Below are 72,089 nucleotides of genomic sequence, written 5' to 3'. Positions count from 1 at the left end.
GAGCCCGTTTACGGGAGAAGGCTCCAGAGGGAGCCCGACGATCGTATTTCCATTGACATGATATGATGATATGATAGGACAAGGCTCAGTTGACGGGTGAGGGTGTCGTTGATGTCCTCGCCATCCAGTACCGTGGTTATACGTAGATGGATCCATCGAATAGAGCTGATACGAAAGTCACAATTAATGAACTGAATTCAAATAAAGAAAATGTATAAGTATACGATGATTATGATGAGACATGTTTTGACACATTATGCTTTTATACGATATGTTTACGTTTACGCTTTTAAGATCATAAAATGTTTATGCTTTAACAGACCATGATTATGCATACGATTTTATAAGATCATGAAACGTATCTTTATCACAGTACTTTTCATTGTTGTCTGTTATGTATATGTATTTGCTATAACGTTACATGTAAGGCCTGAGATTTATTAGTCTTCATTGATGCGATATTCAAAGATATGAGAATGCATGACATGTAATGAGATGGGGGAAGGAGAGACATGAAAAAAATTAGAATTTTGAATGAAGGGCAGACCGCACCAGCGGTCCAAGAAAGAGTGCATCCGCGGTTGATGGACAGAGAGTTGGAAATTATTTACAGAAATGACACCGCACCCGCGGTGCAGAATTGACCGCTCCCGCGGTCGACGTTTATGCAAATTTGGATGGACCGCCGAAGCTTGAGCGCAGCCGCAGTTCATGAACTACCGCACCCGCGGTCATACTTGTTACTTGAAAAATATGACACTTGCCCCTCAACATGCAAGATATATATATGATTTGTACTTCGTTCCTTCATTCTCCAGCTGCAAGGAAACGAGAGCAAGGTTCAGAACTCCTCAACTCTCATTATAGCTTAGATTTTGAATTGTGAAAGATCGCGCCACCCGAATTTCGATCCGACTTCGGTTCCGTACTCCTCTTGTTACCAGCTACAAAAGGATGTAAGTATTTCTACATTTCAACGTGTTTTGAAGTTGAGATATTGGAAGAAATCAGATATGATTATTATTAGATGTTCTTGAGATTATAAGCAACGTATATTCGCAACCAGATCAAAGAACGGACATCTTATGATATTGTTATTATTTTCCAGCACATATATGAATGAGATTATACATATTTTGAGGTTATGGAACATATTGGTGATGATTATGAGTTATTGTTATGATTATGTTGTGTTGATATGACCAGTATTGAGAAACTACGTCGTTATGCCGTCGAAATGTACCGAGATTGAATATTGCTCCGTATGTGTATTCTTTTGAGTTAGAAGTTGATATGGTGCATTGTATATATGCCATTTCAGATTTGATTGACAGGCTTGATATTCGACTTCGAGATCTCGATTGATTCCAACGACAAGAAGGTATAATTCATGTGAATTCGGGAGATATGACTCGAATCAGGTTTGATTGGAGTTTCCCAAAATCACATACTAGATTGTTGTTTATGTTTGATTATGATTATGCCTGGTTTATAGATTTATATTCCAGCATTGAGATAGGAGTCATTGGCAGACTTGCCAAACTAGACGTTCGGTGGTATCGACGCATAGGAGCAGATTTCCTCCGATTGTAGACATTCGATACAGACAGGGCCGAAGTCTAGGAATAAGACGTACCGTTACCCCGATTGGGAGGGTAGGTGACAGACAGTGATGTCTTATTCACACCGGGATCCCTAGAGTAGAGTCGAGTTGAGTCAATACATGAATTGAATTAGATTGCATGCTTATATTGTTTATGTTTCATAGATTGTGGAACATATTGTTATTATTGTATTCATGATAGCATGTTCATGATGTATGATTGTGTATATGCATGTATACCATATTTTATACTGGGATTTATTCTCACCGGAGTTTCCGGCTGTTGTTATGTCTGTATGTGTGCATAACAACAGGTGGGGCAGGATCTGGGTCGCGACAAAGATGAGATCGAGATAGCGTGGTGACTACGGGCGCAGAAGATCATTAGTAGTTTGTACATTTGATATGTAATGTATTTAGTGACTGGTTTGTAGAATATGGATAAAATGAAACATGTCTTATGTTTGTTGTACTGAAATAAATACAGACCCGGTGCTTGTTATATACGTTTGAATTAATGTTAAAAAGCGAAAATTTGACCCACATTTTTGAATAAAGATCCGATTAATCCCGAAAAGAACTGAGTTAGAGCCCGGGTCCCCACATTACAGGGGTGTTAAGACTTTAGACTCACTAGGTGATGCAGGTGAACATTTTTATCAGGAGACTGGAGGTGATGATGACTGAATGGACGAAGCTGGTGGCGCACGTTAACTAGAGGACCTTGTATTCTTCCGCAAGAATATGATTTTATGGGAACACGTTTAAACAACTTTTTAAATGATTGATGATTTTATTTTGTTAAGGGTTTTGACCGATTTTAATATGCTTGACGTTTTATATTTTTAAACGGTAATTGTTTAGGTTGGTTGCCCTTTCCATAATTTTAACTGTAATTATTTTATTCAGCAGTGAGTTGATTTTACAAAATGCATGTTTCAAATTTTAAGTATTTAAGTTGGCATGGTTTCGGCCATTTCATTTAAAAAAAAGTTCAGTAGAATTTTAAAATTAGTAGACGTTTCAATGACGACTTTGAAACCACTAATATGTGTGAGGCAGCATATGATAATTATATAGAAAATCCAGAAGCATTTATGAAATTTTTGGAGGAAGCACAGAAACCGTTGTACAATGGATGTAAATGTTACACAAAGTTGAGTGCACTTGTGAAACTGTACAATACCAAAGCAAGGCATGTATGAGTGATGCTCTATTTTCAGATATACTAATGGATTTTGGGGATATGCTACCAGATAATCACAATCTACCATCCAAAATGTATGAAGTAACAAAAACATTGAGTTGTTTGCCGTTGACTCATGAAAAGATTCATGCTTGTTCCAATGATTGCATACTTTATAGGAAGCAATATAAAGACTGTGTAAGTTGCCCTAAATGTGGATTGCCGAGGTGGAAGCTAACCAAGAAGAACGTTGAGAAGAAATGTGTTCCTGCTAAGGTGGTGCGGTATTTCCCTCCCATACCAAGATTTAAGCGCATGTTTAAATCTTTAGAGACCTCAAAAAATTTAACACGGCATGCAGAAAACACAGGAGTTGCTGGTCAGTAACGTCATCCATCTGATTCACCATCTCATTTTAGGGCCTAAACAGTCAGGAAACAATATAGATGTCTATCTAGAGGTGCTAATTGAAGATTTGCAACGATTGTGGGAAGGAGTTGATGGCGTCTATGATGCTTATCGAAGAATTTTCCACTCTTAAAGCAGTCTTATTGGACCATCAATGACTTTTCTGCCTACGGTAACCTTAGTGGATGTACTACACATGGTTATTATGCATGTCCAGTATGCGGAGAAGATACTTATGCAAAGCATTTTGAAAATGGGAAGAAAATGTCATTTATTGGTCATAGACGATTCATGCCACGGTTTTATCCATATCGGAGGCAGAACAAGGAGTTCAATTGCATGAAAGAACATGGAGAAGCATCTACACCATTATCTGGAGTTACCTTTTTTGACAAGCTTTCGGACATAAGGTGTGAATTTGGAAAGAAGATTGGTGTGAACGGTAAAAGAAAATGAATGAAAAGGAGAATAATGTGGAAGACAGTAAAGAAAAAAAATATTTTGGAGCAACTGATTTCAGAAATGTTGAAAGAAGAAGTCAATTTTTTTCAATCTTCCTTATTGGAAACACTTGCATGTTAGGCATTGTCTCGATGTGATGCATATTGAGAAAAATGTCTTCGAATCCCTCATTAATACTTTGATGAATGTTAAAGGAAAAACTAAGGACAATGTAGCAACTAGGTTGGACATGGTTCAAATGGGAGTTAGGCCTGAATTTGCCCCTAAATTTGGTGAAAAAAAACATATCTTCCTCCTGCCGCATGCTCATTCACAAAAAAAGAAAAGTTACAAGTATGTCAGTCGTTAATGGATATAAAAGTTCCTGAAGGTTTTCAACCGAACATGAAGAATCTTGTGTGCATATCTGAGCTGAAGTTGACAGGCTTGAAATCTCATGATTGTCATGTTCTAATGCAGCATTTCCTACCAATACTCATCCGTGATGCACTACCAAAACATGTTACATATGCCATCATAAGATTATGCTTCTTCTTCAAGGATATTTGTTGCAAGGTTATAGCTGTATCCAAGTTATATACGCTGCAATTTGACTTGGTTGTTATGCTCTGCTTATTGGAGCAGTATATACCTCTTTCTTTCTTCGATTTCATGCTCCACTTAACAGTCCATCTTGTTCGAGAAGTCCGATTATGTGGACCAGTTTATTTCCGGTACATGTATCCGTTCGAAAGATACATGAAAGTGCTTAAGAGTTATGTAGGCAGTCGAAAACATCCTGAAGTTTTCATTGTTAAGAGATATTCAGCCGAAGAAGCAATTGAGTTTTGTTCGGAATACCTCAATGATCTTGATCCTATTGGGGTCCCTCAATCAAATCGAGACCCCAAAACAAATGTTCCTGGATTCTTAGCATGCAAATCACCAATTACAGTGCAACAAGTTGATTTACAACAAGCACATTTGACTATGCTGGAAAATACGGAAGAAGTATCTCCCTACATAATGTAAGTGTAATGCGTTAATTAATTATTTTGCACACTGTGATTGTCAATATCTACTGTCTGACACAAATTTATATATAAATATTTACATAGTGAACATAAAACCTTCTTGAAGTCAATGTTTCAGGGAAAAAAAACACAGATGAAAGGTGGATACAAGATGCTCACAACAAGAGGTTCATTGACTGGTTTCGTGCAAAGGTTAGGTGGATGTAAAAATCTTTTTCATGAATTTTGTGTTGAACAAGTTGTAACTACTATTTTAACCACCCTATTCAAATTGAATGCATGTCAGGTGGCTGGTGAAATAGACAGATGCAATGGTGGAACAACATCGACATTGACATGGCTGGCTCATGCACCACGTGCGCACGTCATTAAGTATAGTAGTTATGTTATAAATGGTAATTTATACCAAACAAAGGCGCGGCATGATCAGAGAGTTTGCCAAAACAGTGGGGTTTCTCTTATTGCCAGCACCATGCTTGTCTATAGTGCAAAAGATAAGAATCCTCTAATGGCTGATGTGTCTTTCTACGGAGTTATTGAAGAAATATGGGAATTACACTATCATCAAATTCAAGTTCCTCTTTTCAGGTGTGTGTGGGTTTCAAACGACAAAGAAGTAATCAACAATGATGAATGTGGCTTCACCTTGGTCAATATGAACAAACGAGGGCACAAGAATGATGAATTTGTCCTTGCAAGTCAAGTCAATCAAGTCTTTTATATTGACGACCCATTAAAAAAAGGATGGTCAATTGTGCTCCCAATGCCAAATAGATGTTATCAGGGAGAGGATGATGGTTGGACTAGTATTCCTGAGTCTCGACCAATTGATGATGTTGATACTCATTGTATTCCTGTTCATGAAAGATACTTTAGATCAAAAAACGAGGGTGCCTCGGAAACGAACAAGAAAAAATGATGATTTGTACTTTTATGTCATGTTTGTTTAGGGACAAGAAAAGACATGTTATCTACTTTAAAAAATTATGTAATGCACTTTTATCATGTTTTATTTATATCGTTATTATTTATGTAATGTTTATATTTTTATTATTATTATGTATTTATGTTATGTTTGTGATATTTTAATTATCCATGTTATTGTGTATATTTTAATATTGGTTTCATTCATGTTCTTATGCAGCAGAGAGCATAATGGGTCGCAAAAAAGAGGAGAAAAAAAAACTGAATTTGAGGAGCTACAAGAATTCAATGATGATAAGCTGCTTGAAGTTACTGATGCAGAGCTGCATAGACCTACTGATGAACAAAAACGTATTGTAGATGTTCAGAAGAATAAGTGAGGACTTACATTGATGGGTAAACTAACTGCAGCTGCAAGATGGGGAAAAAAACGAAGATTGATTATGATGACATGGGGAGGCCAACATACAATGCAAATGGAAGGGCTTTACAATCATACATTGGCTCTGTTGAATATAAAAAAAAGTGGTTCTGTTGAATATGGATATTGTGTGATGAGATACATGAAAGAGATAGTTGAATCTGAAAATCCACAGTTGGAGAAGATGGTAAGTTTCTTCTTTATGATATGCTTTTGTTTATTATTGAGATAAACTGTTGTCGTTGGAATATGTGCACATGAAATCTATATAATTATTAATTCTGGAATGCTATTAGAATTAATGGCTGGGATAATTTGTTTCCGTTGGGATATATATGCATATGGTAATATGCATTTATGATAATTGATATGTTGTTTTGCCCTTTATTTTGAAGTGTGGAATCTCCTAAAAATTAAGCTGAAATATAACATGAAACTGGCTCCGAATAATGCATTCTCATTTGTGGATATTGTCATTTTTTTGGATGAATGATCTTATTAATCTAATGCATCTTGTATTTTTTGCATTTCAGTTTGCAGGATCAATCAAGAACCAATATTACAATCAATCTCAATATGATGAAGTCAGAAGCAAATAGAGTGAATTCGTCTACTCTTATGTAGGTGCTTAAATGGATCATGTGCGTCATTGTGCATTTTAGGATATACTTTTGGATATACACTTTTTGTAACGTCCCGAAAATTTGAAGGTCCACGTAAACCACATGCATGCAAGTTATTAAATTTATTTTGTAATTTATTAAATTGTTTACTGCATTAAATGCATGTTTATTGCATGAATATGTGTTTTAATTCATGGTTTATTAAAGTTTCATGCATTATGATTTTAAGTTGCATTTCGCGCTCGAACGAGGAACGAAGACCGGGAATATTCAGGAAAAATATTTTTATTGAATAATTATTTTAATTATTTAATATGAGGTGTTTTTAAGTATGATTTTTGAAAATGAGCTTTGGTTGGGTATTTTTACTCGTCAGGTCATATTTTTGAATCGGTACGCAAATTTTAGCGAATCGGGAGACTTTTTGAGGGTTCGGGCAATGTTTTCAAAAACATACCAAAACGAAAAATTTTTCGGGAGTGTTTTTGGGCTTGATGAGTTTGTTTTAGGGATTAATGGGTTCAAAAACCCTTTTAAACCATTTAATTATAATTTAGGGTCCATTTAAGCTTAAGACTTATTTAATTACATCACTAAGTAACCCTAAACCTACCTAAACACCTAGCAGCCGTCCACTCCGCATTTCAGCAGCCTCCCTCACGCCATTTTCAGCAGCAACTCTCGGCAAAGCTTTGTTCTTTCAAGAAAACCCTTCCCCGCTCCTCCGGTGTTCATCCTACGCGCGCATCTTCAAGTTTGCTAGCATACAATCATCAATGCATGTATAATCTTTCATTTTTCGCATCGATCTTGTCGTAGTAAATATTTTGATGCATATTGTATGTAAAAATCCGTGTGTGTTATATAAAGGTTTGAGCAATAATGTTTGAAACGATTTTAGAACAAATTTTAGATCTCAAAACCGAAATTGTTGTCATTTCGATTTCTACGAATTTTTTTATCAGTTTTCTGGAAAACTTTCAACATATAAAACGTAGTACTTTTTGATATCTTCGATTTGACAGTAAATTCATAATTTTTGGACAAGAAACATGATCATTCTCGTGTTACTGCTCAAACTGTGATATTATAAAAATGTGTTTTCATGTTTTCTTGAGATTTATTGGTTGTAGGCTTCGTTGAGAACCGTCGAGTGGTCACTGCTGCGTCTAGGTATGTCATGTGTTGTGATCAGATGCTAGTTGGTGTTTCGTTTCGGGTCGGTAAGGTTTTGGTTTCAATAGGAGTCGTAGGGAAATGAATTATGCCAAATTTTGGGTTTATGGGATTGTGATACATTGTGGTTGCATGTCATTGCTTGGGGGATATTTGGGGCATTTGTATGGGTTTGAGTCAATGCCTTAGCGTCCTAGGATGAGTCTCGATATGTTGGTTCCAGTCGGTTGGGCATGTCTTAGAGTTTGGATCAAGAATCATTTTTGGGGAAATGTTTCGCAGGTCGGGCACCGTGGTGCTGCCCTTGTGGCGCCACAGTGCTAGTGATCGCAGGTCAGGCACAGTGGCGTTGTCCTTGTGGCGCCGCAGCGCTAGCTTCTCGGTGTTTGTAGCGCTGCGGCGCTGTGGCACACGACGCCTAGGTGCTTACCAGCGCCACAGTGCACGGCGCCTAGGCGCTAGTTCAGGGACTTTTGAGTTACTATTTTAAGTAATATTGGTCCGTGTCTTCCATTTGTTGGGAAATGTTTATACTTCATATCAGGATTAATTCGAGGTTCGATGTCATGGTTTCGTTTGATGATTAAACATGGTCAATCTCGAGTGGTCTAGAAGACCATAAGTCATTTAATTACTTTGGAAATGAGTACGATTGGTACGGTTAAGTTGTGGAATGTAAGTTACATGAATAATGTGTTAGTAGGTGCAGCAGTAGCCCAAGTGAGATCCAACTGAAGCCCTCAACGTTATGTAAGTATGTTCGACGTGCAAAAAGAAATTTTTTTATGTTTTTGATGTATGCTAATTGTCTTGTGACCAATTATGTTACGGGTTTGGAAGTCGGAGAACGTGTCCGGAGACCTCTCCACCCCGGTAAAGCATGACCAGAGACCAATCCACCCGGTTAAGCATGACCTGGGATCTTATGTATGTGGCAGTGGACATCCCTGCCAGCCCAGTACTGTGGTTTAGTCTGATCAGACGCATTATGTTATGGGTCACTTGCTTTGAAACATATCTCTACGCAAAATGATGATGATTATGCATGTTTAACTATGTATGTTACAAGCACGTTTATGAAAATGTTTATGAACTGATGGCACATCTATGTTTATGTAAGTATATCCAGAGTTTACGTATGTATGTGTTACTTTGAAATGCATGTGGTTTTATTATGTATTATTTGTTATTCTCAGTTTATACATGTTAAGTCTTTAGACTCACTAGACTTGATCGATGCAGGTGAGGACAAGTACGAGGAGATGAGAGACAGGGACCAGTGAGTTGGCTCGGACGGTGCGGAGGCCTAACCTGTGGACCGCTTAAGTTTCAAGGATTTTGTGCATGTTAAACTCATGTACTCTGATTTTTAGAGAAATTAATTTATGTTGTTTAAAACAAGTACTTTTACAAGCTCGTTTTTATTTCAAATATTTAGTCATGTATTTTATTTATATTGCAATTTGAATGATTATTACTTAATTAAGAAAATTTTTTATTTTTCGCAAATTTTAAGTAGTTTTAAAGTACGGTAAGCCACAGTTGGTATCAGAGCGGTGTTCTTGTAAAAGGTTATGCCTACTGTCGGTTGCGAGAAGCTCACGAAGTCACGCCTCAAGTTTGTAAGTTTAAAGGTCTTAAATGTTTTTTATGCTATCACTTGCATGTTTATATGATATACATTCTACGGTGCATGTTTATCTGTCATTATGTTTTGAGATTATATGCTTTAAAATTTTTTATGCATGTTACGATATGAAATGAGAAATTATATGATTTTCATGCATGCTGGTTGTGATGGAATTGGACATGATTAAGATTTTGGCTATTGGGCATTAAGAAATGTTGAAAATGATTTGACTATATTAATTTTTGGGTTAGTAGTACTGATGTTTTATTTATAGGTCATAAGTTAATATTGAAAATTATGAGTGCTTTTGGGGGATGTAGGTTTTCTAAGAAAATGTTGATGATTCTTGATTACTAGTTGGGTTAATTTTGAGGATTTTATATAAGTAATACTGATTCGAAGACTACGACAATCTTTAGAGGTATAAAAATGTATGACTTGGGATTTTAAGTATTGATGGAAATTTAAGATTTGGTTATGGGAATTGAGTTTGGGTTTAATAAGCTTAAAATTATTGAACTTTATGCTACGGGAAACCTATAAAACAGAATTAGGAGCGCCAAAAACTTATGGACAATTGTGGAATTTTTGTAATTAAGGGCCAATTGGATAATTTTCGAGGAAATTAGCAATTAATTTTTACAATTGATAAGAAATTTTGGGGACTAGTTTAGCAATAAGAGAGAATTGAACGGTTTAAATGATAGGAATTTTCGGTGGTTTAGGCTTGAACGATATTTAGAACCTTTAAATATCTGGGTTATAATGTTGTAAGAAATGGTGATCAAGGGCATGGTAGGATGAATCAATAATGGGCTTGAAAATCTAAGCGTTAGTAGAATAATGTTGTGGCAAATTAAAAATTTAAAATGCTGACAATTTAAGGTAAAGTGGATCAATTAGTTAAGTTATAAGATTAAACATCAAGTTAACTTATTTTTGGGGAAACTTAATGTTCGATGTATCTTAAGTTTTGATCATGATCTTAAGAGTTAAAGTTATACCTTTGTTAGGGTTAAATTTTTCTAGAAAGTTGGGTATGATTGATGGTTAGGTTACTTGATAGAAGCATGTAAGAATTGAGGTAGACACTTTGCTTTGAGAAATTTTTGAAAGTCATTAAGAAACTTGACACTAAGCGGATATGTGTGTTGAAGTTATACTATCTATTACTACTTGGGTTGAGTAAGCTTGAATTTCAAGTTTATGAGATAAATGTTCATACGGAAATTTTGGGTGAAATTAAAACAAAGAGAATTAGTGTGTTCAACATAGGTTGCCAATGGACGAATATTAAGATTTTTGTCAAATAAGAAATCTAAAACCATGATATGGGGATTCTAGAACTCTATGTGTTATAAGTGAAGTTGATTTATTAGAGTTAGTCTATCATTAACAATGGAGAACTTATTAAGTTTTATACGCTATTATTAATTAAGCATTTAGGATACGTAAGAATGCGACATTTGTTTCAATGAGGAAAGCCCAAGTGTCTTAGGCCTCAACTATATTGTAATTGGGAAGGAAATAGTTTAAGCATGTAATTGATGCTAGAAGGGTTTTACTAATTAGGTAGAAGATCGATATTGCATGTTTTGGGTTTTATAGATTAACACTACTCGAATTTATGATTTGCAACAATTTTATATTTTGGATGTACTGGTAAATAGTTATGTTACGTAATTTTGGTGTCGTAAGGTAAAGATTCGATTCAAGGATCTTAGCCTAATATGATTATGGGGTTGAGGTAAGGTTTAACTTTTAAGTGTATTACCAAAGATAGAAGGCGATCAGTAAATTTTGGTGCTCATGTTTCTTAAGCTTGAACTACATAAATGCTAATGTAATAGGTCGATGAACATTATGGGTATAATATAAGAAAAGTAAGGCGCGATAAATTTGGGCATCCATCTCTAGTATGAGGAATTGCGAGATAAGTCAAATTTCGAGGTCATAGTAGAATATAACTAAGTCACCATAAGTCGTCTTAAGTTGCGATTCACAAACGAAGATTTTGGCAAGAAATTTAATTAGGATTGAGGAGACATAATGAAACGTCCACTACTCGTTTTTCTTAAAAATTAATAGATATTGTTTTTTTTCCCAAACACTCTCAATTCGGCCGAATACATACATACATACATACATATATATATATATATATATATATATATATATATATATATATATATATATTAAACTACTTTGCACCATTTTAAAAATTAAACAACCAACTATATTTGAAAATCCAAAAAAAATAGTTCAAAACATAAAATCGTCAAACGTTTGCAAATCCTAACTTAGCAATAAAGCTAAACCTATAAACCTCTCAAAAACAACTCAAAAGCAAAATAAAAGTTGTAAAAATCTTTAACATAAACTTTAAACCATAAATCTTAAACATAAGTGCAGAAAAACTAGCGCTGGTCCTCGGGTTATGTGCACCTTCAGTCCAGTAAGATCAACCATCAAGACCTCCCTCAACATTAACATCATGCTCACCTGCATCGATCACACCTAGTGAGTCTAAACACTCAGCAAACCATATTCTTGATAACAAATAATACGTATACAATCACATGCAATAGTGAAAATACTTTTACTTAAAATAACATTTCATAATCATGCATAAACTTAAACATTTTTCATATCCTCATAAACATATTCATATTCGTCAAATACGCATATGTTTTTCTTTCGTTGAATTCAGATCGTTAATTGTGAATTTCGTATTAGGGGTCGATGGATCCATCTACATGTAACGACAGTACTGGGCGGCGGGGACATCGGCGACACTCTCACCCGTCAACTAAGCATCGGCCTTACGTATTAACATATCATCATTTCATCGTATCATCGTATTAGTCACAATTAATTCACTTCCTTCAACATTTCATATTTTCATCACTTTATAAAAATCAAGCATATAAATATCATTTTTCTTTTGAAACCAAGCATGCAACATGTCTTTTAACGTTAACGTTTCATCATAAAATTTCATAAACATTTAAAAATAACCATTTTAACATATAAAACAGCATTCAGAGCACTGCCATGACGTTATGATCGTTTTAACCCTAGACGTAAAATTTCTCGATTTTGACTTTTTCTTACTTTCATTGACTCTAAACCATCACAAATAATTATTTAAGCTTAAATTAAATTTCTCATATTTTTATTTAGCTTAAATTATAGGCTTTCTAATTATTCTTTAAGTATTAATTCGTGGAGCGTTTAATTCCAGAATTAATTCAAACTTTAAATATAGACTTTTTATATTTAATTAACCCTTGTGAACCATGATTCGACCCCCGTTGAACCACGTTTCATGTTTCTTCGATTGAAAGGTCTTCGATAAATTTTTGAATGTTTGTATCTGGCCTCCTTAGCATGATAAAACGAAAGGCTTCATGTGAGCCTTTTTCTGCTGGTTCTGGTGTTGCACTATAACAATACGGTTCAGAATATCTCTTATGGACAAATAATCATTGTCTTTCCATGTCTCATACACTACTTCCTGAATCTAGGGATGTAAACGATCCAAACCAAATCAAACAGTAGCAGGCTTGAGCTTGGCTCGTTTAAGCTCGAGCTCGATTCAAACTTCTATTATCAGGCTCGAGCTCGGTTTTTATTGAAATTACTAAGCTCGAGAAAAGCTCGAGCTCGGCTGGTTAAAAGCTCGTTTATCATGCTAATCAAGCCTGGCTCGAGCTTGATTCATTAAAAGATCGCTTATCATGTTTAACAAGCCTGATTTGAACTCGGCTCGTTTTCGAGCTCGTAAAGCATAGAATTGAGCTCGAGTTTGAGCTCGATTCGAGCTTGTTAAAAATTAAAGTATCTATGAACTAATTTTAAATCAGACATAAAAATATAAATTCATTCATAAAGAACCAAAACGACAAAAATAACAACTAAAAAACATAAACTCATTATATTATTGAACATCCCAAAATAATACATCTAACATCCATATAACAAATATTCGTCATACACTGATATCACCATATAAATAATATTGCAACAACTTCACTCCTTTAATATTCCATTCGCTGTGTTCCAAATAAATTTTATTTTTTAATCAATATAAGTTCATTATATTCAATTCAATATAATATTTTAGGATAATAATTTGTAAAGTTACTCAACGTGTATATGACTTAGTGATGTAAATTTTTGGGGAAAAAAAATAAGTTGGTGTATTTTTGTTAATTTATTATGTTTTAAAGAACATTTTAGTATAATGATATGCAAGATAAAAAATGTAATTGTGACTATGTGGTGTAAATTCATCTTTTTCAGCTATTTTTTGTGTACAATTCCTTATATTGACATTAGTGCTAATATTTTTATTTGTCAACTCAACAAATGAGCTAAGTTCGAGCTTGCGAGCTACCTACACGAGTCGAGCTCGAGCTGACGAGCCACCAAACAAGCCGAGCTCGAGCTTGAGCTCGCGAGCATATTATCGAACATTTTTACGAGCATATTATCGAACATGTTTGTGAGCTCACGAGCCGAATATCCTTAGGCTTGAGCTTGGTTTGATTAAATTATCGAGCTCGAAATCGAGCTTGAGCTTGAGCTTGGCTTGATATGATTAACAAACGAACTCAAACGAGCTTTTTATCGAGCTGAGCTTCGAATAGCTCACAAATGGTTTGATTCATTTACATCCCTACCTGAATCCACTTATGTAATTTTGAAATTTCTGGGAAGCCGAGTAATGTGGTATAAACTGAGGCAAGAGCCACAAATTCATACCATGTCTTGACCACCTCTGGATATGTGTTTGATTTCATCCATATCCTGTTATATTTTCATGCTACACCAACCCGAATTGTGGCTGAGTTTATGTATATTCTTGTTTTCAATTTCTCTTAGTTCTGTTGGAATACTTGAAATGGAGAAACTGCAGATTCATTAGTACCAACCTTTATTTACTCTTGTCTGTATGAGGTCTAAAGTTGATCTCTCCCTCTTCAATCCCCGAGGTGAAGGGGTTAACTTAAGACTTGAGATGAGAATCTGGGGTATCAATTTTTGTTTTGGCCGAATCATTTGGAAATGATCCTGACTTAACATTTGTGCTAGGGGTATTTGAATTTCTTTCTCCAGGTGTAGAGTCATGTACTCGAAAACTCTCTATTTGGGAAACCAGTGGCTTCTCAATACCTTGGAGGATAGACCTTTGTATTATAGACCATAGCTGGTTATAAAACATGTAAACATCATGTAATTCGACCAGAGACAATTCTTTTATCAGCATGTTGTAGCCTACCCACAACTTATGCATTTAGGGCAAGCTTGTTGAACTCGTTTTGAAGCATTTCAAGGTGTTCCCTCAAATACTATCTGCATTTTTTTGATGGCATCGATACCACCGTTGTCTATCTCTTGTCATGGAATTTGCAATAATATTTTCATGAGATTTAATAATCATAATATCAAAAATATAATTCTGAAATAAAACTTGCCACCTTAAGAGTCTAGCATTCTCAGTTTGGATTTGATTATATTCTTTAAGAAAGCTTTTACCTGGATATGATCAACATTCAAAGGAAATTTCTTTACTGCTAAAAATAATGACAATTTTTCAAAATTCCATTTTACTGCATAAAATTCTTTTTAATTGATATGATATCTTGTGGCTTTTACTTATGAGAATAGACCACTGCATTACCTGCATGGTTGTTCTCCTTTCGGTGTGAGCTTTGTTTAAACTGTTGCCCACCAATGATAACTGACATCTGTGTATAAAATATCATATCATCTTCATCTTGAGGGATAACCATTTTTGGAAGATTTTTACAAATATTTTTTTAATTGACTAAGCCCGTGTGTTTTTCTGTCCATATAAATTTTGCATCTGTTTTCAATAATGGACTAAACACTTTTCTGTGTTTTGCTAGGTTTTTAATAAACATCCCAACAAAATTAACAATTCCTAAGAAACTTTGAAGTTGTTTCTTTTCCTTTATACATCTGAAAAATTTTCACATTTTCTATTATGTGTTCTTGCAAAATTATTCACGACTCATCAATTTCTATTACGAAGAATTCAATCTTTCTTGTGGCAAAGACTGCTTTCCTTTCAGATAAAACCAGTCCCTCTTTCTTTTAAACTTTAGAGAAAATCTCTAAGTGTTTGATATGTTCTTCTATATTTTTATATGAGATTAAAACATCATCAATATAGACAAGCATAAATTTAAAATTATCCTTAAATAGATTATTCATCTTCCTTTGAAATATCTGGGTGAATTAGCCAATCTCATTGGTAAGAATTCCCAAATATCGTGTTTTTTGTGGTGTGGAGAAAGCTGTGAATTTCTTGCTCTTTTCCTGCATCCGGATTTGATAGAAACCAGATTTACAATAGAATTTAGAGAATATTTTGGCGTTGCATATGCAACTAATTAAATGTTCTCTACTAGGTATAAAATGCCTATCAAAATACGAGATTTTATTAATTTCTTGATAATCAATAACCAACCTGGGTTTGTTTCTTTTGATCTCACAATGATTTCTTACCAGAAAACCTGGACTGATGTATGGTAATATTCATGTTTTAATTAGTCTAATTTCCAGATGTTCCTACATAATAATCTGCATATTCTTTTGATCAACTATGTTCATCAGTATAGGCTTGCATTAGAAAAATTCATACTCTTTGTCTTCCTTGATTTTTATGTTGGCTTTGAGTTAATTTTATCCTACCATGTCAAGGGATCTTCATTGTAATTTTTTCTGATCCTTTTCTTGACATCTTCTAGGGATACTTTTGATTCAAACTCTACATCATTTTGGTGTAGTGTTATCTTGAAGAAATCTATTTCTTCTGGTTGAAGGTCTTTATCTGCTCTTAATTTGAGCATTGTTTCTCCAAACCATCTATAAATCTTCATTTTTGGGTTCAAAAGTTTTCTTTCATAACAACATTTGCTGTGAAACTAGATTGACAATTTTCTATAAATGTCTCTATTAGCCTTTGGACTATAACTTTGTGATCAGATGGTATTGTGAACACTAATCTTCTAGTATCATTTTCTTGTATAAATGACTTAAAAATTTGTAGGAAATTGTTTCCTAATAGAGTGTCAGATCCTGTATTATGAAAATAAATCTGTTTTGTTTTTACCTTGTACCAAGGTGTGTCCATCCCCTTCGATTAATATTTTTGTCATCTTAATTCATTGACATAAGATTAATATTCTCTTGGATAATCTCGTCCGACAATCTCAGGTAAATCTTTTTCCAATTATTTTGGAAAAACTTCTCTTTTTGTTGTACTAATTTCAGCTCCTGAATCAATATAGGCATAAAAAATTTCTACTTTATATTGTTCATATAACATCAATACTGGGATGTATACCGAGAATGGGCTCGTGGCTATTGGATTTTCTACATTCCATCTTCTGCCATGAATTCCATTACATTCTCCAGTCGTTTCCAGGGTTTATGTTCCTCGAGAAACTCTAACCCTAGAACCAATTGATCTAGTTTTTTCCTTGGATTCCTTTAATGTGAACTTTCAATTCTCCGATATTGATGATACATTGGTAAGTTCCTATCATATGTTGTTCCAAATAGTATATAGTATTATAAGAAAATTGATTTCTTTGTCTTGTAATAGCAAATACTATTTCGATTTCCCTCCATATTTCCGAACATCTAAGTTCTCCTACTGTTGAAAAACTTTTTGTTCTCAGTTGGACTTCTTGGACATGGGTTTTTCCCTACCTGTAACTTGTTATTCTATTTTGTTGAAAGGGTAATCTTCTCGGTTCCAGTCTAAGATTTTAACTCCTTAGTAGAATCGATTTGTCTTGGATTTGGATATCTGTTTTCTGTATTAATGGAAATTTAATCTTTTCTGGATAAATGGCCTGAGCAACTTTTCCAAATATCTCTGGTATTTCAATTAAATCATTTCTAATAAAGAATTATGAATGATGTATATTAGATAGAGCATGTGAAATTTGATCGGTAATATAATATGGTCTATTACCCTATTTCATCATCCTTTTTCTTTGAAGTTCAAATGCAACATCAAAGATCGGCTGATATCTCGATATGCCAGGTTGTAGGCAATTCTTGGATATATCACTCATACACTTTTCCCTGCACAGAGATTCCCTGATATTGTTCCCAATATTGCATCTTGAAGGTTACCCATTTGTTTATCGCATATAGCAATATCAATGCTTGACTTTAAAAATAGCTTTTATCATAATATGGATTGCTCCAATACGAATCTAGGACAAAGTTCGTGCTACTTCTATTTTGAGTTTTTGTAATTACTCCTTAATTTCTTCAAAAGGAATTATGCACCTTCATTCTATTTCCCGTAAGTTCCATTGTGATTGTCATTTCCCTTCTGAAAATTTTATATATTAGATTATGCTTTCTGTTTCATAGGCCAAGATTTCCTAAGAGCTTTTCTACCTTTCCTGTAGATAATCCTTGATATCTCAATAGGCTATGATTTTTTCTCATGATCTTTTGGATCATGTTATGAGATATTGTTATCTGACTAAAGAAATCAGACAAGTCTTCATATGTTTTGTGTCAAAACACCTCGTCTTCAGTCCGATTTTGATTCTGTTACATCAGATTCTTCATGACTCAAGACTTCTTCTTCATATATACTTTGGTATAAGGTAATATTCTCAAACTGGTAAACTGAAACAAGATCTTGGTAATAAACTGCCTCTTCAATATCTGGGGTCGGATCGAAGCGTTTTATTCCTCTTTTTTCATTTTTTGGATTGTTGGTCGAGATATGTCATCTTGCTCCTCATGTCCAGCAATTACAATCTTTAAAACTTTCTAGCTCGGGTGTGAGCTCTTCTAAAAGTTTTCTTTGTAGGTGTTTTTCCCATTCTTGAAGATGTGATCGATGCTTGGGATGACATCCTACTTCTTGATGTCAACTTTTTTGCCCATATTTGTAAGATATAGACTTCTGTCTGGACCATACTGTTCTTGGTTTCCAAGAACTTTTTTCAAAATTTCCACTTCTGGCATAATGATGGGATTTAAAACTCTTCTTTTTTTGTCTTTGTGGCTTACTTCCAATAATTCTTATAATATCATTTTATTTATAATACAAATGAGTATGTTTGCTAATAGCCCTTAATCGTTTGTAATTCTTTTGTAATGCTGTTATATGATATCATTCTGTCAATTTTTCTTTGAGAAAAGAGGCTCTTCATGTCAAAGTATCCAGATTCCCAGAGATATATTATCTAATTAGCATTTCTCTCCAAAGATTTGGCATTTTGACGAAGAAAAGTTGCATTGCTATATTTTTTCGACCCTTTAATTCCATCTATATTTAGTAAATATTATAATATATTCATTCACTAAATAGATGTCATATAATTCAAGACTATACAGAGATTGAGTATATTTTTTCTTCTCTGTATCTTGACAGTTGAAATAGCCTCCCCCTATAAATTATGCTTTAAATAGGGTAGCCATTCTCCCAGTCATCTCACTGAGAGATTTTCAGGCTAGGATTGACTCTTTGGTTTTTACCGAAGTCGTGTTCCATGAAATTTTCACTGATCCCATAAGACTCATTTATAAAATTTTAATGAATTCTTTTCTGTCGAGATCAAGTGTTCCTGCTATGATTCTTATAGTCGATGTCCAATCATCTATGAAATCTTCTCTGTTTTTGAAATATAGTACATCAAGGTTAAGCATAACCCATAAGAATATATAGGTTCTAAAACAAAATTTTCCATAAGGTGTTTAGTGCAAGAAAATTTGACTTCTCCTTCACCTAGTTCTCACTGGGTGAGCTTCTCCACCAACATTAAAATTTGTTTGGAGTCCTCTCATATTTGTATTAAGAGACCTCACACTTTTCCTTAGTGGTTCATGAGAAGATAACTAGGTTATTCTGGGGCCCTTAACTCCTAATCGTGATTACAATGCAATTTAATTAGGGTTAATTAATTATATGGGAAAACGAGTTTAAATATTCTTTACAATGAGCCCAAAACATATAATTTGAATACTAAAAATAGTATTTCATATCACATCATATGCCCACGCATAACTCAAATCGCATACATACAACAACTCATACTCTCGGGATATGACCCGGTATATAGATACATATATATACAGGGATACACAACTAAACCTCAAAGCAACTGTGACTCCCTCCAGAAGTACCATCTCCGGTCTCGTGATAACCTGATGTACCTGCCATTGTCCACACACAAAGACAACAACAGCTCCCTCTGGGGGTGAGCAAAGCTCTGTATGGAACAACCATCATATATACAACATATAGAACCCGAAAATCAGATTACGTATAAGCCATGCATAATTGCTACTATTTAAATAAAAAAATGAATTTTAAAAATATATGAAGTGTTAATTCATTTTTATAATTGTTGAGTCATGATTATTAATTTTAAAAGTAGATGTTTAGTTTTATCTTTTCAAGATAAATACGCGAGGCCGGACCGAAGTTTAGAGATTAGAGATAAGATTAACAATAAGAAAAATATTCCTAAATTTAATTTAAGTCAATGAATAATTTAATTTAAAGAAAAAGAATGTTTTAGGATTTAACTAAATTAATTGGAGCTAAGTTATTAAATAAGTTCTTTTAGGTTCAATATTTAATTAAAACTTAAATTAAAATATGTAAACAAATGGGGATGAATTAATCTAGGTATAATATATTCAAAAAATTAAACATAGCATTTTTTATACTTAATTTTAGACCAAACAATACCATGCAAGATTTTATCCTAAATGAAATTGTTAATTCACTAGAATATATAATGGGGGTATTAAACCTTAAGCATTTAAAATATAAGACTTAAACAATATTATACCATGCCAAAAAGTATTAATAAGTTTCGGTCAAGCCATTTTGAAGGTGTGATAACTCCTCATTCAAGCCACCTCAATGGCCTTTAAAATGAATACAATTCCTCACCTTTAATTCAATCGTTATTGGTAAATTCAAATACTATAATACACATACTCAAACCATTACCCTAACAAATCAACGTGCATATGTAGTAAGAATAAGGAATAAAAGCAACGGCAGCTAGGGGAGAAATCATTTCAAAACCCATTCAACTCCTTCACTTGTAACACTCAACTAGATGCACTTCAATACCCATTTATCACCTCCTATAACATTCCTCTTCATTGCCTAGCAAACCTGCATCCTCACCTTCGAAACATATCAGAAAACAGCAGCTGGGAAACGTGAAAACAGTAGCAGAAACAAGAAGGAAAAAAATTCAACTCCGTTCCGCCGCTCGTATTCGTCGTATTGATTTGTTTTTGTCAAAACAAATTCCAGGCATGTATATATGGTTTCTTTGCTCTTCAATCAAGTCCTATAGATATGTTTAAACCATTATATATGCATGATTCAAGCAAGAACTCGAAAGTGACAGCAGGTTTTTCAAAAGAATTATGTACAGGCCTCTCGGCCATGTTGATTTGTGCTTCACGGTTTTGTGTGTTTTGTGTTGCTTACAGGGAGTTGTTAGATTCCAGGCACTCAAGGCTGCTTCTAGGCATGATTTAGAGTATGTTAGGGTGTTATTGGTTCATTGGTTTGAGTCCATACATTTCGAAGAAAGGCATGACATCAACTATTTTCCATAAGCTACAGAATGTGGTTCACGATTTTGTCATATGAGTGTTTAGGGTGTGTGTTCGAATCCTGGCTGTTCTAGGAACTGTAGCCATGGTTAGAACCCTCCCTTAACATTTCTAGGACGTGACCAAGGTGTCCTTTCCAAGCCTGGTTCACGGATCCATCAGAATTTCACAACAACAATACAAGTGCATTTTGGTTCTTCATTTTTCTGTGTGAGTGAGTTTCGGGTTTTTAGTGTTTGTGTGGATTGTGGTTGGCTTGTAGCCCATAGCCATGGTTCATACAACACTTAATCATGTCTAGATTGAGCCATGGTTGATCATATAGCCACTGGAACGATCTAAGACGACAACACAATTCAATATACACCACTGCACAGAATTTGGATTCTCGGCTGGCACGTTGCAATGTCCTAGGTGTTGGCTTGGTTTGTGGTTGGCTTTTAGCCCTTAGCCATGGTTCAAGCCATGCCTTAAGATGTTGGTAAGAGTCTTTGGTTGATGGTTCAAGCCAATGACCATTTGTTTCAGATTTATACACCACGAACACACAGCAGCTGCTGCTGCAATTTTATTTCTGGACAACAGCTATGGGTTTCGGTTTAAGGGAGGTGTTTGAGTCCTTGGTTGGCTTTTAGCCTATGGCCTTGGACTGGACAGTACCTTAATGAGTTAGGAAAGTCGTGTTTTTGGCCGTTCGTGATTTGGTCGAGTTTAGAGGTCGTACGAGAATTTACGGTGCAATGTGCCAAAGTGACTCTCGAAAGAGCGTTTCATGATTTTGGCTTACATTCACTAATTTTCGTGTTTTGCAGTCCTCATGAATATTTTTCAGTATGTTAGGAGTATTTTTAATCATGGTTAAAAGTCGGTTTAATGTTGGTTCGGTTTGGTACGAAGCCATGATTGAAAAATTAAGTTGTTGGTCCTAATCGTCTCGTTTTTTGGTTCGATTGTTAAGTTTTGTCAAGTTAAGATTATTTGCATGCATTTCATATTAGAATTAAGTCGCAGCAAGCCTGGGAACGATCCAACTCATCCGGTAAAAACAAAGTTATAATTATATTACGTGCATAAAAATATAAAATGTTTATTTTTGAGATATATACGATATGTCTTGTGGCCACCTTATGTTTATGGGTTTGGAAGTCGGTAGGCGCAACCGAGGACCTCTCCACCCGATGACTTACGATCGATTTACGATTATGTATGGGTACGGATATCCAGTGCAAGGGCTGTGGTGATCTCTACCGCCCAGTATACTGTGGTTTAGTCTTTTCAGGCGCTAACGTTATGTTATGGGCCACTTGCTTAAAAACATTATCTCTACCAGAAAATTATGATATGATATGACAGAGCTCTATTGAGCAAAGCTTTTACGTATGATTTTCAGATATGCACGTAGTTATAATTACTCATGATACGATTTTCACCATGCACTTTACGATACCATATTTTTACGTTGCATGCGATTTTATGATATATTTACTTGTTATTCACGATATATACATGTTGAGTCTTTAGACTCACTAGACTTGATTGTTGTAGCTACTGATAAGGTCGAGACCGAGGGCGGGGACCAGTGAGTTAGCTTGGGTCAGCAGTAGTAGGAACCCGAGGACCTCATGTTTTAGTTTATGCATTTTTCTTATGTTCAAACACAGTTTTAATATGTTGGATGATTTTTAAGTTGTTGGTTGAAAACAATATTTACTTCCGCTGTTATTTTAAAGTTAAAATTATTTACATGTTTATTTTATAAATGAGGCAATTTATTTATTTATTTAGAAAATTTTTAATAATTTCGCAAAACTATGAATACGAAATACGGGCCTTTACATAACATGTATCTACAGAATGATATATGGTATGCAAATGCAATGCATGCATGTCGTGGAGATATCAGGTCAACTGCCCATCCACTGAGCATGTATCAGAACCAATCGAATCGCTATCAAATCAATGCTCGAGCTGGCACACCGACCTCAATCAGGGATACTCGTATGATAGCGTCGAAAAAACGCCATCAAATCTCAAATCTCAATCAATCATCGGGGCCACAAATGACTATGCTTTAAGGGTCATATAATACCAAACATAGCATCGTGTTCATAAACCCCATAATCAAATCAAATCATATCAGGGTATCCAAGGATCATAACTCAACTTGCATGTCATGTATCGATGTATGCATCAAACGATGTGTGTTAACAAAATATTTATTTTATACATCGATATTCCAATCATATTGTCATGTATGCCACATCAACTCATCACATAAGGCATATAGACACATATTCTCAATCAAATCAATCAAACATATATCATATGATACAGATACCTGTCATATGTTACTTGGTTGCAACATACCTCAATTCTTCGTTTCCAATTGATGTAGCTTGAAGATATCAGTATAATAATTTATCTACATCAATAACATATTCATTTCAATCAATCACATCATTCAAAATCAACAATATGATTAAAATTCCTTAATGATAATATATTGGGAATAATTCAAAATAACATCACTATAATCATCTCTTCTTCGTTAAAATCAAGCGCTATTCAACAATCTTCAACTTCTGTATGATTTAACAATTTATCGGATTTATTCCAAAAATCGACGAATTTCAAACATCACCAAAAATATAAAATTTATACCTCAAATCGAAGACCTCGTGTCAACGATCTCAGAACTGAAGTCGGTTCGTCGATTGGATAAACCGATAAGTCGCACGATCGAAAAGAAAATTAAAATGCTATTTCTTCACCTGTCTCACCTTTCTGTCGCACTCAAGTCATTTTATTATAATATATTATATTAATAAAATAAAATAAAATAATATAATATATAATATTTAACATTTTAACATCGGTATATCTCTTTGAACCAGTCAAATGATCCAATTTTCCAAAATTCAAAACATGAAAGTTTAGCACTATGTATTATCTTTCCAATGAACTTGGTCTCATCTCATTTGGACTAATACTCAGACAACCATTTTGCCCTTAAAATTAATTCATTATTTTTCAACTTATTTACAAAAATGCCATCAAAATAAATTGAATATTTTTCAACTTATTTACAAAATTGCCATCGAAACTATTTTACAAGTGTTTATTCTCGGGGTCTCACAGTTATTGCGAGTGGTTCACTCCTAGTTGTGTTCATCTTTAGATCTAAGACCTTGATATTTGCAAAAGATTATGCAAGATTTTGGAGATTTTCTAGACCAATCCATTTTAAAGTTGTCATAAGTTTAATTTCTATTCTGAGACATTTTTAATTAGATTGATCATTTTTCTTCGTCGGTTAAATGTTTTAGCATCACATTGCCCGTCCCTCTTTGATGTAGTAAATGATGGTAACCTTCCTACATAATTCTTTTTACTAGAAGTTGTTTGTTGTTCTGGAGTTATTCTTTTTTTAATATCCTTTAGTGTTACAAGAATATATTCTTGTTTTTCAAAATTTTTTTCACCTTTTATGGTACATAATTGAAACGTCAACTACTTTTTAACATTAAAATCCTACTAAATTTTTTTCTTATTTATAAAATTCGAAACCTTTAATTAAAAACAACACAATTTTTCAAAAATCCTAAATACATAAAAATTTCATAAATCGTCAAACATCAACATCATACGTCAACATTTAAAAATAATCCAAAATTGATCTTCAAAATAAAGCATAAATCTCTAAATAGAAAATCTTCAAAATCTTTTCCTAAAACTTTAAATACTAATAGGCGCGGAAAATAAATGTCCCTCGGGAATGTACTGCCGGATTCGATCCACTCAAACGTCAGCGCCTCCATCAAAATCATCATCGACTGCAACTATCCAAACCAAGTGAATCTAATGACTCTGCACGTTCTAACTATACATAACAAATAATACATATACAGGTACATGCAACTTTAAAATAATATTTTTAGAAAATAAGCAAGCGTAAAATCTTGTAATCATATATCATTAAATCATAAAGCTTTCCATCATTTATCGTTTTGAGTGAAGTTTTATCCTTGAAAGTGACTAGCTGTATCCTCTGGTCGACTGTTCAGTCTTAGCTCACCATTGCGCATGGAGACGGGTAAATGGAAATACGATCGTTGGGCTCCCTCTAGGACCTTTTCCCGTATACGGGCTCCCTTTGGGGTCTTCTCTCTCACGATATTCTCAATAATCATATATCCTATCCTTTTTGTCACAATCAATTCACATCATTCAAAATATTTTTCTTTTCTTTTTATTAATAAAATATCATGTCATTTCCAATTTCGAAAAATAACGTTTTAACAATAAAAATTGCACATCTTTATTATAAATCATAAAATTCCATATTTTCATCATAAACATTTTAAAATATCATTTAGCATGTATTATGACTCTTTGGGGCACTGCGAAGCCTTTCGTACTACCCAGGACACAAAATGACCATTTTACCATTGGACCATAAAATTCCCGATTTTGACGTTTTCTTACTTTTATTGACTCGAGCCTATGCCATAATATCATATAAACTTAAATTTGATTTCTAATATTTTTCTTAGACGTAAACCCGTGCCTTTCGATTTAATAACTTAATGATTAAACCACGAAGCGTTTTTAACCAGAATAAATTCAAAACTTAATATTATTTATTTTCTTCCCAAATTTTAAACATAAATTTTTCATCCCTAAACTTAACATGACATCTTAAAATACACCTATAAATATTTCTTATACGTAAAATTAAGCTCCTCAACTAATTTCCTAATTCTTTTTAAAACTTAACCGTATGTCCCGATTTTAACCCGAATCGACTCATGACTTAACCAAACTTGAACCATATCTTATTCACACCTAACCATACCCTATGCAACCCAAATCAAGCTAATTAAAACCTTCGAACGAGCCTAGGAAGCTGATGGAAAATTCTGCTCATTCGAACCAAGCCCTAGTTTGCGCCAACCCTTAGTCCCTTCGACTCTAGCCCTTAACCACCATGTCCAGACCCTAGCTGACCCTCCTAGGACCATGACCCACCCTTAGAGATCCTATTGGACCGAACTTGATAAGCCTAGAACCTACAGCCCCCAAACCCGCTCCTCATGGCATGCGCGCCCCAAACCTCACGCCCACATCCCTCCCCCTTGCACCAGCACCCCCTTTAACACCTCTAGGACCATCATACACCCCTCTTGAGGCTTCTGGACATGACCCATATGCAGCACACAGCCTTGTCCTTCTAGCACCCAAATTCGAAAACTCTAGTTTATTTAAAATCCAATTTTCGTTCATCCTCTTGCCCTAACCTATCCAGCCTTTAAACATACACCTAGAGACTCTTAAACATGTATAAAAACGTCCCTTCCCATAGCCCTACTATGACAACCCCTTTATGCATCATAATCATGAGTTTGAAAGCATGAAAATTCAAGTTTTAACTTGTTCAAGCCGTAAAATGAAAATAAAAGAAGGGTTTCATATTTTTCATGCAAACATGATTAAACACACATAATATGATTTGAATGGTGCAAAAAGAAGGTTTAGAAACGTGTCTTTGCGTTTAAAATGCTCGAAAATACAAATATCGTAGCGGTGAAAGTCGGCGACGAACGAAAGACGATTTCTATTTTTTTTTCTACCTTTTTTTTTTTGTCAAAACCCCACCAAAACTCACCTTGGTATGCAAGGGAGTCAAGTGATCGTTGTTGGAAGGAAGAACGATGAATAAATTTTTGAAGAACGAATGAGAAAAAAAATCAAAACTTCCTTGGCTAGCTAGAAGAATGGCCGCTGTTCTCTTTTCCTATTTTACGTGAATGTGTGTGTGGGTGTAGGTGTGTGTGTGTTTATGGTCTAAGAGTCTTTCTTTTATTTATTATTATTTTTAAATAGATAATAAAAGGCTTTCAAAATATTTAATTAATGTGCTTAATTGACTTTTTTTAATTAATAAATTATGCCCATTAAAATTAATAAAATCATTAGGTCTAAAATTAATTAAAATATTTAAAAATACCTATTTCTAAATAAAATCCCTTATAAAAGACATAAAATCCCTTGTTCTCACTAACTAATTTAAACTTAACCTTAAAAATGGTATAATTATTAAATTATTTAAAATAAATATTTTCTTAACTAAAAATAAAAATTTAGATTTTTAAATTTTTAGCACCTTAATCATCTCCGTTACTTCGTCCCCGACCAACCACCGATATTAGCCTAAAAAAATCTTTAAATTATGCAATCGAGCAAAATTACACAATTAATCATTTAGTCACTCAAAATATATCTTTCATGCATCTAAAATCATTTCATTAAAATATTTTTTGGTAATTTAATAATTTTCATGCATGCGGTCTACGTAGACTGATTTTCGGGCGTTACAATAATACAACATATTGCCATAATTTTGTACCGTCTTTTGGATTTCTCTAAAATCTCCATAGATTTTAGAAGAATCTGGTACTATTTCCAGGAACTTATTAGACTTAATCATAATTTTCATTGGATTCTGATAAGTTTCATTTTGCTTCTGATATCTAAATTTGGTTAGATATTCTTGTTTTAAATATTCTAACGTATTGGAATAAGTCATGCAACTAATTAATCTCGAATCTATGTTCGAATCCATATTATTTTAGGTTCGAATCTATATTATTTGAGAAAATTATCTTCAAATATTTTAATTACACAATAATAATAGTTTTACGTGTTTAATATAATTTTACTTATGTTCTCATACCATTTCTATCTAGTAAATCAATCAATTAAAATTAACAAGTAAAGATATAGAGTTTAAGAAAAAATTTTTGGACGTAAGAATTATGATAAATTGAAGTTTGGTTTGAAAATTTCTCTGATTAATATTTTTTTTCATACTTATTATTATTATTATTATTATACTTAAAAAGCGGTAACATAATATTTCATTTAAAATTTATATTTATTTACATAAAATAAATTTATTATTATTATACTTAAAAAGCGGTAACATAATATTTCATTTAAAATTTAATAATTTATATTTATTTACATAAAATAAATTTATTATTATTATACTTAAAAAGCGGTAACATAATATTTCATTTAAAATTTAATTTATTTACATAAAATAAATTTATATTTATTTACATAAAATAAATTACACAAAATAAAAGTCCAACAAGCGTTGGCCGATTATCCTCTTCGACCACTCATTACTGAAATCTCTCGTTTTCTCTCGCAATCCGCAAACCCTAGTTTATTTATTGTTTATGTAACATTGAATCCATACGCATCTCAATTATTTTCGATCTTTCGAATTGCCATCGAATTGCATTTCGCGTTCAAATTGTGCTTCCAGACTTCGATCAGAGCTTCTTTCGCTCTCGTCGCGGGTTTCGTGTGTGCTTTCTTCTCTGTTTTTCTCCCCTTTCGATTTTCAGCCACGTATTCGAAACACCGATTCGGGTGATGGCGGAAAGAAAGCTTGATCTGCCGGAGGATCTCATCTCAGCAAAGTCTTCCAATCGATCTTTGACTCTCAAAGGTACTTAAGTGTTTCGATTTATTACTTCGGTTGGAATTGGGTTTGTTTTTGCTAGGATATACTGATCTTTAGGTATCTTAACTTTGCCTTGTTGATTGAACTGCAGATCTGGTTTTTGACTTTGGATACAATAGTTCTCTTTTTCTTCGCGTGTTAAGTTTTGTATAATTTTGTGGGGGGTTTAGGGGCATTAGTTATTTTTTATCAGGCAGGATTGTCCCAAGGTCTAATTTTTTTGCCTTCTATCTCTCTTCAAGTTTAAATTGAATTAGTACTCCTTGTTTTGAGTCTCTGCCGAGTTGTTAACTGCAGTGTCATGTTTCTTGTTTGATATCATGAAGTGGGTTGCATTTCAGAATATTGAGTACTCTTATGATATGTTTTTTGTGTTTTCATAATCAAGGTTCAATGGGGAATGATGTGTTGGCTGATATACTGGATGATTCAAAGGGTAATTGTGTTTTATTATCCCTTCTTTGTTACCTGAATGTCTTTTGTTGAACACTTCCTGTGATGAAAGTTTTTCTTAATTTTACAATGTCCATATTTGCTACAGATCCGTCAGTGCCAGAGAACACAATACCGCTGTCTCCACAATGGCTGTATGCTAAGCCGAATGAGCTTAAAATGGTAAGTGCCGATTCCCTTGCTTTCGAGTATTGGTTTAACAGTTAACGGTGTTGAGTTCTTGTTATATGTCAAATGATATCTCAGTGCTCAAGGTTCTCAAGTCTCATTTGGTGTAGTTGTATGTTTTGGGACATCATATTTTTCGTTGAACTTTAACTAATTGGAAATTTCAAATCAGAACCTTGTCATCTCTAGTTCTGATACGGGATTCCTTTTTCATGTGTTCTAAAACATGAATTACTGTTTTCACAACTCTTACTCTTGAACTCATGCCTTATGGTTAAGGACGTGAATAGCTAGCGATTCATTGACTTAAAATGAATGGCATGATGTGATCCCCAACCATGTCAATCACATATGGCGCAATAATTGTGTGGCTTCAGTAATATTTTTTTGTTTGTCAAAGCGAGTGACATTTTTTATGGCAAGTCTTTCCTTGGTTCCATTGGTTTACACTTTTCTCTATACTGGTTGAAGATAGGCTCCTTTTGTCGGAATTTTTGACTTCAAGGAAAATATTTGAGAAATTTGATCTTAAGTACAACACAAGTGACAAAGTAATGTGGCTCCATGAATTATGTAAAATGCTCATTCGTGGCATGTTATATTGTACACTTCGCGTCAGGATTGCTTGTGCGCAATAGGTTTTTATTCGATCAACTGTAATGACTATGGAATGAATCTTGTTGACCCATTACCATTGGATACAGCTAGGAGCCTAGAACATAAGACCACATCAATATTGTTTTGAAAGAAAACCTAACTTGTTTCCTGTAAACATACTTTTTCTGCGATCCAAACTGAAGAATTTGGTTAGGATCATGGTATTTGTGGTGTTATTGTTTGGAACATGTTGCATCTGATCACGATGTCATGGATATATCTGCTTATTTTTCCTCATTCACAAATATGTTACCAAAAATATTACCAGTCATCACCATTTATCATTATGGGTATTGTTATATGTAGGAAACACGTGGGGGTGGGGCAAACACTTTGACTCTTGGCCATCCTGTTGATTTGAACCAGAAGGATGCTCGGGGCCCTGATGCGCCTGAAGAAAAAAAGGATTGGATAAGAATTGCTCCCGAGCCTGATTCTGGTGGCCGTTGGCGTGAAGAAGAAAGGGAAACTGGATTGCTTGGTAGAAGGGATCGTAGGAAGATGGAAAGACGTGTTGACAATGCACCTGGCCGAGAAATTTCGGACAACAGATCTTTGGCTCCCATTGACAGGTGGCATGATGTTAACAGTCGCAATACTGGGCATGAGACTAGGCATGATGGCAAATGGTCTTCAAGATGGGGTCCTGATGAGAAAGAAAAGGATGCTAAAGTAGATAAAAAAACTGATGTCAAGAAGGAAGAATCTCAGAGTGACAGTCAGTCAGTTGTTTCACATGCCCGTTTCGTTCCTGAACGTGATTCTGAGTCTCGTGAAAAGTGGAGGCCCCGCCACAGAATGGAGGGAATTCCTGGTGGGTCTAGTTCTTATCGTTCTGCTCCAGGATTTGGACTTGAAAGGGGACGAGTGGAGTGCTCAACTGTTGGTTTTGCAGTAGGGCGTGGTCGAACTAGTGCTGCTGCAGCAAGACCTCCGTCAGTAGGTATAATCGGTGCTGTTCATTATGAGGAGACTGGAATGGTTTCTGGAAAACACAACCTTTCTATTGGAACATTTTGGTATCCGAGGGCAAAACTCCTTGACATTTACCGTAGATTAAATGTTGAAGATTATATGGATAACATGCCTGACAATTTGGAGGAAGTGACCCATATAGCTCAATTAACTGCTGTTGAGCCTCTAGCTTTTGTTACTCCTACCGATGAGGAGGAGGTGACCTAGAAATCTAATATCATATGTCATATAACTTTTTTATGCTCTGCAGGGCAATGTCAAGTGATTTAAGCTGGAAAATCTTCCTCCTTTTTTGCAGGCCATTGTAAGTGACATGTGGAAGGGCAAACTAAACAGCAGCGGAGTTTCTCACAGTTCATTTAAGGTGGATGGATCATCCAATGGTGTTGCAGGTTGTTTAAGCTTTGTCATCTCACTAAATATGTATTTGACTGCGTTATATCTTTCTTGCTTTTGTTTCCGCTGATATTATGCATCATGCTTTATTTCTTTGTAGAGTCCGGAAACTTGGAATCCACCAATGGTAGAGAACCTGCCCTCTCCTCTGATGCTGCTGAAGAGATGATAGATAGCTTAAAAAGATCAAATTTCTTGGGCGGTGAGATTTTGATTACTGAAGTATTTTTGAGAATGAAATTTATGTTACAATGCCCGAATGATTTTCTTTACTTTGTTTCTGTAAAAGTGGTTAATTGTGCAGAAAAATGTAGAGTTACAGAGGCTATATATGGGGAGGAACATGACAATGCTGGTATGCAATTCCTTGATGGTGCTCAGTTTGATCCCGCTAAGCTCACGGTTGTAGATGCTGCTGTTACCAAGATCCCTTTAATTGATGATGTTAACAATGAACTTCCAGATGATTCAAATTCTTTTTTTGCAATGCTGTCTTCAGATAAATATTACAACAATGGACAAAATATGTCTGGGAGCAGTTCTAACGAGTTTTATCTTGATAGAGGAATCCCTCCAGAAGAAATAAGTTTGTATTATCTTGATCCACAAGAGGAAATTCAGGGACCCTTTCTTGGAGTGGACATTATTTCGTGGTTCGAACAAGGTTTTTTTGGGACTGATTTGCGTGTGCGTTTGCAAGATGCTCCTGATGACTCGCCTTTCCTTGAGTTGGGAGATGTTATGCCACACTTGAAATTTAGAGGTGCTTGTAATGATTTAAATGATTTAAGTTCTGACATTGAAAAATCTGTTGCAATAGAGGGTTCATTGGACACAAGTTTGCATTTTGGTGTTCATATCCGTGAATCTATTCCACCTACTGCATTAGATGGTTCTGGCTTGCAGCTGTCTGATTTTGTTAATGAATCTCTACCGGAGGGAGGGCCTAGTATGAATTTGATGCACCACAAACAGTTCACCATCCAAGCAGGGCAAGATGTCGAACACCTGTTGGCTATTCAACAGCAGCAGCAGAGGCAATTGCAGCTTCGACAACAGCAGCAGCTGCAACAACAATTCCATCAACAACAAATGATGCTTAAAGAGCAACAGTTGTCTCAGGCCAGACAGGTGCTTCTTGAGCAGATGCTTCGGAATCAAATGCGTGAGTCAGGCCGTGGACAGTCTCATAATGATGCTCTTGGACTCAACAGTAGTATTGAACATGCAATGCTAAAGCATCAGATTTTAAATAGCCTTCAACAGCATTCGCAATATCCATCTAGGCAAGCTGATCAATCCCTTGAGCAGCTAATTCAAGCTAAATTTGGTCGAACTGCCCATCAACAGCAGCAAAATGATTTGTTGGATCTCTTATCACATGGAAGACATGGACAGATTCATCCTCTGGATAAACAGATTCCTCAACAAGATCATATGCATGGAAGACAGCTGCCCTCAGGCCTGATGCATGGATTGGAAATGGAAGAAGAAAGGCAAGGTGTTCTCCGTTCGCCGCATGATGGAACCAGCCAGATCTATGGAAGCTCGGCTGCTGCTCATAAAGCAATATCAGTGGGATTTGGCCCTTTGGATTTTTTTCCTCAGCAAATATCGACTTCTGATGAGAATCTGAGCCATTTTGAACGCTACTATTGTTTACAAAATAGGCTTCAACATGGTTTTCTTGGCCCTAGAATGTTGCCCTTTGAGCGCTCAATGTCACTGCCTCTTGGTGCTTCTGGGGTTAATTTTGATGATGTCAACTCCATTGCTCGCACACAAGGTTTAGATATGCAGGAGCAGATTGAACGAACGACCCCTAACCTTGGAGGTCAAGATGGTGGTCAATCTTATGGTATTTACTCTCAGCATCACCCTTTAATACCCAATCAATTCCATTCTTCTCACTTGGAAACAGGAGAACGTTGGTATGAGAATAATGGTTTGTTGCCCAATGACTGGTTGGAGTCAAGACTGCAACAAATATACCTTCACAAAGAGAGACTGAAAAGGGAGTCAGATGCCAAAAGGAGTGTTGAAGATCCTAGTCTGTGGATGTCAGCTGGAGCGAATGATGACAGCTCAAAGCGTTTGCTTATGGAATTACTTAACCAGAAATCTGGCAATCTGTCATCTGAGAGGCTTGATGTGACCAATGGGATGCCGCTTAAGAAAAGGTTAACTTCAGGTGACTATTCTAGTTCAAGCACGACAAATGATTCATCTAGTCTTCTTTCAGATCAAGAAACAAGTTTTAGAAAGTCCTTCAATGCTAGCTTGTATGGTTATTCGAGTGGGCCACCTCAGAGTCGACTGGCCGAAGGGACGAGCAGCATTCTGGATACTGGTGGATTGCCTTTTAGATCCGAAGCCGGAGCTTTAGTTGAACGAGCATTTACTACTGAGGCTGAAGAAAATTCTCTGGTAATTTACGATTATTCTAGTATGATTGATTAGGTATCTATTAAACTAACCTTCTCAGATGCAGGAGTAAGCAAAATTTTTTGATTCTTAATGATGGTTGTATTTAGGGGACAATTCCTGATGTTCTAGAGGACATTGTTGACCAGGATGGCCTTGCAAGTTTTAGAAAAGGGGAAATACCTGTCAATGTCCTAAGCAGAATCTCTTCAATTGGTTCGGATGGTAATTTGTTTACTTTTCTTGGGCCTTTTGGTAATTTTTTGTTTGTTTCTATTTTAATTTCAAGCTGTGCATGATAACACTATCCTAAATAATGGTCAGGATTTGACAATGAAAAGATTGGAGTTTCTGATTCCTTTTTGGACGATTCTGCTAAGGACAGGCAAGAAACCTTTGCTGTACTGGGGTACTATACTTTCATGGAAAATCCGCTTAGATTTATGCCATTGTTGTCAAGAACGCAGGGCACACCGAGGCGCACAAGGTCACGAAGCCTGAGGCGCGAGGCGAGGCGTGCGCCTTACCGAATCAAGACCACATTTTTTAATTTTTAAAAAAAATATATTTATCTTATAATAAATATATTAAATATGAAATAATTAGGTCAAAATGTCACACAAAACAAAAAATAATTAATAAGTTCATAGTAATTAGCAACATGATTAAAATTCTTCAATCGTCCAAATCACTTCTTCCATCGAATCACCAGTCTCCAAAACTTTCGGACTTTTATCCTCATTTTCTTGATTAACATCAATTTTCTTTCTTATTCTTCATCCAAAAGATGTGAAATCGGCCTTTCTGGCTGTTTTAGATGTAGATGTCCTCACTTTGTTCTTGTGTTTTGAGTGCTCTTCTTCTGATTCCGGCATTGGGGCGTTGGGTTGCTAGGGTTTGGGTTTGAGCTTTCACGCTTACTTCCTAAGCTAGTCCAGGTAAACGGTTGGGCTCGCTGTAATGAATCGTTGCGCCTTTGACAACTATGAGTTATGCCTTGATTTCGAATTCTTTAGAATATTTTGCCAAATGAAGATATAATCTTTAGAGGATACTGCCTCTCGGTTAATTCTTTAACAACAGAAATTGTTCCATCGAAATATTATAAGATCTTTTTATAAACTAGAATGAGGCTTCGATCGGATATGCATGGAAAGCGAAACTACTGAATCGGGAAATATCTTATAGGACCATTCTTCTGATGAGTTGTTTATTAAATCTGATATTTATGCAATAACAGCTTATTTTGTGTAGGCTAGTTTGATGAGATGCAAGGGATGAGTTGATTTTTATTTTTGCATATCAACTTACTATTTTTGCTTAATCGGGGCTCATGTTTATTGCTTTGGCTATCTTTCTTTATTGATGATTCATCATTTGTGTAGGAACTTTTTAGTCATACTGTTCTTACCCTGGTATTATTTTAACCAGATTACGGTCTCTCAGTTTCAAAGAACCTGAAAACTCCTCTCTGAGGCATCCACCTGTTTCACTAACTTCATCTTGTCTAGAGGGGTTGTCTGAGGTGGTTGCTGATCCAGGCATCCGAGGAAAAGGTCTCTGACAATTTGTTGAACCATTTTCGCTGTTTGGTTTTGTTCTTCTTAGAAAGTATTTTTCTCCTTGAACGTGATTTTTGCAGCCTTGTCATTTTCATGGTACCTGAATATTTCAGTTGGGCATCTGTCCTTGCTTTTGTACTCTTAGCTTGCCCTCTTTGCTGTTGCATTTTGACGGAGGTGATATTTCAGCTTGGTGTATTGACGATAGGATGTCCAGTTTATCTTAGATGTTTATGTTTATATTTGACTATTTAGGTTGCTATTAGGCATGTTGATGATGTTGTCATGTTACTGGGTGCCTTAAGAAAGAGGTTGCTTGCTGGTAACACTGTCCCCTGCTACCTTATTCTTTGGTTTCAATGTTGAGGGATTGTACAATGTCTTTTGTTTTTGCACACACAAGTAAAGATCATTGATTTGCATTTTGGAATTTGTTTATTATCTTCATGGTTTATTGCTCTAAACAGCTTTAGTCCTTTTTTTATGTTGACTTTCTGTTGTTTTTTTGAATTCTAGGGATGAGGAGAGAAACGAGAGGGAACAATATGAAAAATCCAGAGGAATCTGGAAAAAAAGACGCTGAATTTGGACGAATGTCAACTGGTAGCATTGCTGATATCCTGGAGACATCATTCAGTGACATGCTTAAAAGCCATGCTAAGAAAACTTCAACATATCAAGAAAGTCAAGCTCAAGCTTCTGGAATTTTAGATTCATCAGATGTGGTGATGCAGGCTCAGGGATCAAGAAGCAACAAAAAGAGGGGGAAGAAAGGTAAACAGATCGATCCGGCTCTTCTTGGATTCAAGGTTACGAGCAATCGGATCATGATGGGTGAGATACAATCGGTTAGAAGATTGAAGAGTCCAGCTATGTTGTGATTTTGCTCACAATGGCTATACGTGAGTCACGGTATGCCAATATTTTCATTCCAAGTCACTATGTCACTGCTACGTTCCTCAATTGGTCTGAGTTTAGGATGCAAAATAGACAGAAGTAAAAGGAAGCCATATACTGTAAATTGAAGATATATACTGAAATGGATTATTCGAGCTCGAGCTCAATCAACTAAAGGAATCGATATACTGTAAATTGAAGATATATACTGAAATTGGTTACTCGATTGAGCTCGAGCTCGAGCTCGATAGACAATTTAAATCGAGGCGCGCTCGAGTATTATGGTACTCAGCTCGACCTGGCTCGTTTGCACCCTCAGGCTGAATTCACAGAAATGAGTTTCAAGTCTTGAGGACAAGGTTGCTTCAAGAAGATGCAAATTATTGTGGGCCCTAACATATCAGGCCTAGACTAGACCAAAACAGGTCCAAGATTTGCAATCCCTTGGAAGAGTCTAGAAAAGGTGGGGGGATAAAAATGTGTATGGGGGACTGATGTGGCATTTGGATTTCTGTTTTCTTGTGGATTCACTAGCTTGGCTAGGGTAGGTGAAGGAATCACCTGTACAGAGGAACACATTTTCTTTCCCACTTTACAACCGCAGATTGAAGATTCAAGAACACAAATGATTCAGATACCCGTTCACTTCCAGTGGTTTTATAATTCTCATTTTGTGAACATTGTCTAATTAAATTGAGAGGATGGCATTCCAAATCTGAAAAATTGTAAGAAACTGTCGTCAGTCTTATGCTCTTTGAATTTTTAAATTATTCTTATTGAATCTACATGTACTATTTAATTTTCTTCAAATTATTTGGAAGATTTTACTTATTTATTTGTTTTTGGTGTTTGTGAATAAAATACTATTCCTCATTCCGTTTTTCACTAAGATTATTGCATGATTTATGTTGTAATTATATATTTTTGCATTTCAGAGTTACTCGGAAAGCACTCTCAACCTGTTCGATGAAATGTTCACGTAAAGACTGTTTTATTAGTAGGTACAAAATTTCTTATTCACATTACGGTTGATTCGGATTTTATCTTATTTTGATTTTATATGTGGTTCAGCCTCCTTCCAAGTCATCCCCACTTCGAATAGATAACGTGTACCTTTATCACGCAATGCTAACTGCAGCCATTCTCATGCCAGTAGCATCTATAATTCTCCCCATCTGTAATTGTTGGCCAACACAGAGTTGAGGAAGCCTTCTCATCCATAGTTGTCAAGGGTTTAAGGCTCACCGAGGCTATGGAGCCTGAGGCTTTCCGAAGCAAGACACACATTTTTAAATTTTTAAAAACATATATTTACATTAGAATAAATATATTAAAATATGAAATAATTAAGTCACAATGTCACACAAAACAAAAAATAATTAATAAGTTCATAGTAATTAGTAACACGAATCATCTAAATCAAGTTCATCTTCTTCCGTCGAATCACAGAGACCTCACTTGTGTTCTTCTTCATGGACTTCATCATTTTCTTGATCAACATTAATTTCTTCTTCTTTCATCCAAAAGATGTGAAATCGGTCTTTTTATGGTTGTTTTGGATGTAGATGCGCTCACCAATTCTTCTGTTCAAAACTCTCTTCTTCTAATTCCGGTGTTGGGTTGCTAGGGTTTGGGGTTGGGCTATTTGTTTTAAACAAGTAATTAAAAAAAATTCACCCAGACACTCGTTTTATTGAATCGCTGAGCCTGGGACCCTAGGCGCAGGGTCCTCGTCTAGCGAGAGGCGTTCGCTTTTGAAAACTATGATCTCATCTGAACTCACGTTCCTAGAAATTCTTCATGAAATCCACTCCATCCGCTCCATTTTTTCTTCTGACCTTAACTATGAATCCCCTAATCCTACTTTGGAACGATTGCATATCTCACTCACCCTAACTTGATATTCATTTCCTACCCATACTCCGGCAAGTTCTTTACATCAATAAGCAGTCCTAATTTCTTCCCTGCAAATCGAGAATCATAAATGGAACTTTTTCCATCTAGGGTAGTTTCAGGAGATGCAAAGACGGGTATGAAATTGGAAGTACTTGAAATATTGTTTTCCTTGGTTTCCATGTTACAATCTGGATCAAATACAATGTTAAAGAAATCCCGTTCAGACTTAAGCCAAGAGACACCTTCCTTCTTGGATAAAGCTTTCAAAATACATGGCGTAACTAAACTTGCTCAGGTGTGCAGATTGTAAGCAAGATCTTCTGAATTGTACTAAGAACCTCCCCACCAACAACAAAAACCACAAATTCAAGACCATAGTTACCCCCAAGAGTCAGAAAACCAGAGACATGATTACATTTTTAATTCATGATAATTGTTTTGGTAATATCTTAAAATATCGAGTCAACAATGATAGCTCAGTTATTACCCAAATCAGCTTCAAATAAAATACTAAAACTAGATAAATGCTCATTCTGCAGAATAACAAATTTACCACAGGTAATAACGAAGTTTTTCGCTGCCACTAAGTTCCCCTATAACCGTAACTGTTGGACTTCCCCACTCACTGCTACAGCTACCTTCAATTCTCCTGCGCCGACCTTTTCCCACTGTTGTGCGATCTCACTGCTGGGGGTCACCTTTGTGCCCGTAACTACGGGCTGTGAGTTACCACTGCTCTCGATCATGCATGACACCCAGTTGGTTGCTCTCCTCACGCCCTGGTTTATTTATTGGGGGATTAGCAGGCCTGCCTCGTCCCGCTGCCACCAAGTGCCTCTGTAACAATACTTCACCACTTACTGCTCCAGCTACCTTTAATTCTCCTGCGCCGACCTTTCCCGCTGTTATGTGATCTCGCTGCTGAGGGTCGCGCCTTTGTGCTGGTAACTATGGGCTGTGAGTTACCACTGCTTTCGATCATGCGCAACACCCTGTTGGTTGCTCTCCTCACTCCTTGGTTTGTTTGTTGGCGGATTAACAGGCCTGCCTTGTCGGCTTGTCCTCATGTATAGGTGTCCTTGTGTATTGGGGCGGGAATTCGGGTATGGGTACTCAGATACCCGAGGTTATCTTGTCCTAGCACGGAGAGCTAGATTTTACCTGATTGGGTCTGATAATTTTCTCAGAAAATCGGGTTAGTGATTGGGTAGGAAAAGTCTTTACCAGCTTTGATTGTTCGTTCATCGCCAGTTAACGACACAGTTCATCGCCAGTTAACGACGCAATAATCGTTCAGGGCTTCCCTAACTATTATTTTACTATTAATGGAAATGTATTTATCTGAGACTGCTAAAGGCTAACTCTATTATTTCTATATACACAGACACATAGAGATAATGATATTATAAATATATGCAAAATACACACACACACGATAACTTGTACAACTACACAGTTCTGGATAACACAGTTCTCCTTCATGCTGTGTGTTTGGTGATATCTTTACTTCTATGAGAAGTATTTTTTTTCAACTCATGAGTACGTTTTATCTTTTAATTTTGGCAAGATATTTAAATTCCTTTTCCTGATTAAAATGGTGAGTTTTTAAGCAATCTGTGCTTATTTTTGTTGATCAGGTGAGGTGGCGATCAAGATTTTGATCTCAACTTTAAATTTGGTAAGATATTTAAATTCCTTCTTACTGTGCTTATTTTTGGTCATCAGGTGAGGAGGCGATCAAGATTTTGAAATCGCATAATTCAGTGTTCAACTTTGATGAATATTTATGGCTTTCTGCTTTTTGATTGCGTTCTATTCTAGCTTTTTAGAATATTTATTGTCACTTGCCTTTTCAATTGTGGGGTTAATATTAATTTATCGAGCACGTGAATTTTCAAGAATTCAAAAAATCGAAGCCCTTCATCTCAGGTCATTTATTTTCAAGAAACCCTTCATTTGTTTTTTTGATTATCTAAGAAGTCAATATGTATTTTCAAGAAATCGAACAGACCCTCATTTTCTCTTCTTTGTTTTGTTTTGTTTTGTTTGTTATAGGATAGGTTTACATCTTTTTGTGTTGCATTCTACTGGTAGTTGGAAATGCCTGCAACACAAGGCCTCATGAGTAAAAAACATATCACCAAAGGAGGTCCGCGTTCGTTGGAGGTTTGAAAGGCTATTCTTGGCTTTATTGTTGGGGGCATTGTCTGGCGCATCTGGATGAGCATATTAAGGTTTTTTTATCCGTTGTGAGGTATATATTGAACCGTATGCCTATACAGGTCAGGGAAAAGTGGCTTTGTTGTTTCTGAGGGCGCTGGGTTTGACCATGTTCCCAATATTAGGTGTATACGTGGCTGAGTATTTTACGGAAACAAAGGGTCTTTACGTTCTGTGCGCTTTAGGAGCATGCACGTTCTTCATCCACAGCTCACATGCCCACACGAGAGCGACCTTGGGTCGGTGGATATGCTTTAAGGCAACCACCCTCCCATCTTTTATGTCGTGTCTTTGGTGTCAATTTTCTACTATCTTGGTAAGTTCGTATTTTTTGGCGTCCAAGAGGGAATCAGTTGCTTGAAGCTGCAACGACTCTGAAGCGAGCAGTCTGAAGACTCTGAAGCGGAGCAGTCTCTGATGACTTGGAGGGTTTGGATCTGCCGATGCGCTGCAAAACCTGCGAGAGCTTGCAAGTGCGACAGATGGTGAAGGGTACTTAATATCAGTTACTATTTTTAAATGAATTTATCGTTGTAAAACTTTTATTTTCGTTGATGTTATCATTATCTATAAATATATTATTGTTTAAATATTGGGACAATTGTATTAAAATCCCTAATACCACTTCAAAGTTTGTGTTCAGTCCCTAGTGTAAAACAAATATATTCTCACTCCCTGACAAAACCATTTCATATGTTTTAACTCCCTCGTAAGCATGAAATTACCTAATTGACCTCATTTTTAATTAAAACTCTTTTTTACCCTTAAAATCCCTAACACCATCTGTATTTGGGATTTTAATACTATTACCCCAATCCCCCATCGGCTTCGTGAGAAGAAATCCCATGATGGATCTGTGTGAAACATCATTTACTTGAAGCTCAAAATCTTGAAGATTGTCGTGCAGAACTAGTTCATCGAAGGGAACAAAAAGTGAAGGTGAGTTTCTTTCCTCAAACTTTCTCATTTTTTTCGTGAAATTCCAGCTTTTAGGTAGCTCGTGAAATTCCAGCTTTTAGTGAGTTTGTGTTTATTTGTTTCAATTTAATGATTTTCTTATTTTTTTAATTGTTATTGTGTGTTTTTTTTGTTTTAAATCCATTATTTATTTGAATTCCACCGATTGAATTTCGAAAATGTAGGGTTTTGTATTATGATTGTTTTTTAGAATAACATAAAAGCAATTCAAGTATCTTGTGGACTTAATCATACGGCTGCCTTATTTGAATACAAAGCAGTGTAAAGATGAATGCAGAAATTATTTTTAGATTTCTCGATTAATGCAATTTTATCATCAATTTTTATGTTTTAGTTCTTGAATGATAAAGTTGTTAATTTTGTTTAAAAATTTTCTGAAAATTCTTTAAAGTCTTGAAATGTGCATATCAATTACTTTTGTATGTTTTTTGTATTAGGTTCAAAATGGAATATGAAAGTGGGTCTTGCAACCTGTCGTTTTTGGGTAGCTGTAAATGCAAGAAACAGTTGTTTGTGATTTCAATTTTCAGCGGTTGTAGTTTGCTGGACATTTTTGAGAGGCTTGGAAAAAAATGTGCTGAGACTACTCCTGAAGCTATGATTCTGCAATACGTAGCCCCCCAACACAAGATGAACGTGACTTTGAACGACGATGATGATGTCCTAAATATGATTCATCTTTATATGTGTATGAAGCTCAGCATGATTGAATTGAGGGCAGAGAGTAAAAACGAACATGTCCGCAACCAAAATATTCGGAGGTAAAATATATTAGATTTATGTCCTTATTTAGTTTTGATAATTTTTTTATATTTTAATTTATCAAGCATGAAATTGTGCATTAGTTGAGATTATTGTGGTTATATAATTTGTTCTATGTTATAATAATATAAATATGTTTTGTTGTCATGATATGGATTATTTGACGATACTAATATTATTTACATTCCATACTTTGAATTTTTTATGTTAAATTATTTTTCTATCTTGCACTTAACAAGTTTATATCATATTGGTAAGGGTTGATGAGGAAGACAGACAGAGAAATAGTGGTAACGAAGCTGATCAAGCCTCTTTGAGCAATACACTAGATGCTTGGATTAATTGCATTCGTGGTGTAGGTCAAACATTCAAAGATGCTGCTGACTTTAGAAGATGTGTTAAATATTATGCTGTTTCTACAAGACGTTCATTTTCGTACAGAAAGAATGATAGCGAAAAAGTCACTGTTACTTGTACTGACACTAGTTGTGGATGGAGAATTTATGCTTCTAAATATAAAGCAGACAATATATTTGCGATCCGAAAATGCAATTTAGAGCATACATGTGGTGAGAATAATCTACGTAGTAGAGGACATCCTAGAGCAGATGCAACATGGATAGCTAAAATGTGGTGAAAGGCAAACTTATAGGAGAGCCCTCTTATCTCCTTGTACAATTCAAAAAGACTTACAAAGAGATTATGGTGTAGAGTTAAACTATCTCAATGTGTGGAAGGGCAAGGAGTTAGCGATGCATGATATTCATGGCACAGATAAGGGATGCTATGATAGACTAAGATGGTATTGTCGAGCTGTTAAAGAAACGAATCCTGGAAGTGTTGCTGAGTGTGAGATTGATATCGAAACTAACAAATTTAAACGACTGTTCATTTTTTTGCACGCATGTGTAGTTGGTTTTGTTACTGGTTGTAGACCGTTGATTTTTTTGGACGGGACTCATATAAAGAATAAGTTTAAAGGTTGTATCCTACTTGCTGTGTCGAAGGATGCCAATGATGATCTTTTCACAATTGCTTATTCTGTAGTGGACGCGGAGAATGATATTAATTGGGAATGGTTTTGTTATCATCTGAGAAGTTTTTTGCTTTCGTGTCAAAGCATTCCATTCAATGAGTACACGTTTTTCTCTGACAGACATCCTGGGATTATCAAGGCAGTTAATCTACTATTTACGGGCAGTCACCATGCGTACTGCTTGAGACATTTAGTTGATAATTTTGTGAAAGTGGTACATAATCAATTACTTATTTTTATGTAGAACGTTCTTTTTTTTATATGTATAAATAGATGTATTTAATCTGATTTTTTTGTAACCATTTTAGGTGTTGCGAAGCTATCCAAAACATAACAAAAAGCATTGGTCTTCGGTATTCAAAAAAGCTGCTTATGCTCCATCTTTGCAGGAGCATGAACAACATATAAAAAATATCCTGGAGTCCATGCCACTTGCTAGGGATTTTATTGTAAATTCTGAACCACAGAGTTGGGCAAATGCATTGTTTCTTGGCAATAGATGGGGTGTTATAAATAATAACATCGCCGAATGTTGGAATAATTGGGTTAAAGCAGCTCGTTATCTCCCTATCGTGGGTATGGTGGACCATATACGAGTACAGATCATGAACATGATGCACGAACGACGTGAATCAACAGCTATTATGGTTAAAGAATTAAGTCCAAAAAAGGAGAAAGCTATTGGTAGTGTATATGTGGAATCCCGGAAGTTGAGAGTGCACCGGTCTTGTAATTGGAGGTTTGAAGTAGTCGATGGTGAAAAATCATTTGCTATTGACTTGATAGCCATGACCTGTTCATGTAGATATTGGCAAATCAACAAGCTTCCTTGCAAGCATGCTTGCGCCGCTATTGAGTCGAAGTCGATGTCGTTTTATGATTTTTGCGACAAGTATTTCAAAATTGAAATGTACCGCCAAACGTACAGAGGAATTATTAATCCCATCCCAACGTTTGACATTAATGAGTCTTATCTTGATGATGGAAATGTAATCAATGCTCCTGATGTGAGGAGTCAGCCTGGTCGTAGGAAAGCCAAGAGGATACCATCGCAAATCGAATCACGTGTGTCAAAGTGTAGTCGTTGTCATAAGGGAGGACAAACAGACGTAGCTGCAAAGAAGCTATAAACTAGCTGTTATTGTTTCATGAAAATGGTGTTTCAATGTTTTTATTATTACTATCTTACTGTTAGTATCTATCAATATTCAGTATTTTTGTTTATGATTGACACCTGAAATATTTTTCGAAACTTTAACAGGAAAAAGATGGAAGGGGAATCAAGCATGTTGATACCAGTGAGAAGTCGTACGCGTTCGAGTGGAAGCATTGGTGGTTTACGCATTATATGATTGTTTTGTTTTTGAAAATGTTGGGAAAGAGTTGGTTTGGTTTGCCTTACTGTCATGTTGTTTTAGTGCTTGTTGATGTCTTGTATTCTTATATGTTCTCTGGAAAAAAACTTGGGCTTTAGGTTGTTGTTTATGTTAATCTTTTAAGTTGAAGAATTTATTGTTTTGTTTGTGTTAGGTGTTAAGCACTTCAATATGTATTTCTATTTATTGTTATTTGTTTCTGGAAGGTTTGGTGTTTCATTTGTTCATTTTTAATGTTTGGTTTAAGGAGTGTTTCAAATGGTACATATCAATTTTGAACAGATATTTGAGTACAAAAATTGCTTAATTTGGTATATTATGTGTAAATATGAGTACAAATATTAAATAATTAGGAATATTTTGTGCACAATAAAACTGTACTCATATTATATCGGAAATACAAAATACAATGTCCAAATTGCAAGTTGTTGACTATTCAAACGTTATTCAATTAATGTAATATTTAGTCATACATTAATATGAACAGAGTTTTGAATACAAATTTTACTTTCTTGTGTATAGTATGTGTAAATTGGAGTACAAATATTAAATAGTCGAGTATATTTTGAGCTAGAGAAAAAGATATATTTTCGGTCGAAATTATAGTGTGTCAATTTCAAGCTACATAAATTGTCAGATTGAGTATATACGTTAAAGAATCGAGAACAATGTACATATGAATTGAGTACAATAACTTGTCAATCCAACACATCGTAGAGTAGTTCTTCTATTCATGCCTAAGATCACCAATTTAACTGTTTAATCGAGTACTAAAATTCATGTTATATGTTATGAGGAACATTACACAATAAATCAGGTATACATGTACATGAATCGAGTACTAGAATTCATGTTATATGTCAATTTCATGAATTCTACACATATTCAGTTTGAGTACTCGATTTGTGAACATGTATACCTGATTTTAAAACATTTATACCCGATTTACCGTGAATTGTGCTCTATTATTTAATATATATACTCAATCACACATCTTCTGGGCATGTATATTAATCGAGTACTAAAATTCATGTCATATGTTATGTGGAACATTACACAATAAATCGGGTATACATGTGTTTATATCAGGTATACATGTACATGAATCGAGTACTAGAATTCATGTTATATGTCAATTTCATGAATTCTACACATATTCAGTTTGAGTACTCGATTTGTGAACATGTATACCTGATTTTAAAACATTTATACCCGATTTACCGTGAATTGTGCTCTATTATTTAATATATATACTCAATCACACATCTTCTGGGCATGTATCTTAATCGAGTACTCAATCGGGCATTTTATGTCGAATACATGTTATATGTCAATTTCATGAATTCTAGACATCTTCAATTTGAGTACTCGATTTGTGAACATGTATACCTGATTTTAAAATATTTATACCAGATTTACTGTGAATTGTGCTCTATTATTTAATATATATACTCAATCACACATCCTGTGGGCTTCGAAATTGACATAATAACTTCTTCACCCAGATATACGAATACATGTGAGATACAATACTTGATCGAGCAAAACTTGCACTGTGGAATCCTTAATAAAAATATGATTTTGTATGCTCAAAAATTAATCGCAAGTGCACGATGTCAAGTAATAGTATAATGTACTACTGTAAGAGTATCGTTCCAATGAAGAATGTATTTAACAATTATTATTTTCAGTTATTAAATCTTTATTAACGAGATTTGGATGGTTGTTTTAGTACTACTATGCTCAATTACATATGCAAATAAAATGATTCAAGAATGTAATAATGTAATATAGTATCTAAAATGGTTGATTAAAATTCAATGAGAAATGAATTTGTTGGGAATATCGGTTCACCTACTCGTCGCTAATTAATTAATTCGTTCGATAGTGATTGTATGCTTCCGACAGGATTTTCTATTCAATTGAACACAGTCTCTCGAGCTATGTCAAAATAATTCTACTCGATGTAATAATTAAATGTCTTTAATTATTTATCAAGAGTGAATCGCATTTCAATCTATGAAATCCCCTAGTTTTCGATCCTTAGGACTATGACTATCGGCGCGTATCCAAGAATAAACCAACAATTGAAATCATGTTAAAATCGGGTATACATGTACATTAATATCAGGTATACATGTACATGAATCGAGTACTAGAATTCATGTTAGTATGTCAATTTCATGAATTCTACATATATTCAATTTGAGTACTCGATTTGTGAACATGTATACCTGATTTTAAAACATTTATACCCGATTTACTGCGAATTGTGCTCTATTATTTAATATATATACTCAATCACACATCTTGTGGGCATGTATATTAATCAAGTACTAAAATTCATGTCATATGTTATGTGGAACATTACACAATAAATCGGGTATACAGGTGTTTATATCAGGTATACATGTACATCAATAGAGTACTACAATTCATGTTATATGTATATTTCATGAATTCTGCACATCTTCAATTTGAGTACTCGATTTGTGAACATGTATACCTGATTTTAAAACATTTATACTCGATTTACCGTGAATTGTGCTCTATTATTTAATATATATACTCAATCACACATCTTGTGGGCATGTATATTAATCGAGTACTAAAATTCATGTCATATGTTATGTGGAACATTACACAATAAATCGGGTATACATGTGTTTATATCAGGTATACATGTACATCAATCGAGTACTAGAATTCATGTTATATGTCAATTTCATGAATTCTACACATATTCAATTTGAGTACTCGATTTGTGAACATGTATACCTGATTTTAAAACATTTATACTCGATTTACCGTGAATTGTGCTCTATTATTTAATATATATACTCAATCACACATCTTGTGGGCATGTATATTAATCGAGTACTAAAATTCATGTCATATGTTATGTGGAACATTACACAATAAATCGGGTATACATGTGTTTATATCAGGTATAGATGTACATCAATCGAGTACTAGAATTCATGTTATATGTCAATTTCATGAATTCTACAAATATTCAATTTGAGTACTCGATCTGTGAACATGTATACCTGATTTTAAAACATTTATACTCGATTTACCGTGAATTTTGCTCTATTATTTAATATATATACTCAATCACACATCTTGTGGGCATGTATATTAATCGAGTACTAAAATTCATGTCATATGTTATGTGAAACATTACACAATAAATCGGGTATACATGTGTTTATATCAGGTATACATGTACATCAATCGAGTACTAGAATTCATGTTATATGTCAATTTCATGAATTCTACACATATTCAGTTTGAGTACTCGATTTGTGAACATGTATACCTGATTTTAAAACATTTATAGCCGATTTACTGTGAATTGTGCTCTACTATTTAAAATATATACTCAATCACACATCTTGTGGGCATGTATCTTAATCGAGTACTAAAATTCATGTCATATGTTATGTGGAACATTACACAATAAATCGGGTATACATGTGTTTATATCAGGTATACATGTACATGAATCGAGTAATAGAATTCATGTTATATGTCAATTTCATGAATTCTACACATATTCAGTTTGAGTACTCGATTTGTGAACATGTATACCTGATTTTAAAACATTTATATCCGATTTACCGTGAATTGTGCTCTATTATTTAATATATATACTCAATCACACATCTTGTGGGCATGTATCTTAATCGAGTACTCAATCGGGCATTTTATGTCGGGTATCTATTCATGCTGGATTATGTAACTTATATACTCACTTGGGCATTTTATGTACTTTGAAGTTGAGAAAATACAAGCACTTCATCGGATAATGATTTGGTGATCCTAGCATGAATAGATGAACTACTCTACGTTGTGCTGGATTGACATGTCATTGTACTCGATTCATGTGTACATTGTCCTCCAGTAGTTAAATACTATTGTGTGTTTACTAATGTATGACTAAATATTAGATTAGTTAGATATACTCGATTATTTAACATTTGTACTCAACGTTACGCATAATATACCCAATAAAGCAATTTTTGTACTCAATTTTCTCTTCTAAATTGATATGTACCATTTCAAATACCACGATAATAATCAATTGTGTGTCTTCATTACATAATTTAAAACAACAATTAAACATAGACTTCAAATGTTCAAACTCCAGTACTACTGTAACTTCTTAACCATCAGAATAGTGAGGAGTAATTAATTACTCAAACTTGTTTTTCAACAATCCATTTTCATCAGATAATATTGTGGCTGCCAAACGTGCTCGATAAGTGTCCATCTTCACATCCTGTGCATAGCTCCACATCTCATTTGTGTCACGGGCTAGACACTCCAACCACATGCATGCATAGACACCACAATCGAGGGTTGCACCTTGTTGACGACAAGGTTCTCTTAATCGAGGGTTTCAAAGTAAACTTACATAAACTTTGGTTTTCCCAACTGAGAATGGATCATGCATGGAGTTCCACAGTTTAAATATCCCTTCATCTCTTTTGTAAACCAACAAAAACCAATGCCACCTGTCATTCATAGGAAAAATGATGTATCTGCATCTTTTAAATAATTCTCCAGTCAGTTCCTGTAGTCTAGCCATCGTGAAAGATGTCATCAGTGAAAGAAAACCTCCATAATCATTCCGATGTACCATCGATCTTTTCCCATGTTGTTCTAATTTCGTAAGGACTTCTTTCTACACATTCAAGAACACATATACTCATTTATCTTAAGATAGTAAAACGAAAACAAAAAATAACACAAAACTCAGACTGCTACGAACCTGCACCATTGTGTCCATGCAATAAATCTCAAATCCATGCTGCAAACTTTGCTTTTGCATAATTCTCATGTGAACATTAATTATCTCAAACTCAACAGGATCACCAAAAAGAAAATGACATAATATCGGTCCACTTAAACTCATAACCGTATCTTGCCAAACGACAACACTACAAAATAGAAAATTCAATTTCATTAAAAAAATTGGGACACATTATTACGAAAATAAGAAGAAGAAACATACGGAAGATCAACGTACTCCAACTCTTTTCTAGCAAGAAAGTTTGTCACCAATTTTCTCTCTTCATCAGCAGCTTCTTCATGTCCACAGAAATCTGATCTACCTTGAAACTCATCCATGGCAACCTTGCCAGGAGTATTGCCTTTCTTCTCAACGTCTACAACTTCCTGTCCAAAAGCAGCGATATATTCAGCAATATAACAGAAAATCCAAACATCAATAACAATAATAGTACTGAAAAAAAGAAAAACTAAATTAAACTTAATACAATCGATTTGGAAATAATTGACACTTCATTTACCTGTTTTTTCACCTTCCTCTGACGTCTTGGTGTTAAGCTAGGTGGAGTCACAAACATGGAACCTTTTTTTTCTTTACACGATCATCCCTAGCCATCACATGATCCGCAATTGAAGATTCAGAAACCGTTTTCTTCTCCACTTCAGAAGTAGCAACAAAACTACCATCAATGCTCTCATCAACACAAGCATTCAAAGAATGTGATTCATCTAACTCTTTGTTTTCTTTATCCAAATCAGAAACAACTGCATTTACCACTACGTCAACAAAATCACCAAAGTTAGCTCTTGCATCATGTGGTGACTCAAAAGTCATCATTTCTTCTGTTTTATCAACCTTTTCCTCAGACTCAACAACATTTTCACGCTTATCTGCCACAGACCTTTTTTCCTTCGTTCTACGTCGAACCTTTTCACCCTCTAACTCAGCACATCTCTTTCTCAGTATCTTTAACTCATTCATTTGTTTCATCACAAGTTTCTCAAAACGTTTTACTTCAGATCTATTCGTTTCTTGCTTTAAACCAAGATTCATGTCCACTAACAACTTCTCATCCTCACAAAATGGATGTATCGACAGAACCTATTCACAAATAAAAATAAATACAACTGTCAATCAACTAAACATTAATTTTGCACAACTAGATTAATAAACTAAAATAATTATAAGTACCTGGGTTGAATCTATGCGTTTCAACAATGTTTCAGTGCCAGCTGCATTTAATGGGATCTTGCTCTTCCCCCAACAAAACAACCGAGGGTAAACATTTAAACCATGCCTTACTCCTAACACTGGGACTGTCTCATATAACCAAGCCTAAAACAAAAAATAAAATAAAAGTTAATGACAAATACTAAGATCATAATTAGTAAAGCTGAATACTAACCATCAATCCAACCGTGCATCCATCGACATAAAGTTTTTTCCCGATTTGACATATTTCTCGATATAAAAATCGGAAGGCAGCATCTCCCCAAGCATATTCAAAAAAATTCGTAAGATCATCGAGATAAGGAAATATAAATCCAGGAGTGATATAATTGCCCGTGGGAAATATTATGCAATTGAAAATGAACAAAATGAAAGTTCTCACAAAATCATCAATATCACATTTATCGTCACTTCTTGCAAGGAAAATCAATTTTTCATAAATGGCTATTCGCTTGGCATTGGTGACCTTGCCGTCAAAATGACGTGTCAAATATTTGGACTCCATTTTCAGGTCCAAGTCAACTGGTTGTCCAATGTGATGTAGGCCGAGCACAACAGAGAAATCAGCTGATTTGAAAGTGATGGTAATATTATCACCAACAAAAAAAGAACATGAATCACCCTGAAATCTGTTCAGAAAATAATCGATCCGCCCACTACTGATAGCAAGGACTGGCATATCAATCCAGTTGGCGAAAGGAGTATCATTTATCCGACTCATATGCTGCTCACCTAGAATTGGCTTCAATTCGCCCATCACAGTTTTAAAATACGGAGGGGAACATCGTGAAAAATATTCTTTACCACTATTCTTCTCATTATAATCATCACTTAGTTTGTCTTCTACAGTAGTTTCTACATTAAAAAACATAAAACAATTATACAATAACTATTACAAACACAATTATAAAAAAGAATAAGAAACATAACATAATTGTATATACAAAAAACAAAAAACAGCATTTAGACATGTCTATAAAAATTGAATTGTGCATAACACAAGGAATTTGGAACAGCACCTTCGAAATCAAGCACAAGTACTAATTTTTGAATTTAATCAAAATTTCTAAAAATATTAACAATACAACTAAAAAATTCGAATGAATAAAAATATCAAGAACAAAGCTTATAAATTGGGGAAAAAAGGTTGTCAATAACCTAAAACAAAAATAACAGTTTCAAAACCACAAAAAAGTTTGTTAATTAACCCTAGACATTGAGGAAAATGTGGTTCTCGTTCGTACCTTGCTTGGATTTCTCCTTCGTACCTTGCTTAGATTTCTCGTCGTACCTTGCTTCGATTGCTTGGATTTCTCGTTCGTACCTTGCTTCAATTTCTTCTTAATTCGAGTTCTTCGACATTTATTCGAGGTTCTAGCTTCTGCAGATTTGTTTGTCGCCTTTTTTCTCCCCATTTGCTGCGTCTCAGTTGATATCGTGATTTCCTCTCACTCGGCCGAACAAGCTCTGAAGAAGAAGGGAGAGAAGATATAATATAAAGGAGGGTAGTAATGGGTTTTAATTAAATAGGAGGGTAATTCGATATTTGCCTCTTCATTGGGGAGTTTAAACATACAAATACAATTTGTCAGGCATTGAATATAAATAAAATAACTATTGGGTACTGACCGTAAAGTTCAGAACCCCAATAGGAATTTATGTGCAATTCTCCGTTAAATATTCTATTATCCGTGAATTTTATTTTATTCTGTTTCATATGCGTTCATTCTAAAATAGACTTAAATTAGAAAATTATGAATTTATGCTACTGTAATTGATTTTATTTAAAAATAATAATGTAATTGATTTTCGTATCATATCATATGTATTTTCTATACACACTAAATTGAAAAAATTTTCTTTTGATAATCTTGTGATATTAACATTTGGAGTTTTTTCTTTTTAGACTAATAAGACTTGTTAGAATATTGATATTTATGATAAGATCTCTAAATATTATATTATTCTTAAAAAAATTTTATTTTCTAATCAAATTTTTGTTTAAATATTTGTGTAGGACTATGTACAAAGAATAAACTACAGCAAAAAAAGTTTATAAACAAGAGATTATTGCTGCTCTGTGTGTGGTTTTTAAGTTGAAGAAGAGCAGTGAAATGTTGCAAGAAGATCAAGGGATTACATCGGAGAATTAATAGAAATTCAAGTCAAGGCATATTATTGGTGTGTTGTGAAGTGTTGGAGACTAGGTGTGTCAATTCGGGTGGGTCGGATCGGGTTGATCAATAATACTATTCAAAAATTGCTCAACCCGAACCCAACCCGAACCCGATCCAACCCGAAAACCTTCAACCCGATTAACTCGATTTTGAATTTTTTTTAAAAATAAATAAAATTAAAAAAAATAATATTTTAATTTAAAGACATAATAACAAAATCTCTCTCATATATATTATTTAAATTTGAAAGTCTAATTATAGAAAAATAAAGTACATTTACTAAATCAAATAAACAATTGTTTAAAAAATAAAAAATATTCAAAATAAATATTAAATTATGAAAATTTATTATATAAATATACAATAAAAATTTATTCAGACATACAATATATAAAAATGTAGGCAATATTTATTAATTATATATATATTTTAAAAAAATTAAAATTTTCGGGTCAACTCAGATCAACCCGGGTTGACCCGAACCCAACTCAACCCGATCATTTTTTTCGTGTTAGCTATCGGGTCCAACCCGATCTGACCTAAACCCGAAAACCCCACCCCAAACCCGATTTTTTTTGGGTTGAACCGTATCGGGTTGGTGGGTCGTGTCTAATTTTGACACCCCTATTGGAGACACCCGAAGATAAGAGTCATGTAAAGTGTTGATTGGAGAGTTATTTGTGACTCCGAGTTTCGGTGATACAGTTTTTGCGTCCGTGGTTTTGTTTTTTTGTTTATTTGAGAGTAATTTACTTCCTTGATTTGTTAAAAAAAACTAGTTTTTCGTAGTTTCACTGGTATTGGTCTTGTGTTATTTTATTCATTAAAGTTTATTTGTGGGTTTAATTAATATATTCTGTTGCATATTGTGAATGTGTTGCAACATTTGCACACAACACCTAAATCAGACATGCATAATCTCAGTATTTTTGTATTTCTATGTTAAACAAATCATTTCAATTAGCATCAGTGACTATTCTTGATATACTTAGTGTGATTTTGGTTATTTTTGTTTAAACATGTAAAAGTGCAATGAACGTGCTATTTGTCAACACTGCTTTTCAACTACCGGTTTTGCACAGATCTATTTATGCTTTAAAAGTTAAAATGAAGATTTACATTAAATCCATCGAAGAAAGAAAATGACAACGTGTATTTAGATGGCTGGTCTCCACAAAGAACTGTGGATGCGGATGGTGACAATCCATTAAATTAGAGTGTGCTTGAACAACTGATGAAGTCCAAACTTCAAATTTCAACAGGAAAACACTCAATTCAATTTTCACTTCGGTCGACATCAACATATTTATTCTGATCACCAATCGCTTCTCTGCCAAAAATGCATGAGATATTTTTCAAAAGCACTGTGTCTGAGAGTGTGCGTAGAACCAAGTTAAGAATACTAACATCTAAATTTGAAAGCTTGAGGATGTAAGAAAACAAGACAATCGTTGAATATGATCGTAGGCTGCGTGATACTACAAATGAAGCCTTCAGTCTCGACGATCCAACATCAAATGAAAGACTGATCAGCAAGGTCTTAAGATCTCTTCTAGAATGGTTCAACATCAAGATATGTGCAATTGTTGAGTCTAAAGACACTTCTACGCTTAGTTTGGAAGATTTGACAAGCTCTCTAAAACTTTTGAGATGGATCTGGACTTGCAGAAAAGAGATAAAGAGTAGACTATTATGCTGCAAGTTTATGATGACTTCGTCAATGACTTAATTCAATTATCTTAGCAAGTCAATGAGTCTGATTTATGTGAAAATTCCATTTCCTTGATTACAAAGAAATTTGGTGATTATCTAAAAAAGATGAGAGAAAAAGAAATCTGTTCAACCACCTAAACTGTAAACTTTGGTTGCTCCTGAGAAAGATAAAAGACTTGAACTTACTCAAGGGCAATTTAGTCTAAGGAATGAATTGATGATTCAAACAGATTTCAAAAATTAGAATCGATTTAGTGCAGAGAATGTTCTGGATTCGGTCACTACGCAAATTAATGTGACAACAGACTTCAAAGGAACAAGGGTATGGTTGTCTCCTTAAGTGATGAAGAATCTGAACAAGAGCAGGAATCCAGTAAAATTGAAAATCACACGTTTCTGTCTGATGTTTTGAGGAAAAAATGCTGGTTGCAAGTAATCCGATAGGTGTTTCTTCTGGTGATTCAACACCTGGTCGCAACATCTCTTCAAAATCAGTGTGTCTCAATGCAAAAGCTCTCGGTGATTCGATTTATTTGGAAACCCGAGAAATCGATGAAGATGAAATCACCCTAGATAATATGGAGACAATGTATGAAGAACTGTACGAGGACTGGATCAAAAGAACCAAGATAAATTCAATCATCTCAAAATAGAATATAGATCTGAAAAAGTGTGTGTCATGACTTGAAGTTATATTGAGTAAAAAGGACCATGAATTGCGCAAAGTCAAGGATGATATTGAAAAGGCTACAAAGACTCTAGCCAAATTTAACTCGAGTTCGGCAAATCTTGACTCGATATTGATGATGGGAAAAGACAACAAAGCTGGTCTTGAGTACATTAACAAGGTGTTTGAGTATAGAGAATCTTCCAACTCTGGGTCGCATTTTACTGTTTTTGTGAATGAAAGCAAAGATAGTTCAAACTCACCAAGAGACACTCCTTCTGTCAAAGCTTCATAATCTAAGAAGCAAGATTCTGTTCAAAGGCCAAATCAAAGAAAGTAACGTTTCATTTGCCACCACTGCTCTAAGTCAGGCCATATCAAATCTTTTTGCTTCAAGCTGAGAGATGATTATATGAGCTGGGAAGCAAACCGGATGTTAGCGCAACATTGTTAATAGGAAACCTCCAGTAAATAAAGTTTGGGTACCTAAGGCCGAAATTCTATGTACTGTTATTTATACATTCTTGAGAACTAACATTGCAGGTATTTGGTATTTCGACAATGGGTGCTCGCGCCACATGACAGGATCTAAGGACCATCTCACTGATTATGTTGAATTAAGAAGTGAACGTGTGATCTATGGAGGTGGGGAAAAAGAGATAATTGTTGGTAAATGGACGTTGAATATGGATGGACTTCTAGAACTTCACAACGTGCTCCATGTTGAGAGAATCAACTCACACTTAATAAGCATTAGTCAATTTTATGAAAATGACTTGCGTTAAGTTCGATAAAAATAATTTTGAAGTTTTTGACAAAGCTAATGTTTGTGAAACGTCCGGTACTTTTTAATTTTAAAATCCTACTATTTTTTTGGAACATAAAATTTCAAAATTATTCTTTTAAAAATAACTTAACAATTTCACAATCCAAACTAGTTTAACATCTAAAAATTCAAAGTGTATAAAAAATCCCTAACTCGTTAATTAACTAAAAATCCTACGTCGACTTTTAACAAGATCAACTAACATCAAAATAAAGCATAAAATCCCTAATACATCATTAACAAAATCTTTATTTCAAAACTTTCATTATCAAGCTAATGCGGAAAATAATTGTCCATCGGGAGTGTACTGCCGGATTCAATCCACTCAAGTGTCAGCACATCCATTAATCTCATCCTCACCTACAGCCATCCAAACCTAGTGAGTCTAATGACACAGCACGTTCTAACCATGAGTAACAAATAAGACATATACATGCACATGTATTAAAATCATATTTTTATATAAAATAGCTTGTAATCATAAATAAATCATGAATCATTTAATCGTAAAGCTTTCCATCCTCATATATCGTTTTAGGTGAAGTTTGATCCTTGAAAGTGACTAGCTGTGAAGGATCGTGTGCTGGGCACCCTGAAGTGCTTCAAAAACAATATTCTCCATGAGCTGCAGTAGCTCGTGTTCTAAGAATGTTAACATCGATGAATTAAATCGGGTTTGGTTAAATACCAAGCGGAAAATATCGAAGTAATCCTTCGTGAAGAAAACTGATATATTTGATAGCCTTTTAACTTATGTGAACTGAGTAACTGAAATAAGGGGGATCAGTTCTCGCATACTCAGTTCAGTTATGGTGAGAACTGAACTGATGACAACTGGAACTGATCAAATTAGTTTGAAAACAGAGGTTAATCAGTTAAGCACACAAGATATGTTTATGGATGTTCGGAGACTTCAACTGCTCTTACGTCACCCCTTCTACCACCTCGGGTAGGATACACTAAAAGACTTTGATTTATACAACACTTTGTACAAACCCACTCAGTTTAGGACTTACACTACTGCCTAATCTGAACTCCTAGCCTAGACTGAAGGCAGCACCTTTCAGCCAACACTTGTTTAACGTCTGTGTTTTAAAGACTACATGCACAAGTTTATTGTCTTTGTGCAAGACTTTATTTGAGTAGTGGTAGAGTGTGTGAGTGTGTGTGAGAATAGAATAATGAATACACCGGAAAGGTGTTCTCACACACTGAAGGAAATGAGCTTCTAAACTAAGTTGATATAACTTGAGTATTCCCTCTGGACAGATTGCTTCTTGTAAGCTAATAGGCAATAATCGTGCCCTTCTTCTTCACACACTCTTATTGTTCTTCTCATCAAGTCTTCACTGATCTTCATCTTCTAGTTATAGGCGGGAAGCTTGATCGAACAGTGAGTCTCAATTATTGTATACGTTGCATTTTGAATTCGTTCATTGAAATATGTGTCTCGAATTTTCCGACAACTCTTCTGAAACACTTTGTCTTTAAGCTCTGATGCAACGTTCATTATTGTCCTTTGACTGGACAATTGTTTTTGTACCTTTGTTCATAGCTGGATTCTATTAATGTTGTCTGTCGTGTTTCGAAACTGATTGCTCCTAAATGATGTTCTGAACTGATCAGTTGAACTGGTCTTGTTCTGGTGAGATGAGATCAGTTGACTCGTTAGCTGAACTGATTTCACTACTTCAGTCGAAGTGATCTGCTGGGATCTTCATCAGTTGAACTCTTTATCAGCTGACCGGGCTTCTGAAGGTCTTCTGTTGAACTACCTATCAGCTGGTCATTCAGTTGGACTGTTATATGATGCATCAGTTGAACTGGTTTAGTTCGGTTGATCAGTTGATGCTTTCAGTTGGCTTTTTTGACAGCTCCAGTTTTGGCTCATAATTGATTATTTCAGTTTCAGTTTTTTGCGCACTTAGGTAGATTTAATAGCAACAAGATAACAAGTTTTGTTAACATCAAAATCAAGCAAAGATTGCGAACATGAAATGTTCCAACAATCTCTCCCTTTTTGATGATCACAAAACTTGAGCAATAAACGCGATTAAACTGATTAAAAGAATTTTTCAGTTCGAGGGATGGTATATTTAAAATCAGTTAAAATTCCCCCTTAAGAACTGAATTAAAAACTGGTTTAAAACGTTTTTCAGCTGAAGGGATCTAATAAAGAAAGGGTTTTTTTTTAAATAATTTAATTTTTATATTTTTATTCAAAATTAATTAAAAAAAAAATTGTTTCAAAAATATTCCAATCCGTGCTTCGTAAGCACGGACTATTGTCCACGTTGCGAGCGTTCCGTGCTTACGAAGCGTGGACGACGTGGAGCCACGTGACTCTTATCTGCGTTGGATTCCTTCTTCCTTCTTCCTCTTTCCTTTACCCTCTCATTTTCGCATTTCTCTGTTTCTCCCCGCCTCACCGAAAAATTTTTGTGACGAATTTTAGAAGATCGACAACATATTTCAGAATGACAGTTAATCGCGGTCCAGAAGATCCCAGTGTCCTCTATTTACAAGCGACACATATGTCATCAACAATTTCTTCCTTAACCGTTGATGATATTGTCAAAGTGACGAGGTCAGACAATTTGATTTGGAAGTTATACACTGATAATACATACATAATCGTGTACTTGCATTTTTGAATCATATGGGTTTCTATGGAGTTTTAGAATGTGGCTCACAAGTTTTTGATAATCATTTGATTACTGCTCTTGTTGAACGTTGGCGACGCGACACACTCGTTTCATTTTCCATGTGGTGAAGCAACTGTCACGTTACAAGATGTGTCAATAATTTGGGGTCTAGCAATTGATGGTGGAGCAGTCACTGGAATAGATGTGTCACATAAAGTTGAGGAATGACAACACATCTGTTTGGATTTGTTGGGATTTTTCCCATCATCAAAACATTTGAAAGGTGGTCATTTGTCTATGACTGCACTTCACGATCATTGCATGTCTAACCTTGTTAATGATGATACCTTGAAGTAGATGTTGTGAAATATACCCGTTGTGTAGCGTTAATGATTATTGGAGGAATAATGTTCCCTGACTATTAAGGAGGGTCTGCTAGACTAATATTTTTACAATTGTTACGTGATATTGATAACGTGAAGTCTTATAGTTGGGGTAGTGCAGTTTTAGCATTTCTATACCGTGAGTTGTGTAACGCATTACGTATAGAGAAGACTACAATGGCTGGACCTTTATATATCCTGCAGGTATCTTTAATGTAATGTGATTATTTAACAAAATTTTTTTGTTAATTTTGTTTAACTATTTTTATTATTATAAGCAGATATGGGCATGGAGCAGGATTAAATGTGTTAACCCCGACCGAGATGGGTTAACATTAGGTGTATCTCCCGTTGATCCAGATGCTATTATTCCAGCTTCTCCATATGGTGCACGGTAATATTTAAAAATTATTGTGGTAATATCATATATATCTCGTATAAATTTTTGATATGTAATTGTTTTTTTTTAAATTGTATGTGGAAAATTGAATTTAGTTACACACATTCGCCAACACATGGTGTAAGAATTATAAGGGATTCTCTAGATCGTATGAATAATAATGAGGTATTATATAATTTTAATATTTAATATTGATTAAATGAAGATTATTTTGTTTTGATTAGATGAATTTCTAATTTGAACATTTTTATTTTTTACAGTTTAATTGGATCGTTTATCAGAAGAATGACATAGATGTGAAGACGATTATTGATTCATACGACAACGAAATATGGCGATGTGTTTGTCCCCTTATATGCTTTGACATTGTAGAGATGCATCGTCCTAATCGGGGGATGCGACAACTTCGAAGACGACAATCAATTCCAGGGACTGCCGTCGACAATGATGATATGCATAATATAACTAGAATAGGACATCGAAACACCGATTGGAGAGATTATCATAGAAATTCAATTGAGTTGTGGAATAATAGGCTGAGATATGTTGCTAAAGCGGTGCGACACGGGCGATCGATGCAAACTGACGAAGACTACTTCCAATGGTATAATCGAATAACTGTACACACCATATCACCTGCAGTTACTGCCGTTGGTTTTCAACCATATCCGTACAATACTTTTGTCGGACAATTTAATGTTCAACAAAATTTCAGTACGCCTTCTCCTTTTTCGCATCAATCATCATTCAGGTGGGGAGGTGACATGGTTAGACAACCAAGTGGGTTTGCAGGAACCTCTACTACTCAACCTGGTTTTTTCAGTGATTCAGGGTTTGCTGACTTTTGTTCGTTTGGTCAGCCGGATTTTCAGACTCCGTATTGGTCGAACACACACATTTTTACGAATTTGCTTAATGTTGGTCCTCAGCATCTTGTGCATGACACTCGACCACAGAGGAATGTTATTTCACCTATCACTTTTCCAGGTTAATCAAATGAGGAAAATCCTGAAGATGTAGGATTGCGTAGAGGGACGAGAAGACGCAATCCACCTGATTGTGGGACAGGGAGCCATTTAGTATCATTTTAATTATGACGATGATTCTTCTATTTAATTGTAACTATATAATTTCTATTGTTTTACCCTTTGCATTGTTGCATCGTACAAATTGTATTATTTCTACAGTGTAGTGATCATAAGCGAAAGATAAGCTGAAATCAAACTTATAAACAAACACATCCAAAAAATGTTTTAAAATGTAAACATCTCAACACAAGAAAATACACAAGCGAAAGATAAGATGAAAAAAACAGCAGTGACATCTCTGTCCTCAAATTTGTTGTTCTTCGTTTCGTGCTCATCTGCGAAAAGTCAACTAAAATTAAAGAACACGAAACTTTAGTACATGCAATGTCTCCACTGTACAGTAATAAACAAAGAAAAGCATTGGAGGACATACCTCATTCAGCTAGCATCAGGAATCGTTGATCACGGCTCATCTTCGTCATCTTCTGGTGGTGGCACTCCCGATGCATCCCCTTACTGCTGATAGTCATACTGAAAATGGAACGGGGGAATGAACGGCGGAGGTGGAGGGATGGTCCCTGGGTCAACACCCCCATGGACTAGCAATGTGCGCATCATGGACTCGACATAGGCGAAATGTTCATTGACGTTCGAGTTGACTTGGTCCTGATGAGCCATGAAGGCAAGAGTCTTGTAGGATCGAGTTCTTATCGCTTTACCAAAAACTATAGCTAGTGGTAATGGTGCAACTCAAATATTTTAAACCGCACAGCAGCTCAAGTACCACGGTTCGATCGCTCCACTAAGCAGGGACAATTATTGCACCCAACAATCTCCCTCCCAATAATTGCACTCCTTGCAATCAATGAGAATCGAACATGTGACCTTGGCTCTGATACCAATTTTAGGACCGAGTGCTTACCGCTTTACCAAAAATTGTAGCTAGTGGTAATGGTGCAACCCAAATCTTTTAAACCGCACAACAGCTCAAGCACCACGGTTCGATCGCTCTACTAAGCAGGGACAATTATTGCACCCAACAAGTCTCATCCAGTTTGTTGTTTAGGGACCTCCTACGGGGCTGTGGGCGACGCGGGGCTGCGGTGCTCGATCCACCTGTATCTCCCTCATGAGTGGGGAAGTCTAATTGTCGTCGTGTACTTCCACTGCAGGTCCTCTCCACAGATGGGCTTCATTGGTTGCAGCCACTCCTCATCATCACGGAACACAACCCCTGCCCTCGCACACAACTCTGATATGATAGTGGGAAAGAAAAGCCCGATGTGTCTATTATGCACACTCATCATGATTTGAGAATTGATGAACTTTCCCACATCGATGTTGTAACTCTCAGATAACACATATAGCACCACTGCCCGCTCCTTTTGTACTTCACTCTTGTGTGAGACCGACATCATTCTCCTTGCCAAAAACAAATACCAAAGGGCAATATCAGCCAGTAAGATATTTCTCGTCAAAACAACTTGGTGACCCCCCTACTGGTTTCCATATTGCCCCTGGATGACACAAGGTGTCTATTATCACAGCGTAATTCAGGGCAGCAACCAATGTCACTCCCCGAGCCCGCGCCTGCGCGACTGCACAATGGGCCCCTATAGCAACTACTTCGTATTCGTCCTCGCTTTACGAAAATGATTAACCCAAGTTGCTATAGAAGTCCATTGTAAGCTATTATAAACTCATTTTAAAGTCTTTAATTTTTCAGATGTGGGACAAGGGTATCACAATCACCCCTCCTTCAGAACACGACGTCCTTGCTGGTGACCGGCTCTGATACCATTCTGTTACGCCCCGAGCCCGCACCCGCGCATGCGCGACTGCACAATGGGTCCCTATAGCAACTACTTCGTATTCGTCCTCGCTTTACGAAAATGATTAATCCAAGTTGCTATAGAAGTCCTATGTAAGCTATTATAAACTCATTTTAAATATTTAATTTTTCAGATGTGGGACAAGGGTATCACAACCAAAGACTGGAAGGAGGAATCATCGACCTCGGGCGTTTCTAAAAATGGATTGATTGTACCCGAATCAAACGACACAAGTCTACCCCGAACAAAGGCCTTGTCATTCGTCCTCTCACCCGCATTTGCATAAAATTCTCGCACCACCGATACAACCGCCGCGTTAGGTGGAGCTCCAAATTTTTCCCATCCCCGCATCTCCAACCCCACTAGAGGCCCTACGTATCGATCCTCCCTTTGCCTACGAAATCCCCGTTCGGTAATCGGGTTTCTATGAATTTTCGCATGTTCATATCGAGCCCGAGCCGCCTCACTCATAAATCTAGTTCTATCAAAGGAAAAAGAAGAGGAAGAGCAAGGATTACCTTTCGCCTTCTTGGGAGCCATGGTGATAGGAGCTGGAGGTGGTGAAGTGTGTTGGAGAAAATGACTGGAGAATTAGAGTAGAGGAAGAGGATTTTTGAGTAAGGATTTTATATGAGAGGATTTGAGAAAGAGGATTTTTCAATTAGGGATTTTAGAGAAGGGGGAGGGGAATTTGGGTTTAGAATGAGAGAAGGGGGAGGGGCGAACCTTATAGGCTCGCGCACCCGAGCAGTAAAAGATTACCACATGAACAATCACTCGTTGAAAACTTGACGACCTGCATATGTTGGCCACGACTTGGTCTTCCTACAGTTGCAACTGAAGCAGTTTGGTCACGTACATCGTACTTGGCAACATGATGTTCACTAGATTTTATCGCCCATTTCTCATACTTCCTACATGCATAATCTGACCACAGCTTGTAATATCCCAACTTTTTATCATTTTATTGTTTATGATGTTATTCATGAGTTATTATTGTGCGGTATGGTAATGGATATTTCACATGGTAAGGGTGGTTTATAATGGTATTGATAGTTGTTATGGTTGTGAAGGTTTAATGGTGGGATTTGGATTGATGGTTTTGTTGGTTAAGTTGATATGGTTGGTTATTGCTTGTTGTGATGGTGTTTATAGATGATTTGATCATGTATTTGAATGGTAATGAATGGGTAGAATAGAAAGTTGATCTTGAGCCAAATAGGAAAGAAAGTGCAGAAACGGTATGAAAAATGTGGCAGTAGTTGTGGTTTTTAGCATAATGTTTTGTATATTGATCCAATTGATTTGAGGCTACTTTCATTAGAAAGATAAGATATAAGGCTATAACTTTCATGTTTTGAGTTTTGTTCAAGTCATTAGGGAAGACGTGCCAAAAGTGGCCCGAAATGTGTCGTGTGTATTGTTGTTCCTGCACTGACACATGTTGAGAGAATGAGCATAACGTTTTACACAAATCTTCAAATGACATGAGGCCAATTGGAGATGCAAGAAAAGACATAGAACCACAACTTTTATGTTGACCACTTTTGCAAATTTGAAAGTTATAAATGCGTTTTTCGGCAGAACAGGGCGCACATATGCGCCGGGTGCTGAAGTTTTAGTGTTTGGGCAGAGCGGGGCGCATATGCGCCCAACAGCCTGTTTTTTAAAAAAAACGTTTTTTTAGGGATTGAAGGGCATATTTATTGAAGTGTCTAGAGACTTCTACTCATTTCTTCTCCTTCCATTAGTTTCCAACGGTTCAAGCCCTTTCTCTTCAAGATTTTCTCTCCTTCATTTCCCTTCATTTCTCCAATACAAGGTTAAGGATTTTAGTGAGTTCTTAAGTTCTCCTACTAAGATTTCAAGTTTCAAGGTAAGAATTCTTTATTTTTGGTGTTGGAAGGGTTTGAGGTATTGAAGGTTTAAGTTGGATTTATTGATTCTTTTGACTATTGGTGATGATTTATGGTTGTTATTGTGTATATTGTTGTAGGATTTCCTTTGAGATCATCTAAGAAATCACTTGCTTGTTGGGTTGTAACAAGAAGCTTTTCTTTATGCTCACATGTTATATATATGTACAAAAGCCATGTTTATTGATGTCTAGCTCCTTCCATTGTGATGTTCTTGACATATTTGTTGTTATATATTCATTGATCAAAGAATTACCATTGCATTTATTGTTAAAGGAGCTAGAAATTATTGTTGCTTACCAAGTGTTTGTTCAATTGCCTCAATGAAGTTTCCTATGATTAAAGTCAAGGAATGACATGCATGTTATTGGCCAATTTCATGATTACGAAGTATCTCTCACAGCTTTGATATTTATATCAAAGAGATACTTACCACAGGTCACAGGTCACAAGTCACAGAACTATCAATTCCTTTTCTTTAATCCATGCCAAGAGATATCATCTATATTGCTTTGTTATCTATTGTTCATTGAAAATGGTATTATTCATTTTCATTGCCATTGCCATGTTTCAAGCCAAGCCTATGTATATGTATTTGTTATTTATAGCTTTCTACTTACTGAGTTTTATCTCATTCCAGTTAATATCATGTGATGCAGGTGACAAGAAAGATTGAAAGGGATTGTCCAAGAGAGAAGAAGTCATATGGCATGTTAAAGGGGAAAACTTTTGATCATGTAACTTTAATTTGATAAGATGAACATTAGTAATCATGAGTATCATGTATTTTGTAGAAAATGAATCACATTTTGTTGATGATATTTTGAGAATTGTTATGTTAAAAGTTTGATTTTTTTTTTTATAGAAATAGTATATTGTTCTTCCCCTTTAAAATGTAAGGCTTCCGCGTGTATTATTCCTTTTAAATTTAAATGTCATGGGAGTGGGGTGTTACACAGTTGATTTTCCTGAACCCTACGACCACCTCTTGTCACATGTTCAATGAAATATTGTGCGCACCTCAGAAATGTCAAGTGTACTATGGCAGATATAGGAAGTCTACGAGCACCCTTCAACACATTGTTTAAATACTCCGGCATATTGGTTGTCATAACCCTACGTCGCCAACCACCGTCATGAGCCAAACTCCATTTTTCTTTTGCAATTCCAGCCAAATATCGGTGCGCCAAAATGTTTTTTTGCTTGATTGCCTCCATTATTGCTTCGAAATTACAAATTTGATTTTGTGTGCCTGCCGCCCAACATAAATCTTTCAAATGCACGTCTTTGAATTTAGCGTTAAAGTTTGAACATACATGTCTCAAACAAAAACGATGCACACCGTAAGGAGGTTGAAAATATGGTAGATCTTCAGTTGCGCGCACGATTCTCTTAAGCCTATCAGAAATAAAACACACACCATTTTCACCACGAACAACATGTCTTCCTAGGTTCTCCAAGAACCATTTCCAAGAATCTGTTGTTTCTTCATCCACAATAGCAAATGCTAGCGGTAGAACCTGATTGTTCGCATCCAGAGTGACACCGATCAACATTTTGTGCTTGTATTTGGTATACAAGTGTGTACCATCGACACTAATTATTTTCCGACAATGACGAAACCCATCAACACATGGCCTGAATGCCCAGAAAACATAGTTCAGTGTCTTACTCATTTCAGTGTTGGCTTTGAGATGCTTCCACTCCACAGCTGTTCCCGGATTATATTTGGACAAAGCACACATATATTTTAAAAGTAATTGAACAGAGCTCTCCCATGTACCATAAGAAATTTCCATAGCATGTTTCAAACTTCGTCATGCTTCTGTGTACGAGATTTGATATCCATATTTATCTTTCACATTTTCGATGATATACTTAATCTCGTACGAAGGATCACAACGAACAACTCCCAATAGCGTATGTGCCACCATATCACTGTTCAAATTCTTATGGTCTATACCAACAGAGATAGATATACATGTGTGAGACCCGCCATATTTTGTTATTTCCAATAACCAGCCTTGGCCTTCAAAGAAGCGCGAAGTCCCCAGTGACAAATGACCGTAGAAGAATTATTTTTGCAACGTAACTTCCACAAACTGCGTGTGCTATCCACGACATGGTACTCACGCCTGACCACTCTGACTGAATAATCTTTCACAGATGCAATAAGATCTTTCTTATCTTTAAATAACATATTAACGCATAATTCACCTCTATCCGGATTGTAATAGCTTGTTTGCACTCCAGAAGGTACATCAACAGAATTAGGAGGCTCTTCACCAAAAAATTTATTGAAAAATGATGGCATTTCAGAAGTGTTTGGAAGAAATGGTACGGTCTGCCTCTGTAATGTGTCATGAGGTTGTTGTCGAGATGATGTCCCCTCATCAGGATTTGTAAAAGTATTCACTTCATCATCATTGTAACGCCCCGAAAATTTGAAGGTCCACACGAACCACATGCCTACGAGTTATTAAATTCTTTGTGTATTTTAATTAATTGTTTTAATTGCATTAAATTAATTATGTTGTGCATATTTGCATGTTTAAAATATATTTTTTTACATGGTTGCATTAAAATTTATTTTTAAAAAGTTATTCGAGTTGCGATCGAGGAACGGAGACCGAGGGCTGAAAAATAGAAAATATTTTTATTAAATAATTGATTTTAATTAATTAAAATATGGATGATGCCTTTTTAGTATTTTTGAAAATAAGGGATTTTGAGGTGATTTTATACGCCGGGACGTAAACTTTATCGGTGTTGGTTTTTCAACAAAAATACCAACTCTTCGGCAACCCGGCTATTAAATTCACAATCTTATTTTAACAAAACTATTTTTAATATATTAATTAAATCCTAATCAAGCACTAGTGGGCCTAATTTGGGGGCTTAATGGGCTTAAGTTTAATTAAGGATTTAATTAGTATATAATATATAAAACACCCACAACCCACCTACACAACTCACGCCTCAATTTGATTTTCTCTCCCAAGAAACACTCAAATACACGACACACACACACAATCACAATTTGGAGAAAAAAATCGAGAAAAGCTCAAGGAAGTCTAGCCAAGGTCTTGCCCCGTTCTTCGCCAATCGTCAACGAATATTCGTGCGTTTAAAACGCAAAGGCACGCCATAATCTCCTTTTCTCATCTTTCACACCATATTATTTGTTTGATACATGATTGCATGAAAAACATGATACAACTTTTATATTTTCGTTTTTATGGCTATATATGCACAAAACTAGTGTTTTCATCTTTTAAAACTCCTCATAATGATGCACAAAGGGGCTGCCATGGTAGGGGTACTTGAAGAGATGTTTTTCCACATGTTTGAGGGTCCCTAGATGTATGTTTAAAGGCTGAAAAAAATAGGGAAGGAATAAAAACGAAAATAGACTCCTTAAGGGAAATGACTCTTCGACTAGGAGTCTTTGAGGGTCACGGCTGCTAGATGCGATTAGGGAGGGTCCACTAGACTTAATTGGGCTACATAGGAGGGACTGGGTAGAGGCTGGACATGGTGGTTAAGGGCTATAGGCGAAGCTAGCCTAGGTTCGAATCATATTAGGACTAGGACTCTTGTGCAGAAAAATTCAGTAGCTTCCTAGGCTTGTTCAAGGGACTTAATGGGCTCAAATTTGGTGTATATGGTTTATTTAGGTGTTATTAAGCTTTGGTCCAAGTTTGGTAAGTTTTGGTTAAGTTTCGAGTTCATACGAGTCAAAACCGGGAAATACGTCTAAGTTTAAAAACGAATCGATGAATTTAACGAAAAGCCTAGTTTTAAGCTTCATAAAATCATGGAAAATTATATTTAAGGTTAAATAATTATTATAAGTCTAAGATTTTATATTGGAGATTTTATATTAAGGTTTGGTTTAATTCGGGATTAAAACGCAGTAATACGTCTTATTTAAAGATTAATTTAAAAGTCCTCGATTTATGCTAAATAAAAATATGAGAAAATTCATGTAGGCTTAAATAATTATTTGGGACATGTTAGAGTCAATGAATTCAAGAAAAAGTCAAAACCGAGGAATTTTACGTCTAGGGGTAAAACGGTCTTTTTACACCTAGAAATTAGTAAACGTCATGGCAGTGCCCTGAATGCTGTTTTATGTGCTAATATGATTACTTTCTATAGTTATGGACGTTTATGGAATTTTTTATGTTAAAATCATATTTTAAATGTTTATGGGATTTTATATGTTAAAATGATATTTTAAATGTTTAAGGAATTTTATATGTTTATGATTTAATATGTCAAAATGTTATTTTAAATGTTTTGAGGTTAAAATTTCATTTTAAATATTTATGAAATGTTCATGATTAAATTATGATTTTTAAATGTCTAAGGGATTTTTATGATTTAAGGAAGACATTTAAAAGACATGTTGCATGCTTGATTTCAAAAACAAAATGTTATGTTATGCATGATTTTTATAAAGTGATGAGAATGTAAATGTTGAAGGAAGTGAAGTAATTGTGACTAATTCGTTAATGTTGGCGACGTCGTGAGGGTTATGGTCCCAGTGGGAGCCCGACGATCGTGTTTCCATCATTGTGAATATGTGGTAACGGATATGTGGTAACGGTTTTGTGGTAACGGAAGAATGGGAATATCGTGAGGGGAAAAGGCCCCAGAGGGAGCCCATTTATGGGAAAAGGCCCCAGAGGGAGCCCCGACGATCGTATTTCTATTCGAAGCATGATAGGCCAGGGCCCAGTTGACCGGTGAGAGTGTTGTTGGTGTCCCCCGCCGCCCAGTACTGTGGTTATATGTAGATGGATCCATCGACCCTCATGATCATGATCAAGAAAGTCACAATTAACGATCTGAATTCAACAAATGAAAAGGAAAAGGAAAAGGAAAATGTTTATGATCATGTTAAAGGTTTTATGTCATGTCATGTTGAGGAAAAGGAAAAAGTTAAGGTTTATGTTATGCATATCATGAAAATGTTTACGAAAATGTTCATGTTTAAAGTTTACGCATCTTCATGAAAACGATATTTTAAGTACAAGTATTTTTCACTGTTGCATGTGATTTTGTACGTATTACTTGTTATCAAGATTATGGTGTGTTGAGTCTTTAGACTCACTAGGTGTGATTGATGCAGGTTATCATGATAATGTTAATGGAGGTCTTGATGGTTGATCTGACTGGACTGAAGGTGCACATAACCCGAGGACCGACGCCAGTTTTTCGCACTAGTTATGATTTATGATTTTAAGTAATGTTAAAGATATTTTATGACTTTTTTTATTTATGTTTTGAGAGGTTTTTGAGAGATTATAGTATGGGCTGTATTTCTCAAATATGCAGTTGGTGGTTTTAATTTTAAAAGGGCTCTAAAATATTTTTATGCAATGTGTATGGTTCGGCCGATGCTATGTAAGGTTTAAAAAAAAAATTTCTAGTACTTTTAAAGAAAACGAATAGGCAGACGTTTCAATCATGATTCACTTCTTCTTCTTCAGACTCGCTATATGACATATCGGGTTCAGAATCAGTCCTCCAAATATCATCATTAGTGGCCAGATCCGGACAACGAGCACTCGTATCTAATGTTGGATTCGGCCAATATGGAGCATGATTTTATTCCGACGAGACATTGATTTATTGATCCCAAGACCCACTTACATCATCGAAATTTATATTACCGAGTCCTTCAGTAACCTGTGGAACATAAGATTCTTGACCCTGGAAACCACTATATGTAGAAGTACCGGGTTGGTTATTGAAACCTGAATCGGATGCATGTGGAACGTAGGATTCAGGATCATCAAATCCAACATAATGCTCAATTGAATTTGCTTCCACGTATAAATGCAACATATGCATATTGTCACATTGCATTATAAACTGTAAAGCATCATCATCAACGAGATTGACTTGAATTTCATGCCAAGATGATCTCTCCATGAATGAATATTTTGTTGACAACTTCAGAGAAAAACTCGTTGGACTGATTCCTAACATTTTATGCACAACTTCAACCAACTCCAACAAATTAATAGATCGTAACACTCGTATCGATCTAACAAATGGAATGCTATATTCAACCAATCCATTATCGATAACTACATGACCACCAAAATGAGTTCATCGATGTTAGACATTTTGCCACTGAAATTTCAGAGAAAAATTAAGAAGAAATTGATAACTCATTCGTCGAAGTTATGATCAATTATATAGACGAAGAATGGTGAAAACTATTTACATTTCAATTATTTAACTTCACGTGAAAATTCAAAATTTCAGACTTCACGTGAAAGCGTCAGGAAATGAACGGACGGTAATGAAGCGAATAAAGAGAAACAAAAAAAAGAGAAACAAAAAAAAGAGAAACACAAAAATATAATATGCATAGTCCGTGCTTTGTAAGCACGGACACTGGCTCACGTGGAGCAACGTTCGTGCTTCGTAAGCACGGATTGCAGTACAATTTCAAACCTTTTTTTAAAAAAAATTAATTTTGAATAAAAATTTAAAAATTAAATTATTTTAAAAAAAACCTAAGAAAGAAAACTCCCCCTTAACAGCTGAATTAAAAACTCTTTTAAAAACAATAACTTATGTAAGGAAAAGTTTTACAGCCTTTAAACATCCAAGCAGTTAGGCAAGAAATCCGGATATATCAGTTTAGTCACGATGAAACATAACTGGATAAACATAATGTTTATTTAATCAAATAAAATTCCTCGTATTTTTCATTCAAGTACATCAACAGTTGTAAGAAAAATTGCTACTACAATAGCATATTTTATACAACACTAAATATCAGCCAGTTTATTATTTGCGATAGAACTAAATATACCAACAACTGGTTGCCTTGAGTGCTTTGAATGCTGCATCGATCTTGAGTCTTTATGTCAGAAGAGCAGCTAATTTGCCTTGAACTTGATCTCTTTGCTGGCTAACTGGTCGAGCTGACTTAAACTAGACTCAAATGATGCTGAACCGCATTGATCATCTACTTTGATATGATGGCAATTAAGCGACGGTATGCTAATGATTAAGCTCCACTTTAATCATCCAACATCTCAACATGGCTGGGTTTCGTTTGATGATAAGCTAAACTGGTAGGCTTATAACTGAAATCTTGTTCATCGATCAGCTTAGCTGAGCGTCTTGGTAGGTAGAGCTCAAAACCCTACGGGCTGATTAAAACCCCAAAGCTCAGAGTCGAGAGAAGTGGCGAAAATGTTAGTTGCAGAACCAATCATCTCTACTCTTCGCAATGAGAGATATATAAACTGTAAAGGCCCGTATTTCGTATTTATATTTTTGCGAAATTATTAAAAATTTTCTAAATAAATAAATAGCTTGCCTCATTTATAAAATAACCATGTAAATAATTTTAACTTTGAAATAACAGCGGAAGTAAATAATATTTTCAAACAACAATTTAAAAATAATCCAACGACTTAAAACTGAGTTTGAACATAAGAAAAATGCATAAACTAAAACATGAGGTCCTCGAGTTCCTACTACTGCTGACCCAAGCTAACTCACTGGTCCCCGCCCTCAGTCTCGACCTCATCAATACCTACAACATTCAAGTCTAGTGAGTCTAAAGATTCAACATGTATATATCGTGAATAACAAGTAAATATATCATAAAATCGCATGCAACGTAAAAATATGGTATCGTAAAGCGTACAGTGAAAATCGTATCATGAATAATTATAACTGCGTGCATATCTGAAAATCATACATAAAAGCTTTGCTCAATAGAGCTCTGTCATATCATATCAAAATTTTCTGATAGAGATAATGTTTCTAAGCAAGTGGCCCATAACATAACGTGAGCGCCTGATCAGACTAAACCACAATATACTGGGCGGTAGAGATCACCACAGCCCTTAGACTGGATGTCTGTACCCATACATAATCGTAAACCGGTCGTAAGTCACCGGGTGGAGAGGTCCTCGGTTGCGCATACCGTCTTCCAAACCCATAAACGTAAGGTGACCACAAGACATATCGCATATATCTCAAAAATAAAACATTTTTAT

At 35.3% G+C, this 72,089-nt stretch overlaps 4 protein-coding genes across 36 annotated transcripts; 2 read left to right on the top strand and 2 right to left on the bottom strand.

Annotated features, from left to right (window-relative positions):
* Positions 1–28,253: 28,253 nt before the first annotated feature.
* On the top strand, positions 28,254–52,546 carry LOC142523238 (uncharacterized). Of its 33 annotated transcripts, none has more exons than XM_075626955.1 (14): positions 28,255–28,620; positions 29,024–29,071; positions 29,177–29,250; positions 30,220–31,086; positions 31,187–31,280; positions 31,385–31,486; positions 31,574–33,711; positions 33,819–33,933; positions 34,033–34,117; positions 35,140–35,264; positions 35,787–36,172; positions 37,103–37,164; positions 39,701–39,741; positions 39,993–40,873. In XM_075626955.1, exons 1-11 carry the CDS (start codon positions 28,545–28,547, stop codon positions 36,149–36,151), a joined length of 4,089 nt encoding a protein of 1,362 aa, XP_075483070.1. In that variant the 5' UTR covers positions 28,255–28,544; the 3' UTR covers positions 36,152–36,172; positions 37,103–37,164; positions 39,701–39,741; positions 39,993–40,873. The 33 variants fall into 33 exon arrangements, with proteins under 33 accessions (XP_075483077.1, XP_075483070.1, XP_075483068.1 ...); XM_075626953.1 differs by having other exon boundaries at positions 37,103–37,168; positions 40,119–40,873; XM_075626954.1 differs by having other exon boundaries at positions 37,103–37,168.
* On the top strand, positions 41,071–44,234 carry LOC142523241 (uncharacterized). The gene is made up of 4 exons (XM_075626967.1): positions 41,071–41,222; positions 41,699–42,022; positions 43,180–43,273; positions 43,368–44,234. The coding sequence occupies exons 2-4, from the start codon at positions 41,706–41,708 to the stop codon at positions 44,187–44,189; spliced, it is 1,233 nt and encodes a 410-aa protein (XP_075483082.1). The 5' UTR covers positions 41,071–41,222; positions 41,699–41,705; the 3' UTR covers positions 44,190–44,234.
* Positions 48,533–51,878, bottom strand: LOC142523106 (uncharacterized). The gene is made up of 7 exons (XM_075626753.1): positions 51,755–51,878; positions 50,639–51,318; positions 50,425–50,568; positions 49,805–50,334; positions 49,471–49,686; positions 49,213–49,381; positions 48,533–49,125 (listed from the first exon to the last, which is right to left on the bottom strand). The coding sequence occupies exons 1-7, from the start codon at positions 51,876–51,878 to the stop codon at positions 48,841–48,843; spliced, it is 2,148 nt and encodes a 715-aa protein (XP_075482868.1). The 3' UTR covers positions 48,533–48,840.
* A 12,439-nt stretch (positions 52,547–64,985) lies between the features above and the next one.
* LOC142523104 (uncharacterized) lies at positions 64,986–65,849 on the bottom strand. The gene has a single exon (XM_075626751.1). It carries the CDS (start codon positions 65,847–65,849, stop codon positions 64,986–64,988), a length of 864 nt encoding a protein of 287 aa, XP_075482866.1.
* Positions 65,850–72,089: the final 6,240 nt, after the last annotated feature.

Source organism: Primulina tabacum, chromosome 13 (genome assembly GCF_025594145.1).
Source record: "Primulina tabacum isolate GXHZ01 chromosome 13, ASM2559414v2, whole genome shotgun sequence".
NCBI lineage: Eukaryota > Viridiplantae > Streptophyta > Magnoliopsida > Lamiales > Gesneriaceae > Primulina > Primulina tabacum.
The sequence above is the reverse complement of the archived record's forward strand: the minus strand, read 5'-3'. Positions and strand labels throughout refer to the sequence as shown.

What these genes read in the sequence shown, in the direction of transcription:
- LOC142523238 (XM_075626935.1), top strand. Translation starts at nt 28,545, where the DNA reads ATGGCGGAAAGAAAGCTTGATCTGCCGGAGGATCTCATCTCAGCAAAG. An exon ending in AGCCGAATGAGCTTAAAATG is followed by an intron (nt 29,251 to 30,219) that starts GTAAGTGCCGAT and finishes TGTTATATGTAG; the next exon opens with GAAACACGTGGGGGTGGGGC. An exon ending in CTCCTACCGATGAGGAGGAG is followed by an intron (nt 31,087 to 31,186) that starts GTGACCTAGAAA and finishes CCTTTTTTGCAG; the next exon opens with GCCATTGTAAGTGACATGTG.
- LOC142523241 (XM_075626967.1), top strand. Translation starts at nt 41,706, where the DNA reads ATGGAATATGAAAGTGGGTCTTGCAACCTGTCGTTTTTGGGTAGCTGT. An exon ending in CGCAACCAAAATATTCGGAG is followed by an intron (nt 42,023 to 43,179) that starts GTAAAATATATT and finishes TTTCTCTGACAG; the next exon opens with ACATCCTGGGATTATCAAGG. An exon ending in TTGATAATTTTGTGAAAGTG is followed by an intron (nt 43,274 to 43,367) that starts GTACATAATCAA and finishes TAACCATTTTAG; the next exon opens with GTGTTGCGAAGCTATCCAAA.
- LOC142523106 (XM_075626753.1), bottom strand. Translation starts at nt 51,878, where the DNA reads ATGGGGAGAAAAAAGGCGACAAACAAATCTGCAGAAGCTAGAACCTCG. An exon ending in GATGCACGGTTGGATTGATG is followed by an intron (nt 50,569 to 50,638) that starts GTTAGTATTCAG and finishes TTTTTGTTTTAG; the next exon opens with GCTTGGTTATATGAGACAGT. An exon ending in AACGCATAGATTCAACCCAG is followed by an intron (nt 50,335 to 50,424) that starts GTACTTATAATT and finishes ATTTGTGAATAG; the next exon opens with GTTCTGTCGATACATCCATT.
- LOC142523104 (XM_075626751.1), bottom strand. Translation starts at nt 65,849, where the DNA reads ATGGAAATTTCTTATGGTACATGGGAGAGCTCTGTTCAATTACTTTTA.